General features: G+C 44.7%; 1 long non-coding RNA gene across 4 annotated transcripts; it reads right to left on the bottom strand.

Moving 5' to 3' along the window:
- Positions 1–6666: 6666 nt before the first annotated feature.
- On the bottom strand, positions 6667–59995 carry LOC143442393 (uncharacterized). 4 transcript variants are annotated; one of them, XR_013110546.1, is made up of 4 exons: positions 37367–37567; positions 12545–12694; positions 11062–11261; positions 6667–6901 (listed from the first exon to the last, which is right to left on the bottom strand). It is a non-coding gene; the product is annotated as an uncharacterized LOC143442393 (long non-coding RNA). The 4 variants fall into 4 exon arrangements; XR_013110544.1 differs by lacking the exon at positions 6667–6901 and adding an exon at positions 33898–34014 and having other exon boundaries at positions 11124–11261; XR_013110543.1 differs by lacking the exons at positions 6667–6901; positions 37367–37567 and adding an exon at positions 59766–59995 and having other exon boundaries at positions 11124–11261.
- Between the last annotated feature and the right edge of the window lie 12094 nt (positions 59996–72089).

The raw sequence follows: 72089 nt of genomic DNA on the forward strand, positions 1-72089 counted from the left end.
TAACACAGTCAGAAGGCAGCCTTAGGGCTGAGGTCTAAGTGGACTGACTAGGTAGGCCATGAGTTAAGTAAGACTGGTAATGTGGGTTAAAACCCTGGCTTTGTTGTTGTTGTTGTTGTTGTTGTTGTTGTTGTTGTTGTTGTTTGGGGATTAGGGGATTGTTTGTTTGTTTTGCTTTGTTTTCAATCTCAGGCTGTGTTTCTATGAACTTGTGTGAATGACACTTCTCTTAAGTGAGAAAAAGTCCACAGAAGTGAAAACAAAACTAATGTTTTTCAAGTGTCCATTTCTTACATTTCCCATAAGTAATGAACATCACTATTCTCCATTTCTCCACTGAAGAAGCTCAGTCTCCTACAGGGAGTGCTCTATGCTGAGAACCACATCACTGACTCGTGCATCCCAGGGTCGACATACCTGACTGTAGTATCAAAGAGGACTGTCAACTGCAGTTAATAGACACCAATAGAGACATTTGCAGGGGCAGAGAAAACAGAACATTTTATTATAAGAATGTTGGCGCTTGACCTGAAACACACACACACAAAGAACCATAACAAGACCAGAGGGATATTTATGTTTAGGACACAGCAGCATGTGATAAAATGCCCCTAGAGTTAGCCAAATACTTCTCCAAGTGTGACCTTTTGCATTATTTTCTTCTTTGGAGACTTGTGAGAAGCACAGATTCCTGCTCGGTCAGAAGAACAGAGATGAGGCCTGGAATCTGTGTCCAGGCATTCGTGTTCTACAAGGACTCAGTCATCTCTAGCAATGAGTACAAAGCACAGGAATGAGCTTTGAACTTGAAATGCTTTCAATAAGAGATGGTACTTCCCCCCACCCCGGACTAAGATTTATTTATTTGTGTGTATTGGTGTGTGCCTGTGTGAGTTTACGTGTGCCACGTGCAGGCAGGTGCCCTAGAAGGTCAGAGGGCTTCCGATGCCCAGAACAGGAGTTACAGACAGTTGTGAGACACTTGATGTGGGTTCTGGAAGCTGAACATGGATATTCTGCAAGAGCAGTGAGCGTTCTTAACCGCTGAACATCTCTGTAGCCCCAAAGTCAGCTTTTTAATCATATCTTCCATCTGTTTCTCTCTGCAGTTTGTTCCTTCTCCATTTACTTTACCATGCTTTTGAACCTCCCTTTCTGTCCATTGCCGGCAATGTGACTAGTAGTAGCGTTTATTAACATTATATTATTTTAGGTAAATGTCCCAAAGGAAGACTAGTCCCACCCTCCCACTGGTCCCAAACATCCCAAGGCTGAATGTCTTGTGATGCACGCTCCTATTCTTGGTCTTATCAACTGTGATCAGCATGGCGATGCAGATGGCAAACTGGTGGGCAGGACTTCATCACTGGTACAAAGAAGTTGCCATAGAAGGGCAGCTGTAGGGAATGCATTTGAAAGGTCAGCCCCACCACTGAGCATTCTACAGCTGGTATGCCTGAAATGTGCATACAAATAGGTAAGAAATGAGAAATGCTCCATTGAACAAGCATACAGACCATAATCCAAGTGGACAATGGCCAAGAAAGCATACCCATCTTGGTGCTAATGGCCTTCAGAAATAATATTATTTTCCTTGAACTAGAGGAGACATGGTAAACAGTCAGCCCATCTGGTTTGCAAATTCCCCACTAAAGAAGCCTACACAGAAGATTCCTAAGGCTAAATAGAGCCAGTTCTGTTTTCTTAGAAGGAGAACAATGGAATGTGGATGTCAGCCCAATGCAGCTGGCCAGGCTGGGTCAGAGAAAAGGCACAGATTACATTCATTAATGCTTTTGCAAACCCACCCAACTACCCACCTCCTCGCCCATCTTCACTCCACGGTGCAAGAAGAAACGCCTGAAGTTGCTATCGAATGATTCAGACTAAAATTGATGTTGACCTGGGAGGTACTCAGCGAGTGTAGTCAGCACCAGTGATGCTCCGTGCTGCTCTTCTAGGAAGGAAGGAAGTGTTTCCAGAAGATGCTGCTCCAATCATTGCTGAGTCAATGCTTCCTCTCTTTGACCTGTCCTGGAATAAAAGCTGGACCATTGCTCTGGGATACTGGAATTCTTGTAACTGGAGTCATGAAGGAAAAGAGTACAGTCAGGTATGGTGTGAGAAGCACTGGTCTATGTCAAGGAGAGTTGGAGAAGGACCAAGCCTTGTGGGGACTGGGCTGGACCTGGCAAACTGAGAGGCTACTTCACTAAGTCACCTAAACTCCTTGGCCTTCCATCTCCTCCACTAAACTGAGTAGGAGTTGCATTGTAAGTTAGCAAGGTCTCTTTGGTCCATTCAGCTGCTTTCAGCAGCTAACTTCATCAGCTGGGAATATTATTCATGAGATTAACTCCATAGGGGCAAGACCACCACTGGTCGATATTGTGTTTACTGTGAATCAGTAAGAGATGATCCTTCCTTCTGTTAGGATTCTTGGCTCACCAAGTATTTCGCCACCACAGCTAGGCATCACCTCCCTGTAGTTTCTTGTATCTGTGTGTGTGTACATGTCGGTGTGTTTGCAGGCCCATGTGCACGTATGTACACATAGATGTGGAGGTCGGCGGTCAGCGTCATGGTCCCTCGTCACTCTCCACCTTAATCTTTGTGTCAGGCCTCTTTGTGAACCAGAACCTCACTGATTCCATTAGGCTATCTGGTCATTGAATCCCAGGGGTCCTCTGTTCTCTGTCTTCCCAGTGCTGCGATTACAAGTGTGAGCCACACATGGCTTTTCATGTGGGTCCTGAGAACCCAAGCTCCAGTTCTTCATGTGGCAAGCCTTCACCAAATGAGCCATCTCTTCCTCCTCCCTGCATAGAGGTGTATGAGAAAACTGATGAGACCATTTGAGCAGACAGCAGTTCACGGATCAGAAAGCCCCACATTCCCAGCTCTTGGGACTCCATTAGTGAGAGGAGAGAGGGATTTATAAGGTAAATAAAAAGACAGAACAAAGAGCTATTTTATTACATTGCAAATATTCACTTTATTTGAGCCTCACAGAAGGAAGTTCCAGACAGTGTAGCAAATGCCCAGCCAGCCATTAGGGACTGGCTGAGTTTAAGATCCACTTATTTTCAATTCTGAGTTAGGCTTCAGTTTGTTTCCATAGAACCTAGAACATACCAGCCACCTATGTCTAAAGAACTCGCATTTAAATATATGAACCCCAGGGAACAACTGTCTTCGTGGTAACTCCCAGGTGATGGTTCCCCCTTTTCAGAATAAGATGAAGAGTAGTATATAGCCCAGCGGTGGCACGTTTGCCTGGCCTATACAAAGGCCTGAGTTTGCTCCTCACCACTACAAGGAGAAAGAATGTAAAATGAATCTGTCCCAGAGCCTGGGGATGATATTCATTGGTCTTGCTGATAGCAAGAGGCAAAGAGAGTCATCAGGGCTGCAAAGCCCAGTTGTCCCAAAGAAGATCTGGACAGTGGGTCAAAGTGAGCTCCACCCTCCCTTGCTTCAGAAACAATGCAGAGGTTCACAAATGGTCTTCACAAAGATGCATAGCTGGAAACCTCTATACCATGAAGGGAAAAAAAAAAAAAAAAAAGCTTTTAGAAGTTTCAAGGTAGTTGGTTAAAATTTATCCTCTCCACAAAACCTGCTCCATCAGCTCCGTCCTAGGTCTTCCTTATTAAAATCAAGCTCTCAGTACCCCTTGCCACTGTGTGCCAGGACACAGTACAAGGCAGCATTCCTGAAAATCTAGCCTATACTCAATGCAGTGGAAAATAGCTAGCAGCTATTGAGAATCCAAAGCCTCAATACTTCCCTAGTCCAGTCCCGAGAGATCCTGAGTGTGTGTCTACTTCCAAAGGAACTTCGCTTGCCCCAGAAGTGACCTTAACACCAAACCTACCCATCTCAGTGTTTCTCACACTGGGTACACCCACACACACACATGCACACTTCTTCCCCCTGTTCCACAATGAGCTCTCCTGCAGGCTAGCTTCCCTTCTACTTGCCTCCCTTCCAGAAGGTTGCATAGAAAAAAAAAAAGAAAATCCAAGTTTTCTTTTAAGAATGAGGGCCCCTCTGCTGCTCAGCAAAGCTGAGTCTTCAGCTGCATCCCCATAGACTTTGGCTGCAAAGTCCTCTCAAGGTTCACTGCAGTGAGGCATCTGGGATCAAAACCGCCCAGAGGGGACACAGGAAGCAAAGGTCAGATCTATCCTGTGGACAAACAGGTACTTGCTTGCTTTGTTCACCAGATGACATCTCTGTTTACTTGACTCCCCAGCAACAACTTGAGTGGTGTGTGGAGTCAAAGAAGCAAGCCAACAAGAGAAAAAGGGTATCAGGTCTTTGCAAGGCTGTGGTTATTTGGCAAATCATTACTTTTTCTGAGTCTTCTTTGCCAAGAGTCTATATAATAGAGCAAATAATAGATCTGTCAGGTGTTTGACAAGTAAAGGATCAGATAGGTTATACCTTCCTTGGCAGCCAGTTCCTCTCCCCTAGAAGCCACAATTCTCCCTTGAATCTTCTCAGCAACTTACCGAGGTCTAGAAGCTTCATGTCTTTCCAAGATCTTACAGCCACCATGCAGATCACGGGTAGAACCCAGCTATCTCTGATTCCCAAGCATCCTCGGAAGTCTCATGCTTCCAACATAAACAATCATACACTCCAGTCTCTACCTCCAGTCTCTACCAGTCAAACCTCAAGTTTTGGAGGATGGAGTTTTATGACTTGGATAATGAAGAGAGTCAGCTCAGGGAAGAAGAGTTGGGTGAAATGGGTTTGGAAGAGTAGTTTTCACACAACACATCTGCTTTTGGTTTTGGTTTGTTGTTATTGTTGTCATTGTTTTTAATGTGAGTAAACTGTCACTGTCTTCAGACACACCAGAAGAGGGCATCAGATCCCATTACAGATGGTTGTGAGCCACCATGTGGTTGCTGGGAATTGAACTCAGAACCTCTGAAAGGGCAGTCAGTGCTCTTAACTGCTGAACCGTTTCTCCAGCCCAACACATCTGTTCTTGATGACTGGAAAAACTGACACAAACCTGTGGCTCCTTGGGAGCTGGAGTGAAGACTGATAACATGTTTGAAATGCTTTCCTGGCATGCCCATGGCTGATCTCCTTCTTTCCTACTTTCTTTTTACCACATAGATTTCTGGAAATGTACTTCATTGTGTTATTTTGAAAGTTAGATGCCTGCAGGTATTCCATAAACCAGGTAGATGATGCTTAAGGAATTCAAAGACGAGGGCCATCCAGCAGACAGGAAGTCGTTTCTCAGCTTTACTCCCTGTCAGTCCACTACCACAAAAGCCTTCTCGTTCTGCAAGTGCGACCTTCTCACATTTGATCTATATTTGGATATAGGATATGAAGAAGCCCTAATAATAAGCAGCTAGAATTTGAAGAAAGGGTCAGTTGAGATGCTGGGCCACCCAGTGAGTGGTGCTCCCAGCTTCAACACAAGTGTACATGATGCTCTATCAGAAGTACTGAGACAACCTGTCCTGTCTCCAGCTCTTCTTAAATTATGCTTTCAATCTTGTTAAACCTAGACACTCAGCTCCACCCCAGAAGGCTGGCAGAGGAATGCTAAGAGGCATATAGAAGATCTCAGAAATAACTCTGAAGTGACAGGGCTGCATTCCACCTGCCCTTTCAGATCCGTGGATTAGAACAGAGGCAAACCAATCACCTTGGGGAGCAGAGAGGAACTCCCATGCAGAGAAACCTGTATTTTTTCAAGTGGCCATTGATAGTTCTAGAGAAAGATGAGTCTTCCTACCCATGAGCTGGCTAATCGTTGTTTTTTGAAGAACAGGTCATAAACCCAAACCCAAAGGTACTGGGCATAAAGAAGATAATCATTCAATATCTTGTAGCACATCCAGCCGACTTACAGTAATTGCTGATGTCAGTAAGTATTCTTTCTATCCATCTCTCTTCATTTGCATCATCTCACGCTATAATAAAGTCTGGGTCTTAGTTTCAGTAGGTCCGTCTACTTTCAGGGAAAGATTAAGTGTGTGCTTGTGGAAGAGTATCTGCAACCTTGGGTCACCAGCTAGTAAGTTACCTTCTGAGAACTCTTCAATGTGCACAGTCTGCCCTTGAATCCCTCTGCTAAGTACATCTGTACACAAAGCTGTGTTAAGTCTAAAGTCCATGGGATTAGGAAGAGTTCAGCAGGGGGAGACACACCAAACCAGGAGACTCTGACAGCTGAGCTGGTTCAGATCCTTGAATCAAACATGAGTCACTAAGAGTGCTTTTTCTGACATTTCAACTCTGTTTTACCCCACAATTCTTCCTGAAGCTGCTACCACAGAAGACCAAACAAGTGCTGGCAAGCTTGTTGGCACCAGCTTTCTGACTAGCCTTCTCAGCACAGTCCCTGGAAGATACTTCATCAGGTATAGCCTAAGAAATGGCCCTGGGTTGGGCCACTCTAACCAGAACCTGTGGGTGAGTACCCACTGCCTAGTCAGACCCAAACCACAAGGACCACTGGCCAGGTTTCCAGCCCATCTCAGACCAGAAATGCAGATGGTCACCTTGGAGGACTAACAGGTCATGAGTTCCCATATGTCAGCACAGTCCATTACTTGAACTAGATCCAAGAAATAAGAAGGTAAAATATAAAGTGCATGGATTTAATAACAATAAGCAGGCTGGCAGGGATACAAAATCAGGATTATTTGCACTGCTGGTAAGAATTTAAAATGTTATAACTCGGCTTGGGGATGTAACTCGGTGGTAGAGTATTCACCTGCTGTGTGCGTGGGTTCAACTCTGGCATTTAAAGTAGTTTGCAGCCTCTCTAGTTGGGAGTGACGGTTTGTCAATACATGAATTTGAAACATCTCTAAAGTCAAGCTGTGCTTTATTGTCAATCCAGTTCTTGCAGGGCTTTCTCCTAAGGAAATAAGACATATTCAAAGATCAAACTTCAGAAATGCTTATTGTAATTTTTTTATACTAGTGAAAAGCTACATGTAAGCTAAATATTTAAAACAGAAGATTGGTCAAATAAACAGTATGATTTGCACGACAGAATACTATGCAATTTTTGTAAATTATATAGAAATATATCTAAAGGTTTAAGATGGTTCCTGATACATCGTTCAACAGGAATGTTGGCTACAAAACCATGCCTAGAAAATTCTGAAGGTGATGCTGCAAAAGGCCAGACATTGTAAACAGGTCTTGTATCTGAGTGATTAATTTATGGGTACTTGTCCCTTTTCACATGCTCCTCAGTTAAAAAAAAAAAAAAGTGGGGGGAGCTTCTCATTTGTGCACACTAAGTGTACACTATGTAAATAATAACAAATAAAATACAGTTTGTTTTTCCAAGGGTTGCCTGTGTGGTATTTACCCAAATGTGAGTTCGAATCCCAGTTAAGCCACTGATCCTTCAGACACTACGTATGCCCAAGCCTGGATTGAGATATTGCTTTTCTTACAAGGTGGTTGGGAGGTTTAAAGGATAAAGCATAAAGTGTGGCCTAGTGAACACCCTGAATAACACTTTTTCCTTCCTTCCTACATGCACAAAATCACTTCAGCGGGAGATTCCACAAGTGTGATGGCTGAATGCAACCCTAATCGTGTAAAATGTAGGTTTGAAAACTCTGTAGAGGCGCTGGGGGTGTGGCTCGGTGGTAGAGCACTTCCCAGCATACACAATGCCCCTAGTTTCAATATCCAACAGTGAAAAAAATTATCAGAGACTTGCATTAAACACCCCTGTCTTAGTAACTTTAGATCAGATCTTAATCTTACCCAGCAGAGAGGCTGACAGACACCCCCACCATAAGTCAAGGTAAAAAACCAGTTGTGTTACCCAACCCCACCAGTAGGTGGAGCCGGTCTTTACCCTTGTGCCCACGCAGTCTGTCACACCAACCCATTAGATAATGGGTATCACAGCGTTGATGGTGCACACCCTCATCAAAACTTACTGCAAACATCCAGGGCTCTCCTTTCTCATTCCCACATACTCCTACCTCAAACCACTTCCTGCCCACAGCTTCCACACCTCCATCACCACTCTGCCCCTCCTTGAAGACTCAGTCTTTGGAACTAGACCTCCTCATCTGTAAATCTGATTCTCTATCAGAAACCTTTTTTAAAAGTGAGATTTCAAGATGCTCAGGGAGTAATAAAGGTGCTTGTCACTGGGCAGTGGTGGCGCACGCCTTTAATCCCAGCACTTGGGAGGCAGAGGCAGGCAGATTTCTGAGTTCAAGGCCAGCCAGGGCTACACAGAAAAACCCTGTCTCGGGGAAAGAAAAAAAAAGTGCTTGTCACCCAGCCTCAGGACTTAAGTTTACTCCCACTACCCACAGAATAGAAGGAGAGAACCAAGTCCTGTAATTTTTCTTCTGACCTCCACACATGCTTTGAGGAACATACATACATACATACATACATACATACATACATACAATAAAAATTAAAAATATAATGAAACAAAACCTGATTATTCCGAAGAGCTACATGGGTCAGATCTAGTCATGCTTATCATATTATAAATTATAATTTAGAAAGATTATATATTAAGTAACTTATACATGATGAATTAATCTATTAATTTAGAAGAATTATATATTAAATTATACATAATTAATCTATTACATGTCAATCTTAATGATATTTATAAATTTAAAAGCTACATAAAAATTCTTGAGAAAAATTATATTGTCTCATGTGTTCACAGACATCTTCAATGTCTGGCTATTTTTTTTTTATAATAATGCAGATTGAACTCAGGGCCCTGCACATTCTGGGCAAGTGCTCTACCACTGAACTGTGATACACACACACACACACACACACACACACACACACACACAAACACACCCCAGCCCAGGATCTGACTAACTAGCAAGCAAAAATAGATTCTGGTATCTCATCTTAATTCTCTCCATTGGGATTTGTAATTTGGTTGAACTGTGTGAAAAAGTTTGGCCTCACACAGAACTGGAATAGGAAAGGAAGGGATACTTGAACAGACTATTCATACATGCAAATAGTCTCCTTGGATAGTCCACCAAAATGTGACAAGTGCTGGTTTCTTAAAAACTTGCTGCAGAGTGGAATCTGAAACTGATAGCTGTGGTTTGCATGTTTGTGTCTCTTCCAAACTTCGTGTTGAAACTCAGCCTCTGGATGCTTCAGTATTAAGCAGCTAGGCCTTTAGAGGGTATTGGCAATCTTATAAAAGAGCTGGAGAAAAGCATCCAGCCCTGTTTTGGTCTTTTATGGTAACTTTCCATCACTATAGTGAAAATTTGCTATAAATCATTATTCAGGAACAAAATGATTATTTGGACACAAAATTTTGCAAGTTTTAGTTTATGATCTGAGAGTCCTACTGTCTTTAGGTCTGTAGCAAAGCAGCATTATCACAGTGGGGAGACATGACAGAGCAGACATGTACCCCAGCCGAAAAAAGAGGAGGAGAAGAGGACTTGTAGTCTTACATCCTCATTGAGGGAGTCCAATGATTGTAAGACCCCCACTAAGTCCCACCTCTGGAAAACTATTGCCTTCCAATAGTGCACAGGCGGGGGACCAAGCCTTTAACACATGAGCCTTCAGAAGACTCTCTCTCTCTCTCTCTCTCTCTCTCTCTCTCTCTCTCTCTCTCTCTCTCTCTCTGTGTGTGTGTGTGTGTGTGTGTGTGTGTGTGTGTGTGTGTGTGTGTGTCTATGTCTCTGTCTCTCCTCCCTGTCTCTCTCTCTGCCAACCACCCAAGGATCAATAAGCACAGCATGGCTCCAAGCCATTCTACCAAAGAAAAGTGGCACCCACATAAAATTATGTAGTTCAGCTCCCACCTCAAACACTCTGTCCAGCTTTTGTCATCAGATTGTCACCATCCTTCAAGGGACATGTTCCATGTACCAGCTATTTTGTCACAGAGTTTAGGGGTTGAAAGGCAGTGCTAAAATATGAACTGTTCCTTTGGGAAACATTTTTCTAGTGGTACAATTTTTTTAAGGATTTATTTTAAATAATGCCTAAAATTTGTGTCTGCATGTGGGTTTGTGCACAAGTAAGTACAGGTGCCCACAGAGTCCTGTAGAGGGTACCAGATCACCTTGAATTGAAGGTTGAGAGTTGCCTGACATGGGTGCTGGGAACCAAACTGGGGCTCTCGGTGGAGCAGAGCACGCCGTTAACTCTCTCTCCAGGACAGGACCATGACTTTGATTCAAAGTAGAACAGTGTATTTAATTTTTGATTGCTTTTTACAGCATCACGTCAAACATCAACCCCTGACCTTCCTTACCCCTCCTACCCACTTCCCCCATCTTCTGCTCCCCTACCTCTGCCAAGAAAAAAAAAGTGCAAATAGCACCTTAGGAGTTATAGAATTGCTGTTCAGTAACAGACTCATGGGCGTACTCTGGGTTCTTCTGAAAACCTCCAGCCATGTTTCGTTATACTACATTACACTATGACCCTGCCTGAATCCAGAATGTTTGTGTGAGCTGTTAACCCTGACCAGTCCCTTTCCATATCCCCTTAGAGTCCTTGAATTCCATGTCCCAGTTTTGATGGTTCAATGACAACCTCAGATCCACCAAAGCAGACCCAGTGTGGACTGGGTAAGACACAGTTCTCCCCTAGACACAGGCTGGGAAGAGGATTTGACTTGTCATCCAGGGCCCATGCTGTGTGCCCAGTTCTCTTCACCTCTATTTGCCAATTAGGAAACTGAGGCTGGGGAGGAGAGACTCCACACAGAGCTGTCCAGCATGAAAGCCCATGTCACATGTCATCCTGTCCGTTCCCACACTCCCTTCCTGCCTGGCTGACTTTCTTCCCCCCAGTGCTTCAGTTGCCGAGGTTCTAGCATGTCTCATCGCCAAATTTCCTGAAATGAGAAAATTCCCAGCACTGGCTGGCCACTTGAATCTCTCGGTATCTGAGTTGCTAATGGTCACAAATCACTAAGACACTGGGAACTCTGTGCCACGTCAGAGTCCCTGGCACACATAATTGATAAAGTTAGCAAGGTTTGTGTCTGCTATTGTACATAGTTTTGGTGACTAGGACACACACGCTTTCCTCTGGGGCACATTTCCAGCTGAGCTGTAAGTTGGTCATCTCTGTCTGGGCCGCACAGAGAGGAGGTTGACATCCTCTGGGCCCTGTGTCTTCTCTGGAAGAGCTGAAGTCACATGGCAATTCCGGCAGGATGCAAGCAGGATGAGAATCACGTCCTAAGACGCAGCTTCAGGAAAGTTCAGCCCAAAATAAACCTGAAGTCAAAGTAAATAAAGCATTGGAAATATTTTGGGAGAGCAATTCCACAAGCTACCAAAAAAAAAAAAAAAAAAAAAAAAAAGGCAGGGAAGGGGGAATACTATTGTCCACAACCTTTGTGGTATGGTTCTGTCTTCTGATACAACTTGTTAAGGTCTGGTTGAGTATCTGACATTTGTAAAGGCAGGAATGAGCCAGGTTTAGGAAAATTACAGTTTCTTCTGAGGGACTGGTGTTATTTAAGCACTGGTTTGAAACAGGGCAGAGAGCTTGATGAGGACTGGGGGCTCTGGTGACTAAAGCAGGATGGAGGGAGCATGTAATTTGTGCCAAGGGACCTGGAGAGTTCCGGCTAAGGAGAATTCTATTGAGTCACACAGGGTCTGCCGGGAGCCTTGTCTCCACAGGCTAGAGGGGAGGTACTCACAGTCTTCATGATCTCACAGGATGAAAGAAGAAAGAAAGCTGTTGCAGAAAGGGGCAAAGTGCAGGGCTATGCATGTGGCTGAAGGGCAGGGCATGTGCTTAGCGTGTTCAGGACATGTGCTTAGCATGTTCAGGGCATGTGCTTAGTGTGTATAGTACTCTGTGTTCAACTGTCAAAATAAACAAAACAAAGTTGGAGTGAGATAATACTCATATATTAATTGTCATCTCAGCGAGCACTTGACAACAAATCGAACAGATCTATCATTGTGATTAATGTAATCCTGCACTCCTCATTCATCCAACCAAAATCTAATTAATGCTTATTATCCCCCAGCTAAGTACTGAGACTATTACAGTGATAAGAAACTAGCTGCTCTCTTAAGTCGCTTGCAAGCTCGTGGGAGACAGAATGGTAACCTGAAGCTATGAAACGATCAGTTGGGGAAAAAAGCACTGAGACAGGCTGCCTCATAACTTTGACCTTAGTAGGGCCAGCGAGATGATTCAGTGGGCAAAGGTACTCGCTGCCTCGCCTGACAACCTGAGTGTGATCTCTGGAATATACATGATGGGAGGAGAGAACGACTCCTGCAAGTTGTCCTCTAACCGCCACATGAATGCCACAGCTCACTGTATACATGCCTCCACAATTAATTAATTAATTAATTAACTAATTAATTAATTAAATGTGTTAAGATGCTAAAAGAACAAAAGTATCCATAATGAACAAACAAATGCATTAAGATGCTAAAAGAACAAAAGTAAATTGACTTAATTAAAATCCCAGAGAGGAAGTGGCTAGGATTTTGACGGATGGAGACAGACATTGACTACAAACCCAGTGACTTACTTCTGTCTATGTTTATTGCTTCACTTAGATCCTTCAGAATTTCTGGCCATGGTAGCCCATATCTTTAATCCCAGCACTTGAGAAGCAGAGACATCTCTGTGAGTTCAAGGCCAGCCATGTCTAGTCCACACAGAGCTACATAGTGACAGTCTGTTTCAAAACAAATCAAAACACAAAATAAATAAATGCTTCAGAATAAGTAAAGCATGTATGACCTTGATTTAAACATGAGAAGCAAATACTTGTTGGAATTGACTTAGACAAGCAGTTTGACACAGCAGTGGAAGTCTAGATGGCACTGTTTTTAGGTTTGGAGACAGATAGGCCTGAATTTGAATTCTGCTGTTGCCATGTGAACAAGTTACTTAACATCTCAGGATCAGCTCTACCCATGACAACTCGACAATACTGCTACCCAAACAAATGCTGGATAATGATAAGACCAGTTGACAGGCAAAGTTCGAAGGGGGAACCTCGAAAGGCCTCAACCCTAGGTGAAGCACTACAGGTTATCAGTGGCTACTGAGAGAATCAGCTCTCTCTGGAGACCAGCTCACTGGCAGGTTCTACAGTCCCAAGTGGGTCGGCCCTATATATGTGTAGATACCAGCAACTCTAAATGGACTCAGTAGGTTGCATATTGTATACACATGTATGAGTTACGGAACAACAACTAAAGAAGTCAGGAACTTGAGGGTGAGTTGGGGCAGGGAAGTTGGAAGGGGTCAGAGAGGAGTGGACATTATGTAAATACAGTACTCATGTATGAAATTCCCAAATAAAATAAAACACACACACACACACACACAATCTTGCCTTGGGGGTAAGGGAGGTTGTGAGAGAGAAAATACCAGAGGACCTGTCACAGAACATTCTCTTCTTTCTCTGAGATCAAACAGGGCATCTCTCATCTTCAATTCCCTCAACATGTACTTCTCTGCACCACCAAGCCTTGGTTGGAGCTGCTGCCGTCTCTCAGCTGCATTATGGGAAGACATTAGACATTTGTCTCTGCTCCACAACCTGCCCGACTTCAGTCCTGTCCTTTGGTAACAACTAAAATTGCTTTGAAACACGTGGCAGGGACTCTCACCTTTCTCCTGTCCCAGTTCCTTGCTTGGCTCCCCTGTCTTCATAGTCATCTGATGGGCTTCAGTATCTAGCCCACAGATGCCTGTTGACCTGTTCTGCCCTTGCCACTCTGTCAGATTCCATGTTTGCCTCTGGAACTTGGAAGGCCCTCCTTCACCCTTGGATACCACATCCCTGCTAACCATATGTTTCTCCTGATTCCCAAAAGTGTCAGGCTTCTAAGCTGCTCCTAGAAGCAAGTCATGATTCCCTTCCCTTCCTTACCTCAAGCAGATGTGAATTCAGTGCCCTCCCCCCTCCCCCCGTCTGTGCTCTCATGACCCCCTCCCTGCATTTCCTCCATGTAGCATATGCTGTTACCGTCCACCTCCATGTATCCATCACAAGATAGAGACCTTTTAGGAGTACGTAAGCTTTTATTCGTTGTCTGGGCTATCTGAATGGATGCACAGATGGGCCTGGTGGCACGTGCCTGTAATCACAGCTATGTGGTGAGACGAAGGCAGGAAGATTGCAAACTCAAGGTCAGGAACTTAATGAGACCTTGTCTTAAAAGTGAAAAGAGGGCTGAGGGTATAGATCAGTAACAGTGACTGCCTCACATGTGTAAGGCCCCAGGTTCAATCCCCAGTACAAGAGAGAAAGGAAGATGGATAGACGGGTTAACGAATGAATGTTTTCCCAATCTCCACCTAGTGAAGTTAGAGATGAGATTAAAACTAAAGTCAAAGCAATGGTCAAACTCAAAGACTCTCATCATCCTGGCTGAAACCTAATTAAAGCCTGAAGGAACCACAGCCCCAGAACATCCTCCCCTTCTCGGCCCTCCCACATACATCTTCTATGACATCTCTGTTTAATGTGGACTCCTTTTGGTGAGGAAATTATGCCCCTTGAGGACTGAAGGACTCCTTGTCTTGTATAAAATCATTGTTGTTTGAGAAAACATCAGCTTCTCTGATTCAGTTGACATGGCTTTTCACGACAGTGATAAGCAGGGGCTTTCCTGGGTCCAGGGCTCTGGTTGGCAAGAGGGGTTGGAGAGTGGGAAACACCTCCGTTCAACAGAAAGTTCCTGGAATTTTGAGCAAATGTGTGTGTGTGTGTGTATGTGTGTGTGTGTGTGTGTGTGTGTGTGTGTGTGTGTTTTCCTTAGTCATACAAATGCATTGAGCTAACTATTCTTCTGTCAATATTTGTGAACTGAAAATACGACAAACTGTTCCCTGTACTGTTCAAAGTCTAGACATTGACTGATGGGACCAGGAACAAAATTCCCTGGGGGAAAAAAAAAAAACAACCAAATATTTCAAAACCAGAATAATGGATTTCTGGTTCTGGAGAACTCTGCCCCTGGTGAAAAGGGTACTCTGTCAGATGAGTTGAAATCTGTCACCTAACACCATGGGGACATGAGAGGTTGAAGCCTTTAAATGCTACGGGAAGTAGTAATAGTGCCTTGTGCTAAGGGCACATCTACTGGCTCCACTTACTCCTGAGCCCTAAGAATTTCTACCATGCTCTCTTGCTCTTGCCTTCCTGCCCCCACTATCTCCCCATTTCCTTCCCCTCTCTCTCCCCACATGCTCATGGCCAGGCTCTACTCCTCTACTTCTCTTCTCTTCTCTTCTCTTCTCTTCTCTTCTCTTCTCTTCTCTTCTCTTCTCTTCTCTTCTCCTCTCCTCTCCTCTCCTCTCCTCTCCCCTCCCCTCCCCTCCCCTCCCCTCCCCTTCCCTTCCCTTCCCTTCCCTTCCCTTCCCCCCTCCTTTCCCTCCCCCCCACCTTTCTCTGCCTCTATTACCCTCTCAACTCTCCTCTCCATGCTCTGAGTAAACTCTATTCTATATTTTTTTAAAAAAGAATTCTACCACCAATTTCCAATTTCAAAAACCATCCACAGAGAAGTTGAAGGGCTGCCACTGCTGGTCAGGGAGCGGATGTCTGAGATGAGTTTACATCTGACTCTTTTTGTTTTGTTATCCAGGACCCTTAACCTTACCCTGCAGCTCAGCCACTACTGCCTTTCCCTGAGTAACTAAAAGAGTCCTCTTTGTATGCCTCATTCAATCATCTCTCTAGGGAAATCTCCTTGAAATATGTAATCCCAGTCATTTCTATCTTTTATCTGCAGCGGACATTATTGCTGCTTCCTAGTATCCATCCTCCCAGTTGCCATCAGGACTATCACCAACTCTGGAGGTGAGCCAAATTCACAGACTCCACTGATACCCCTGGCTCTGTTACTGGGGTTGGCATTCAGATTTTTGCATGTTCTTGGTCACTGAGGTTAGGTGGATGTAAGGAGGGGCCCTCAGATGGGCCCCAGCTTGACTTTTTGAGTGGAGGAAAATGTTCTTGCTCTCATTCACATGACCAAGTGAGTGAGAAAACATGGCCTCCATTCCTGTTGGCATCCATGTTGTGATCTGGTGATAAACTGGGATGAGGGGTGGAATGTGTCTGTCTGCAGAAGGGTGGAGCCAAAAGGAGCCTTGGCTCACTGCAGGAGCCCTCAAGGGTGCAACATCAGAAGCCTCCCCATCTTTGAATCCTAGTTATAGGGAGCTCATAAACTCTTTACTACACAAGCTGGCGTGGGCAAAGTTTGCTGTAACTCATCACAAAGGGCCTCCTGGGTGACTCAAATGCCTCCTAGAGCTCTTGGAATGGCATCCAGACGCCTACCTTGCTATTAAATGCCCTGCTAAACTCTAAGATCAGTGAGTGCTCATGGCCAGGACTGGGTTTTCATTGGCCCTGGTAGTGCTAGCCCCTGCTAAACACCACTCTAGCACGCAGAGGGCACGCTGAGTTTTTTGTGTTGAACAAGTGCCCGGGGTCTCCCGATAACATGTTACCTGTTTCCTCAAGGCAGGAAGGCCCTGGAGTCTCCCTTGATTTTTCTTCCAGAGCCACCTCTGCACATGAGCTGTGCTTTCCTAGACACCAGCTTTCTTACACAGGCAGCTTCCCATCATCAGGGAAAGGCCAGGTCTAATCACGAGGCTTTAGTGGGCCTGACACCCAGGCTTCCAAGAACAGTGGCCAGAAAGGGCCAAGGTGAAGAACTTTATGAGCCCTCCCAGGAACAAGCCTGGATAACAAGTTGGAATTCTCCACATAATCGGAGAGGGCCTTCAAGCTATTTGTGATTTGAATAGGGAGGATCCCCACGAGGGTCAAAAGAGCATTTCATTCCTTTTGCGCTTTTGGCCATAACCTCAGTACTGCCTGCAGCTCTGCCCGCCGCCCTTTCTTCTACCTGATCCCGAGTTACTCCACTCTCTAGCCAACTTTGCCTTACTTCTCTGCAAAGTGATTTTTTTTTACATGATTTTATCTTTCACTACTTCCTTCTCCAAAATATGAGCTCTCCATGAGACTGGGACCTTTGTCTCATCTTCTGTCAAGTATCCCATGGAGTTGAAGAGATGGTTCTGCACTGTCCTTGCAAAAAAACAGAATTGGATGCTCCAGCTCCAAGTGATCAAACGTCTTCTTCTGGCCTCAGTGGTCACTGCATTCTGGTACACGTACACACACACACACACACACACACACACACACACACTTAAGAGACACATGCCATATTTGGGTAGCTCAGTATCCTCCTTAGCAAAGGAACATTAGAATGCAGCCTCAGCAGCAGGCTGACCCTCTCAGGCCGACTCATTCCCCTCTCCCACAGGCAGCTTTGTGCCCAGCACACAGTTATTTCCTTTACTGTCCTTTTCAAAACAGAAGGACCAACTGTGTTTGTTTGTGGGTCCATGTTGGTCAGCAGAGTATAACTATGCTCAGCCTCCTAGGTGACCACTTCCAGGCTGTAAATGGGTACTGAAAGAGGGAAGGGGAGATTGCGTCTCCCAGGCTCTGGAAACAGTGGACATGAAAAATAAAAGGAGAGGCAGGACCTCTCTGACTTGGAGAAACTCCCAGGTAAGTGGGGTCATTTCATCAGCAAGGAAGTGGAGTTTACACTCCACTTGTAAGTTTTTCAAAACTAGCCGTCTGGTGGAGTCTGTATCTGACCTCAGTTCTCTCTCCCTCCTCTGGTTTCCAGTTTATAGAACAATGCAGCTTCCCCCCAAACTTACCCGTGTATTTATAAAGTACCAACAATTCCATTCTCCAAATCAACTGGGTATTTGAGAAACCATCACAGAACCTCTAGGCTTGTTTGTCTTCTCAGTGCCTCAATTATGCAGTTTAGTGAGGCCCCAGCAGCCAAGACCAGCCTGGCATTTTAAAAGATTCTCGGCACCTTTGTGCTGAAGCCAGCCTCTGCTCTCTCTCTCTCTCTCTCTCTCTCTCTCTCTCTCTCTCTCTCTCTCTCTCTCTCTTTCTCTCTCTCTCTCTCTCTCTCTCCCTCCCTCCTCTCTCCTTTCTCTCTTCTCTCTCCTCTCTCTCTCTCAATTATTACCGTAACCATGCCCGGGAGACCTAAGGAGACCGTTTATTTTGACTGGTAGATTGTTAAACTGCAGGAGGCAAGCCAGAGCCAGCGCCAGGCTGTGATTTCCATTGCTCCATAGGCCCAAAGTCTTGGTGCTGAGAATAGCCAAGGCCACTTCCTGCTAGAGGAGGAAATGGCAGTTTCCTCAAGTCCCGGAAATGTGGCTTCCTCTCTGGTGCCTAGCTCAGGGTTCACCCATTAGACAGTCTCTTCCCACCCCAAACCCCGGGGAACCTGGCTCCAGCATGCAAAAGACATCCTGTTTCCCTGAGGAAGTGGCCCAGATTGGGGCAGCCACCAGGGCGTTTGAGTGGGTGAGAGTAGGTGTAGCACAGCAGGAAGGGATTGACAGGGAGGGATGATGCTAATAATGTTATCCAATAAGAAGAAGGCCAACCCACTCCTTTGTCCTGACCCCAGAGATCTCAGCAAACCTGCTAAAAATTCTCACGGCCTTTAGAAGCAACGTCTTTCTGATACCTCTTTTTGCGTTTTTCATCTGTGTGTACATTTTTATAGAATATAATGTGATTGTGCCTGTTTGGCACATGTGCATCTTCTGTAATAATCAAATCCAGGTACTTACTATCTCCTTCTTGAACAGTTACCATTTCTTTGTGTTGAAGCTTACAAATCCCGCACTTCTGTATCTTTTAAACGAAATCTACCAGTATAAGGTGCTGTGAATTGTAGTCACCCCTGTGTGTTGTGAAACACCAGAATTTATTCTTTCTATCTAACTAGACTTCCAACACCCTGTGATCTTTCCTTTCAACAACATTTCTGTTTCTGTCTCCTCTACCAACTCCCCTAATCCAAAAACTTGCTTCCAGGGTCTGGAAAGATAGCTCCACAGTTAAGAGTACTTTGTTGCCTACTGCAAAGGACCCAGGTTCAGTTCCTAGCATTCACGTGGTGGTTCACAACCAACTGCTAACTCTAGTCCCAGGGGGTCTGACGCCCTCTTCTGGCCTCCAATGGGCATCAGATGTTCACATGGTTCACACATATACATCCAGGAAAAACTCTCATATCCAGTAAAATAATTTATTAACTAATTAGTTAATAAATTAAGAAAACTTAATCCTTCTCCTATGCTAGCTCTACAGATTTCAGGAGTTAAGGATGCTGCTAGGCAGAAGGCTAATACTACAAGGCAGTGCTAAAGCACTTACCTATCCTGAACAAGACCCTGGGTTCAAACTGAAGGGAGGAGGGAAAGGAGGAAGGCTGGAACAATGGCATTGTTAAGCACTGACTGTCTCAGGATAGAGAGGAGCCCTCTTGGCTTCAACTCTTTTCTCTTCCTCTTTCCCCTCTTCCTCTTCTTCCTCCTCCTCTTTCTCCTCTTCCTCCTCCTCTTTCTCCTCCTCTTTCTCCTCTTCCTCCTCCTTCTCTTTCTCCTCTTTCTCCTCTTCCTCCTCCTCTCCCTCCCCCTCCTCTTCCTCCTCCTCCTCTTCTTCTTCCCCCTCCTCCTCTTCTTTCTCCTCCTCCCCCTCCTCCTCTTTCTCCTCTTCCCCTCCTCTTTCTCCTCTTCCTCCCCCTCCTCTTCCTCTTCCTCCTCTTCTTCTTCTTCCCCCTCCTCCTCTTCTTTCTCCTCCTCCCCTTCTCCTCTTTCTTCTCTTCCTCCTCCTCTTTCTCTTCCTCCTCCTCCTCTTTCTCCTCTTTCTCCTCTTCCTCCTCCTCTCCCTCCCCCTCCTCTTCCTCCTCCTCCTCTTCCTCCTCTTCCTCCTCCTCCTCCTCATCTTCTTCCTCCTCTTCCTCCTCTTCCTCCTCCTTCTCTTCTTCCTCTCCCTCTCACTCTCTCACTCTCTCTTTTTCTACACACACAACCACACACACACACACACACACACACACACACACATCAAAAACCACACCTGGTAAGTAGGTAGGTAGGTAGGTTGTTAAACTCTCTGAGCCTCAGCTTCTATGGGGAGAAAGGCATATCTGCTTGTCCCCTACCCCCTTTAGAGTTGTTAGATTTCATGAGACAGAGCACTCAGAGTAGATAAAGCACTTTCCTATAGTTCAGGACTCAATAAATGGTCATTATTGTTTCCACTGCCCTTTCAGAAGGGGAGTGTCTTTCCCTGTCTCTTGATGAATAATGCTCGCCCTTCTCTGAAACCTTGGCACCAGCTACCACCCGTGCCTTTGGAATTTCAGCCTCTGTAGAGACAGGCAGGCCTTATGAGGGTCTTTCTTTGAATGCTCTCCTTGTGGGCAATTGGCTTGAATAAAAACTCAGTCCGGTTATCATTTATAATAATTTAATATGAACTACTTGCCAAACAATTTTTATGGCATTATCTCATTTTTATTTATTTATTTATATTTATTTTTACATTTTAAAATAGTGTTAGACTTACAGAAGAAAATTTCCAAGGATAGTAAAAAAATTTCCAGATAGTTTAAATCCACTTTTTCCAAATATTGACAACACACAGTAAATGTGCCACATCCCAGTTAATGGATGAATACTAGTGTGTTTTTATTAGCTGAAGTCCATACCTTATTTGTTAGTATTTAATCTAATTATTATTTTTATGTTACAATATACCATCATAATATCAACTTACATTGGGTTGTCCTGTCCTTTGGGCTCCTCTAGCCTGTGACTATTTTTCAAGCTGTCCTCCCTTTTTTATGGCCTTATGAGTGTTACAGCATACTGGTCACATCTTTTGAAGACTGCCACTTAATTAAACATAGTTTCTTAGCATGGTGATACAGGCTGGGCCCTGGGGCTTTAAGGAGAAACACCACTGGTTGCATCCTATATCAAAAGTACACACTGTCAGCCAGGCATGGTGGTGCATGTTTGCAATCCCAGCAACCTGAGAAGCTGAGGCTGAAGGATCACAGTGAGTTGGAGGTCAGCCTGGGCTGCATAACGAGGTCACAGTCAACTTGATTATATAGCGGAACCCAGCACACAAAAAAGAATATATACTGTCACCAGATGTGATAGCACATGTCTGAAACCCTCAGGACTCAGAAGACTGAGATAGGAAGAGTGTAGTTAAGTCCACCTAGGCTATAGAAAAACCCCGCTATTAAAAAAGAAAAGCCAAGCAAAAAACAGCAGGGGAAATGCTGTCCACATGTTTTGTCACTGTTACACTGACCCTCATTACCTAGATGAGGAAGTGTTTTCAAGGTAGCCTAACTCTGAAATCTCTTCTCTCTCTCTCTCTCTCTCTCTCTCTCTCTCTCTCTCTCTCTCTCTCTCTCTGATATAGTCTCCAGAAGGAAGTCACTGTGCACTGTGCACTGTGCACATTACCTTCCAACTCCTGTGGGCAGAACAGCTACAAATTGCTTGGAACTCAGTTGTGTGGAAATTTGTGCATATCCCCTTCCTGATGTATTTCCTCTGTTATTGAATTTTATCAGTATAAACACAGAAATAATTTTCATATTTTGCATTATAATTCAGTGCTGCTTTATTTATTTTGTTGTCCAAATTACTCCAGCTTTGGCCATTGATATCCCTTTAAGCATTTATTTGACATGTTCATCATTATTTTTCTTTATCTCATACCATGAGATAAATATACGTATACATATATAACTGCATATACATACATCCTAGTGTCTCCAGGGAAACATAGGCATTCCCTACCCAGGAATTCCTTGAAGAAAATCTAAACCTACACATTTCCTGACCTCAATGGCTTTTCTCTTGTCTCTTGCATTCTTCAAGCTTGCAACACCAGCATCTTTTGAATAACATCATGTTTTACTATGAGCTTGCGATATAGCCTAGCTCCTAGACATAGAAAAACATGTCTCTAGGCAGTCCTTTCCTAGCGGGGCACCGCTTCGGTTAGCATATTTATTCCCTAGAGCCTTTGGTGGGAGAAGAGTCTCATCTTCAGTGTATGTTTCCTTTAGTCTTAGTTCTCCTAATGACCTTAATCTCTTTAGCAACTATGTCCATCATATCTTCACTTGCATCATCTGACTTTGGCCACTTGCAGACTTCTTTCTACATGATTTTTCAATTTCTCTGCTTTGCTCTTTGCTCTCTAGTCTTACTATTAAGCTGACTAAAAGTAATGAGCAACAACCATGCCACAGCCTGCAGGTTATGCTATCTTGAAATCCCCTCCACCAAACAAGTTAGTCCATTACTTTGTAATTTATTCTCACCCATACTTTCAGGACACAGAGAACATTTAACCATATTCTTCACCAGAATGTAACATGAATAGTCTTTAGCCCAGTTTTCAATAGACTTTATTCCACCTGGAATCTCACAAGCATAATTTCTACTGTCCACATTTCTATCAGCATTCTGGTCCTCAAATTCCCATCAGAATTGCCTATTCATTTCTGCTAATAATATAATAAAGCTTCTCTAGCCTGTATCTCCATACTTTGCTACAATTTCTTTCTGGCATCTTAACAGAGTGCCAGAACACTTCTCTGATGCCAAATCTCTGTACTGGCTCTTTTTTTTTTTTTTTTTTTTTTTTTTTTTTTTTTTTTTTTTTTAAATTTCACTATTTTGATAACATACCTGACAGAACCAACTTAATGTATGATGAAGAATTTATTTTGGCTCAGTTTCAGAAGCAGTCCATAAGAGTGGGGAGGGCATATCACAGGGGAGCAGTCCAATCCACACCTGTGGGAGCTTGTGGGAACTGTCATGGTATAGACCAGGAGGCAGAAAAGCAGGCCAGAATGAGGATGCAGCCATAGCATTTAAAGGCTTATTCCTAGTAACCTATTCTGCCAGCTAGATCTGACATCTTCAAAACAAGAGCCAGAGCCAAGGAGAAGCCATTCTGGACATGAACCTATGCTGGACTTTCCAGAGTCAAACCATAGCAAGGACTTGAACACAATTTATTTTGCCTTTAATTTTGTAGACCTCATTCATCACCAAAATTACTTAAGACAGCAATATTTTATTCCCTACCACAAACCTTCACTGTGATTTTTACATACATTTAAATAATACTATGTGTGTGTGGGGGGGTTGCTGGAGAGTTGACTCAGCAGCTGAAAGCACTGGCTGCTCTTCCAGGGGAGCCAGGGTTGATCCCAGCACACACAGCTCATAACCATCCCTAACACCAGTTCCAGGAGACCTGACCCCCTATTATGACCTTTGGGGCACCAAGCAAGCACTTGGTACATGAAGGCAAAAGTTCTCAAACACAAAATAAATAAATTTTAAAAAAAATCTTAAGGGTTATATTGTTTTGTCACGTTGTATAATCTATCCTGGAAAACGTTTGAATGATGTTTAGCATGTGATACTTTAAGGTTATTTGTGTACTACTTAGTTTAATAAGTGCCTACTATCACGTATACAAACTTACAGCTATATACAATCATTTTGATACTAAAATACCTTCTATTCAGTCTTTAGGAACCCTGGAACTACTGACCCTTTTATTGTGGCTGTTGTGTTCCTGTTTCTAGAGCCACATGTGTGGGCTTATACGGTATGTGGCCATTTCAAATAAGATCCTCTTATTTAGCAATGTGTACTGTAATCTAGCTTTGTCTTTTTATAACTTGATAGGATTTTTTTTATTTAGAGAGTAGTTTCTTAGTTTTTGTAATCAAACCCATGTAGATAAGACCTCACATATTTAGTACAGTGTGTTACCCTTGTACAAATGGAAAAAAAATTTAAGTTCAACAACTTGATAGTTTTTTAGTTTTTAAAAATCCCGAAAAATGCTGGGTGTCGGTAGTACATGTCTTTAATCCCAGCACTTGGGAAGCAGAGGCAGGAATATCTATTGAGTTCAAGAACAACCTGATCTGCAAAGCTAATTCCAGGCGAGCCACAGCTAAAATGAAGAAACCCTATCTAGGAGGAGATAATATTCCATTTTACATACATGTCACAATTTGTCTAGTTGTTTGCTTATTGCAGGACACTGTATGGCTATTCTCCCATGGTTAATATGGAAGTAAGACGCTAGTGTGGTTTTCTTCAGGTCTGTTTTAAACCAGTTGAGACGTATCTGCAAATATGATTGCTACATCACATGATGAGAGTATATTAAATAGTTTGTAAGAAGTGGCCATGTTTTCTTCACAGCTAAACCTAGAAGCACAACTTTCATGCACAAACAGTGCCTGAAACTCTCGTTCCACACTGGTTGGACTTCTAACAGTTGCAGGGCAATGCCTCATGGTCTTGATATCTTGTAACTCCCTGATAACAAATTACTTTGTTCCTCTATCCTCGTAAGCGTTTGCCTTTCTGGTATCTCATTTGATAAGGCCTCTATTTAGATAAATTGTTTTCTTATCACTGAGTTCACAAGCTCTGTGTATACTTTGGATATAACTCTTTATCAGACATGTGTTTTGTAAATATTTTCTCTTGTCTGTGACTAGACTTCTGGCCATCTTAATAGCAACTTCCAGAGAGAAGGCTTAATTGTAGTGAGCAACCTCTCCTCCCACAAGTGATGCCTTTGATGTACCTAAGAGTTCATCACCGAACCTTGAGGGGCTCTGAATATGGCCTCTTACACAACTATTGTATCACTGCTCTTAAAGGGAGAGGATATTAGCCTCATTTTATAGGAGAAAGTTAACTTCCACATATTTTTCCTCTCAAGAATCCATAAACATGCAAAAGGTACCAGAAGAAAATAGACAGTCAACAGTAGCCTAAGACAGAGCCTGACAATCCAAGAGCATCTGATGCTCCATAGCTGTATTTGCTGTAATGAGAATATCAAGTTGTCATTTCTGAAGTACACATTCAGCCCTACCACTTACCAATACCATCACACTATCAGCATTTACCCCAACCACCACCACTGCTGCCACCACCATTAGAACACACACACACACACACACCACTAGTTCTCTGACAAAGCAAGTGCTTTATTAGCGAATGTCGTGTTTTTAATTGGTTGATGTCACTTCACCCAGCACAGTGATGTGCTTCACCAGGAACTTTCCTACCTCAGTTTGGGAAGTAAACTGGACTGTCTGCAAGGAAGGTCAAGTTTAAGTGCCCCACCAGTGTCACACAGCTAGCAAGTGCCAGGATCCATCAGGAATGAAGTACTCTGTAGCCAGTGACCCAGAGGCCTGGGGGCTCAGTGAAGGTGCCAGGGCCCTTGACAAAGACAGCCCCATGCTCAGGATGACAATGTCATCCCCATTTAAAGAGATACTCCTTTCCTTTCCTGGCAACTTTCCTTCCTCAAGCGCCACAGCCTCAGCATCTACCATGTAATTTAGATCCAAGGACGCATCCCTCACTGGATCTCAAGACATGTCCCTCACTGGATCCCAGAACATGTCCCTCACTGGATCTCAGGACATGTCCATCACTGGATCCCAGGACATGTTCATCCCTGGGTCCCAGGATGTGTGTCCATTGCTAATGCCTGTGAGTGTTGGAAGGAACCCACTTTAAGGAGCATAAGAAACCTGAGGGGAGGGGTTAAGTTACTATTTCTTTAAATGATAAAACATACACCCAAAACTTTTGCTAAAGCAAACAATTCAGTCAGTAAAATATATTGGGCGAGTTTAAAAATAATTATTATAACTATGATTGTTATTATAATACAAATGAGCTGTGCAGAAGCTGCTTTCCTGGCTGTGAAACTACTGATCTCTTGGTGTAGCTCTGCCCAATGGCCAGGGCCAAAGTGGCCAAGGAGACAGAGCTCTGCAAGCTCCACTTCCTGAGAGAAGGAGGCCTTTCTCTGAGGGATGCCTCTGCCCTCCAGTGCCAGCAATGGACCGGCTCCTGGGGAAGGAAATGAGAACAGCAGGCATCTCTGAGAGAGCTGCTTTCAGACCTCCGTATGGGAAAAAAGACCCTCTGCTCCCTGCCACCCCATCTGAACTGGACACAGGCAATAAACTGGCCATATGTCCAAGCTCGGACCTGCCCCCACCACTGCAGCTTCCTCTTAGGAGTTCAGTGGCTTTAGAAGTATTCTTCTCCACTGCCAGCCGCCCCCCAAACCCGGCCACCACATACTTCCCTGCAGTCCAAGACCTAAATTTAAGATCTATTGAACTAGTGACTAACTCTGTGACCTTGCTTGACCTCTGAGCAACTTCCTTTCTGTGTGTAAACCAGTAGTAATAGGATTGGGGCGGGGGGGGGGGGGGGGGCTGGGCAAAATACCACCCTGTGCCTTGGTGTCATTTGAAAGAGATTTGTATTCCGCAAGAGAAATGACAGAGAGGTGACTGGTCTTGTAGTCTTTGGCATCACAGCTTTGGATTCTTTGGGTAATGTTTTCTCTCAGATGCATGTAAAGCCCAAACACAGTGTGCACACTCCACACTCCGTCAACGACCATGCCCTTTCCTTCCTTCCTTTTTTTTTTTTTGCAAGTGCTTGAAGCTCCCCCACGCATTTTTGCATGCCTCACTGCCTGGAGCCAACAGCTTTGTCCGCCTTCCTACCTAAGCCGTGAACACCAACACTGCAGAGAAAGCTTCAGGGTGACTGCTGCTATTCACTTTTCGAAGATCCCTGAACAAGAATCAGAGCCCCCGCTCTGATCAGCAAGGCTAAGATGCAACTGGCAGTTTGGAGGATTAAGCAGTTCTCCTACAGAGAGGCCAGCCAACCCATGTAACTAAATCTTCCTATGGGATTAGTCCAGAGCCTGTAGATCCCCTACAAGGCTGAAAGGGTACAGCATGATGGGGCACTTTCCGGGCTGTGGTCCAAGGAAGTAGCTAAGAGTAGATGGAGCACAGGTGCACGGAATTTGTTGCTCCCTCATGCCTCGTGCTATTTGTAGAGGCAGTGAGCTCTCTTGGAAAGAACATGGGCCCTAAAAGCTAAATTGTCCCTAAGTTGTGCCAGCTATATGACCTTGGGTAGGTCATTTACTTCTCCGGACCTCAGTTTTTCAGTTTTATCAAAAGAGAAATAGGGCTCCATGTATGGATCACACACAGCTATGAAAGATTCTGAAATCTTATATATATATATATATGTGTGTGTGTGTGTGTGTGTGTGTGTGTGTGTGTATAACTTTGTACATACAAATAAATATTTGTACACACACATATATACATATATGTGTGTGTGAAAATCATACACCAAATTATATATATATGAATTATATATAAATTAAATATATTCACATACACATGAATATATTCTGAATATATACATACACACATATATACATATATGCATCTTTTTTAAGGTATGTGCTCTAAGACCCTGTACATAGCACTCAAATGTGACCATTTTGACTGGAATGAAGGCCAGGCTTAAATGTCAGGTCAAGCCCATGGTGCTTTCTCTCTTCTCAGTGTCCTTGCTTACTTGGTGTTACCATCACCTCACAGCTTCCCCTCACTAAGTCATCTGTGACTTCTCAGAATCAGGGGCTGCTACTGTCTATGTTTGCTCTTCCACACTTGGCCGCCCCTGTGTTCCTAGAGAGGCACATCAGCTCCCGTCACTTTGTGACTGCTATGCCTCCTGTGATGATTGACTAGGCTGTCCACAGCCTGTCCCACCTCCTCTCCTCTCCTGCAGACATCTGGATGGTAGGGCTGGTTCTGCTGCTGCCATGCATCTGCCCGGGGTTTCTAGGCTCCTGTGGTGGGTGTTCAGTGAGTGTGCATAGAAAGTGAGGACAGAGATCACAAACGGAGAGAATGAAGTAGAACCGCCCCCAACAGCAATGGCTGTCCATGGACATTCTACTCAATCTCTCACCTGCTTTGCTCCCTCATGATTTTGTCTGCTTTCTATTCTTGCAACAGAATGACACAAACAGTTCGATTAATAAATAATAAATATTAATTTGGCTCATGGTTCTGGAAGACAGGTTATGAGATGCCATGATTTGAAACTAAACTGTCTCCTACAGCCTCCTACTTTGAAAGCTCAAACCTCTGCTTGGAACGCTATTTTAAAGGCCATAGAGATGACTGGAGGTAGAGCTAGATGGCAGAGTAGGTCCCTAGGGATGGACTTGTAAAGTCATACCTACCTCCAGGGCCAGTCTGAGCCAAGTGAGGAGCCCTCCAACACGTGGCTCTGTTGCCATGGACACCACCATGCCTTCCATACAAATGGACACCAACTTATATGATGGATACAAATCCCTCTGAAGCCATGAGCCGTTAGGCTGTTTCTGTGAGCTATTTTGTCCCAGCAACAAGAAGAGGGAGTGTAAGAAGGAGATAGAGTCTCTCTGTGTGACTGCTTCATGGAGGAAGACTAGCCTCCAATTCTTTGCCTTTAGACCCAATCTGCTGTTCTTAGTTTCTCTTTCTCTGTCTTTGCCCAGGCTGTTTCCTCTCACCTGAAAGGCCTTTTCCCAGCCTCCAAACCATTCTCAGTTATCCCATCCACCGGCTGCAACCAGTTTACCAAGTTGCCCTATCTTGCAAAATGGAGCTCGGAGTGTCACCTCACTAACGAAAGATACAGTTTCCAGCATTCATGCAGAGTAGGTTCAAGAGCCCAAGCCTGGACTCCAGCATCAGTGACCCTCTCTGACCTTGGGAAAGTCCCCTTTTATCTCTTACCCTCTGTTTGCTCAGCTGTAAAATGGAATGACGATGCCTTCTCTGGGTGGGAAGGGTGGGAAGTGTGTTGGTTAATGGATATAAATACCACAGCAAAGCACTTGGTGCACAAAACCAGTGATACAGCTGCCTTGTGTCTGGAGTGTCAGAGACACCCCCCCCTCCTGTGGCACCCAATGCTTACTCCTATATATGACATTTATCTCAGTGTCTTCACATCTGTGTACTACATGTGACCTCACTAAGAACATAGGCAGCTTATAGGCAGGAACTCTGTAAGTAAGGCCTGATGCTATCTGCTGCATGACTGAATAAATCAGTGAATGACACACAAAAAGAGTGGGTCGCTAGACTGGGATTAAGCCATATGGGCACAAATGTTTATTCTGAACCTCACAGGGCTGCCTCTGCTCATTCCAATTACATGCGGAGTCCCACTTTATTCCCCAGACAAACCCATGTACTGTAGAAGGAAAGAATATGTTCATTATGAGAGGAGATTGGGAAAAGGGAGTCTACATTGCTACAGTTAGACTTGCAGAAGGGCCTTAGACAGTTACTTTCCTAACCTAAGGTGAGGTTAGATTCTGATTTGGTTAGGATGCTTGTAGCTACAGGAAAGAAAACAGTATTCCATCACCAGCAAGTGGCACAGCCAGAGGGGCCCAACTTGGCTATCAGAGTGGCTAAAAGGTGTCAAGGCCACTCAAGCCAGTGTGAATGATTCCAGTGATGTAAAAACGGTTCCCTTCACTCTGTCCCTCAGCAATGCCCACAGGCAAGAGGCAGGGAGTGTTTGTTTGGGGGCAGCTGTTAAGTTTCATGAAGGGTGGGGCAGAGGGAGAAGAATGACCTAGACAATTACTGAAAAGAGAAAGAGAATTGCCTCTAAGCACAAGTGCATGCAGAAGGAAAGCTGAGATAACCTCAGTGTGTAACACAGATGTGGGCTCTCCACAGCCCACTCAAGTCTCAAAGTGCAATAAACTGAGGTGAGTCTGCAGCCCTCCTAGTTCCTGCACCCATCTGCTGCCCCAGGCTATGCAGTGTCTCTGTGTGTGTGTGTGTGTGTGTGTGTGTGTGTGTGTGTGTGTGTGTGTGTGTTGGAGGTGGGGCAGTAGGTAGGACTGCTAAGGAACCTTCAGGAAACTTCCTTAGCCAGGTGACAGGCACCTGGCATCTTCCTAAAATCAGCCTAGCCCATCTAGCCCAAAGGTCATACTCAAAGCCTCCCTTTATCTTCTAATAAGCAGAAACCAGTAATAGTGACCTAAAGCCATGTACAGAGGCACACCCCTGTAATCTACCTACTCGAAAGGCAGAGGCAGGAAGAGCAAGTGTTAGGCTACAGCAAAATCATGGAGAAAGGGGATGGAGTAGGGAGGGAGGAGAGAGGGGACAGAGAATAAAAGAAAAAAAGAGAAAAAAAGAAAAGAATTATTTGGGATGAAGAGATGGTTTAGGCTTAAAAGTATACACTGCCCTTGCAGAGGTCTTTAGCTCAGTTCTCAGCACCTCTGCGCCTCCAGCTCTTCTGGCCTCTGTAGGTATCTGCACTCATGTGCACAGACAAACAACACACATGTGTACACATAATTTATCTGGGAAGAGATATGAGTAAACATGATCAAAATACACTCTTTGAAATCCTCAAAGAATTGATAAAATATTTAAAAATAAGTAAGTAAATTAAAATTTTAAATACAATAAATAAATATGACTTGAGGCTGGGATCTTTGTTCTCTCTCCTCATGTGAGAAGTTAGCAATCTAGGTCTCAATGGCCCCTGGGAAGCCAAATTCCTTCTGCCTTTTTATTCGTGCCCAGCATACACCAACCCTCAAGGTTTCTTCATAGTTCAAGATCTGCCAGTGTGTCTTATTCCAGTTTTTAAAGGAAGAAGATGGAAGGAAGAAGAACAAAAAAGAAAAAGCTGACGAGCCAGGGACAACACTTAGATTTGTTATCTTCCTGTCTGTCCCTTCCCTCAGGCCTTCTTACAGCTATCTCATTGGTCAGATGTGGTGTTTGCTAAGGTGGCTAAGAGATAAATAATATCATCACATACATCACATACATACACATACACGCGTGTTAACACACACACACACACACTAAATTTAAACTAGTAAGAGGAGATTGAATCTTGAGGGGAATTGGAGTGTGGATTGTGAATCTTGCTGAGAAGCTCACGGCCTACACAATTCTGGGACTGCTCTAGAAGGGAGCAGTGTAAACCCTGTACAAAAGCTCTGGACTGTTGGTAACTGCAACCTCATAGGACAGGGCTGAGTGTCATGCTCCCAGGCTGGCTAGCTATGGGCTTCATTTCACCCTCTCACTATCCTCAGGGCTAATACTGAGAGTGGGATCCTGGCCAACTGTGAGAAATGCATCTGAAGACAAAGCTCATTCATTTGCCCATATATCTAATAACAATTGATCACAGCCCTTGCATGTGTTGTTCTGTTCTAGCATTGAATGGTCAGAGACCCACTAAAGAACTGTTTCTTCACATTCAGAGTGGTTTTCAAAATACCTGGGAAGACATCTTCTAGGAAAGACTGTGTTGGCTGGGCACAATGGTGCCCATACCTTGTAATACAGCATTTATGGGAGGCAGAGGCTGGTGGTGAATCATTGTAAGTTCAAGTCCAGCCTAGACTATGTAGTAAACTCTAGGCCAGCCAAGGCAACATTGTGAGATCCTGTCTCAAAGGAAAAAAAAAAAAAAAAAAAAAAGAGGAAGACTGTTAAATTCTATTAAGGGTTGGGTACAAATGAACGAGATAGGGTTCTCAGCAAGACAGCCAAGATTCTTAAAGATGGACAGACACTTGTGCACAGAGAAGCCAGCATGTGAGTAGGTAGGAATCCGTAGAAGTGTATATAGCACGTTCTGGAAATCCTTCTCACAGAACACTGACCCTCAGCAGAGGACCTGGCTTCTAAGCCTTACCTGCCCCCTACTATTGTTTACTCTACACATTTGAAATCAAACAGATCTGGGCTGAGGTTCCAGCTCCACCAGCTCACAGTGAGAACTGAGCCAGGGGCTTTGTCTTGCTTCTCTCTAGCATCCGGCCTGTCACCGTCCCTGGCCATTGGTGGCAAAGACTCGACAAGATGTGTGTGCAAACATCCCCACATGACTGGTGGCTGCACAAGAAGGGCAAGGGTCGTTTTCTAGGTTGCTGGTATTTTTAGGAGATAAGTAGAAGGGAGAAAAAACAGGTGAGAGAGAAGCACAGGGCCTGCCAGGGAGCAGAACACATTGTTACTCCCTGGGAGCTTTTAAGGCAGGATAAAGGTCACTCTTCAGAGAGAACAGACAATGGAGTGTGCCATGCAAGCTGTGGCCTGCCCCCTGTAGTTCCTCTGACTGGTTGTGCTGCTTTACTTTTCTGTAAAATAAAGAAATGACCCTCATCTGCTGAGTATTGAGGCTGTGTTGAAACTCACAGCGGTTTGAGAGGATGATGGGCAGGCACCTGGCCAAGTCACATGTCACTGTCTGCATAGTTCGGCCAAGCCAGGCTGCTGGACCCCATGCTTCTTGTTCAGTGATGTCTCTGTGCCTCCTTTTGAGTTGCCCATCACTTACAGTTTTTTCCTCTTGCCTCCATCCTTAATGTTTCCCAGAAGGCCCTCTTGAAGACACTAGTGTACAGTGACCTCATGCCCTGGATATGTTTTAAGACTAGCATATTATGGGATAGCCAGACTCTTCTACATTCTGTCCTGTTACTTTCTCGCCTTTCATCAAGGGCTATCTGGTCTACCACTTCCCCTGTGCCATTGTTTTCACAGGGAAGCCTCTGCCCCTCAACCCCCCCACCTACTTCAAATCTGGCCTCTCATGCAGCAGTCAAGACCACCTGGTTGGTGCACTCTGCCATGACGATTTCGGTTCCTCAAATGTGCCATGCTGCGTCTTCCTTTTTCTTCATTCTTCAGGCCTCAGTTGTGTTACTACCTCTTTGGCTTTTGCCTCCAACTCCATTCGGGTTCAGTTCACTGATGTCTATTCCTTCCGCAGCCTATGACTCCCTCCTCCCCCAGTTCCAGTTCAAATCATTGCTGAAACTGGTTGCTCTATGCCTTTCTCTCCCGCTCAATAAAGTGCATAAAGCCAGGGCTAGGCTCTCACTTTTCAGAGTTCTACACATCACTCCAGCTTAGTGTTTGCCCAGGGCTGGTGTATGAATGATTTACTTCTGCTGCTTGCATGGCTTTGGTTCCAGGATCCTGACTAAGGGTGACAAGGAAATAAAGACAGACAGACAGACAGACAGACAGACAGACAGACAGACAGACACACACACACACACACACACACACACACACACACACACACACAGAAAAACCAGGATAGGGTAGACTGTGCTTTCCAGTGCAGAAACCACAGCACTCCAGAAGCTCAACATGTTTGTTATATGCAGTTGAGCAGGGAGGCAGGTTTGTTGCATAAAACTGAAAATGCAGGGTTTATGGTGTACAGAATCAGGGAGGTAGGCTTAGCTGCTCTCAGTAGGAGTCTCTGTGGGGGAATAGCCTTTAAGGCTGTGAACATCTGGGAGGAGGAAGTGAATGTCTTCGACACACTCTATCAACATTCACACTCAGACCCTGAGGGAGGCCTTACCATCCCACACCAGGTGAGGGCCTTCACACGCCCCTGGGGATGAAGCATGACCATGACCATGTCCACAATACACATTCAGTCCAGACTTTACATGTTCCCTACAGCCTATCACAAGTCCATCCTGGGTTGGAAAGATGGCTCAGCAGTTAAGAGCAGGCACTGGCTACTCTTCCAAAGGTCCTGAGTTCAGTTCCTAGCACCCACATGGTACCTCACAAGTCCATGTTATTTACACTGTTTCACCACGCACCAGCTCCTATGACCATCAAATGCCATCATCAACACATTGGGTCCACAACATTTCTTCATTGCTACTATGAATCCAATGATGCCTGGCTCACTGGAATCAGATAATCAAGAGAGTGAGGCTAGCAATCTGTGCTTAGACAAGCCTTCTACATAATGCTAATACACTTTCAATTTCAAAGACTACAGGACCAGACAATCCCATGTCCTTAGAACAGAAAGGATGGGTGGCAAAGTGCTTCCTTTAGCTCCAGAATTCTCCAGAAATACACCCAATGTGAGGCCCGCCCATCATGATACATTTATTCTTTCCTCCAGCACAGATTATTCTGCACCTGTTGAGTAGGCTTGGGAGGCAGGATGAATTATCAAATATTCATTTGTTCAACTTACCTGACTGAAAACTGAAGCAAATGCTGTGTGTGTTTCAGGGCTTACTCCAAACCCACCTGAGTTTGAATATGGGCTCACTCGTTTTTTGCAAGAATGAAAGTAAAGGTTGGCAAAGGTCTAGGTAAAAGAAAAAAATAGCAGAGAATTTCAGGACCCAGCTCTGCCTAGCGGGAGTGGTGGTCTATAGATCTCTCGAGGTGCCTGGCTCCCACCTCTGCTAGAGGATCCTGAGGAAGGAGCTCCCAGCTGTGCTGGGAATGGCACAGGCTGGGGTGCTCCAGCAATAAGCACTCGGATTTTATGTTATATTCAGCATTCTTTGTGAGAGCTACTGGGGTTTTGTTTGTTTGTTTGTTTGTTTGTTTTAAAAAAAAAAAAAAAACCCACGACATGGCCAATCACCCTTCTCAGAAGGAAAAGCCCCAGGAAAGGGGACTTTGGGTTGCTGGCTTTATCAAAAGTCAGAAACAAAGGGAAGACTCTGTGCTTCTTAAGAAAACAAACTTTGCATTTGGGATTTTAACTTTAAGTCTAGAGAGAGGATGAAAAGATCAGTGGATACCTGAGGAGTCCACCTGGGACTCAAGACAATGGTAGGAGGCACACGGGTCTTCAGAACCTCCCTGTTTTCCCTGCTGTGTGACAGGAAGGGACCCACCTGCCACCCTGAGCTTCCATTACCCGATCCTCAACTCCAAAATAACAACTATCTACCTCAACCGGTAGGCCCTATATACACACAGGGAAATGACACTCCAGTGTATCTGGTAAAGCATACTGGAAAAAAAAAGAAACTTTGTATATGTAGACAAGCCAGAGGGAAATATTGTTCAAAAATAATCTAGCAGCATCATATTGTGGGACGAATATGGTAGATTGGCTACAGTACGCACCTTCACTTTTTCCTGGCTCTGTGGCCTCATGACTTCTCTGAAACTTCACTTTGTCATTGGCAAAATAGGGGTAAAAATACCCCCCATGAAATAGGGCAAAAGCCAATCCTGTTACTCTCTTTCAATATCCTTGGTAAGTAGAACCAGATACAATAGCTCTGCCCACCCACCTGCCCTACTCTGCTTTTTCTCGTTTTTGTTTTTTTGTTTGTTTTGTTTTGTTTTGTTTGTTTGTTTTGAACCTGCCTCATCCGGCAGGCTGAGACAGTCTGAGAGTCCTTAGTCCTTATGGTTCTTCCAGTGCTGCTTAAGGCCTCCATCAAGATGCAAACCTATCAGCTTTCCCCTTTGCAAATCGAAGGCAAGACAACTTCCTCTTTTCCCCTAGAGCATGTAAGCCCGCCAGAGTTCTCCCCAGAACTCCTCAGGCAGACATAGGGACAGTGTCACCTCTGTCCCCAGGTTTATTCCCTTGTATGTTTCTTCATCAATTTCCAGGTCCCCAGAAACCAGCTCCTGCCTCCAATTCTTCCCAATTAAGTTACTTGGGGAGGGGGAGGGGCTTCACACCCCAGTGCAACCCAGCAGGTATTAGTGAGAATTCTGACCAGGTCAGGGAGCAGAAACTAACATTTGCAGCCTGTCTCCCACTCTGCAGCTCCTAATAGGCTGGGGTTACAAATGTCATTATGAGTGCCACTTTCCTTGGGCCCCTCCCTGTCTGCTTTGAAGATTCAGTGAAGTCCCGCCTCTTGCAATCTGCATTTCTTCTTTCAATACTTTGTTTTCCCCTCAATCTTGAGCATCACACTTGTCTCACCTACACTCTGTCACTGAGTTGCATTCCCAGCCCTACGGAGGTAAATTTCATGGGGGAGGAGCAGTTGCAATCAAGTATGTAATTTTGTAATAGGTCCTTAGCATCCTTTCACTCATTGACTGACACAGAGAAGGCACTTGATAGGTGAATGTTGAATGAATGGGTGAATGGATGAATGAATGAATGAATGAATGAATGAATGAATGGACGAACTAATGAATGCATGAAGTAATCTCAAGACTTTCGATGTGGAAAAGATGACCACCTTCTGGATTGCCTTGTGCAAGGCTCCGAAGTGCAAAATGTACTTACCAATGCAACTCAGTGAGCAGTCGAACTAAGATTTGAACCCAGGTTATCACTGGGCCTCGCTGCCTTTGATTTATTTTAGGTTCAGGCTGGGAACATTGTTGACAAAGGCAAATAAAGAAGTGGAATGTGTCTGCCCATAAGTCCTTCCCCGCCCCCAACATAGCCTGCTCTGTGCTGCTTATGAGGCTTCGGAGAGCTTTGTGCAACCCACGCAAGGCCGCAGGATGGAGACAGGGGCTGCCCTTGTCCTTCTGCTGAGTCTCACTGGCTCCTCCACGGAGCCCCTCCCTGCCTGTCCCCACTAGAGCAAGACTTGGATAAAAGTCTCAGAACAAAGCCCACATTTTCCCACCCGAGTAGAGAGGCCGCTGCTGGAGAAACAATGGCCTTGCTACGGATCAAAGGAGCTGGGCCGGGGCTGTGGACAAAAGCTTAGCTGGATAGGAATGACAACCTGTCCTGCCCCTCCTTTCATGGAGGTCTAGGGAGAGCCTGCAGGCCACATTGGAGGCCCCACCTTCTAAGTGCACGTCCCAGCCCCTGGCTCCTTTCCCGTGCTGTAGAGCACTCAGAGAACCAGCTGAATGGCCTGTGTCCCTGGGCCGCCTCCTTTTGCATTCTAGGTTGTTGCCCCTCCCCCACTTTCTCCTTTAAGGCCTCTAGTGGAGCTTCGGCATTTTAGCCTCAGTTACCTCCCATCGACTTTTAACTGGATTTCATCACAGCCCACTGTGTCCACGCATGGGCATGGAACTGTCTCCTCCCCTGATTACAGCACTGATCACACCAAACCATCACCACTGGATTGGATGCCTTTCGTTCACCTGGACTGTGACCACACAGAGGCCAGAACACTCACAATCTGATAAGTGCATGGCCTAGGTCAAGATGCGGAATGCCGATAGCAACGGATGGCAGGGAGGAGAAGGGTTTCAGAGGCTGGATGTGCACTTGGGTATCACTTCCTCTGTACAAATCCCAACTGTCTGGTCTCTCCATCTCTTTTGCTTTAATTTACTCCACTAGTATTTTTAAAGTGTAACTGCCAGGTGCTGGGAACGAACCGAAACGTACTGACAGTCAAAACAATGGAGTGAGTTTAGCTGGGCAGGGATGGGCCGGCAGATCCTAATCGATGGTTTAATGTTGTGGTACTCGTGGTGAGGTAAAAGCAAGAGGCAGTGCAGTCAGAGGGCTCATCCCCGTGCTGAGGGGTGGGTCAGTCTTTAAGACTGAGCGTGCTTCTCCTCCGGAGGATCCGAGTTTGTTTCTCAGTACCATGTGGGGTACCTGGCAACCATGTGTGACCCAGCTCCAGAGAAACTAGTCACCTCTGGCCTCTGCAGGCATACATACACATATGCACATAATTAATTAATTACAGCCTTTTTAAAATTAAAGAGTATATATCAGTATTTATACCCAATATAAACTGAGAGCTCACCAAGTACAGAGAGAGCAGTGTTTGGGGCTAGGGATGAAGCAGCTTCCACGCAGCTAACCTCTCCTGTAATGGGAGAAGCTGGTCCAGGCTGAGAACACCTTCCAGAGGAAGCTGGACGAAAGAAGCCTCTGGGATTGGAGGACAAAGCATGGCAAGATGATGGCTCTGAGGGCCAGGCTTTGTCTGCAGCTCCCTATGAAAGGACTGACGTCCACCACAGCAAAAACAAAGCATGTCATGTTCGAGTTCATTCAACACGAGTTTGCAGTTTGCCAAGTACATTCACTTAAATGGTCTTGTTTCTCAGAACAAAGTTCAAGCCCCAGGTTTCAGAGCCAAGGAGAACTGGCTTCTAATCAGTCATATTAACTGTTACCCCTGTGCCAAGCTATTTCACCACTCCTGGTCACTGTTTTCTCTTTGTCACTTGAAGCCTGTGCTTTGCCATAAAGGATACAGGTAGAACAGTGTACTCTAAGGTTGCCATAACCATGTGCCATGGCCTAGTGACTTAAGTCACAGAAATACACACTCTTACAACCACTGGGACTGGAAGTCTGTGGTCAAGACAGAACACACACATACTGGGTTTCGTTTTGTTTGTTATTGTTGTTGTTGCTTTGGTTTTGGTTTGGTTTTGTTTTTGAGACAAGAGTCTTCTTGTATAGCTCTGAATGGTCTAGAATTTGCTAGTACACCAAACTGACCTTGAATTTACAGAGATCTCTTCCTGCCTCTTCTTCCTGAATGCTGGAACTAACAGCATGAGCCAGTTGTTCTCTCTTACAAGACCCCAGTCATACTGAAGAAGGGACAGACACAGAAATCCTGAAGGTGAGACCCTCAGCACAGACTTAGAGCAGTGGTTCTCAACCTTCCTAATGCTGTGACCCTTTAATACAGTTCCTCATATTGTGGTGACCCCCAACCATAAAATTATTTTCAATGCTACTTAAGAACTGTAACTTTGCTAATGTTATGAATTGTAATATAAATATCTGATATGTAGGATATCTGATATTCAACCCTTGTGAAAGCGTCAGTCGATCCCCAAAGTGGTTGTCACCCACAGGGTGAAAGCTGCTAACTTAGACAAAACATCATCTTCCCCTAGCAGATGGAATAGCATATCAAGGTTTCTGCAGAGGCTGGCACACAGCACACCCTGATGAGATCCATGGACCATGTCTTTGACAGGATACCATGGGAGGTTTGGCAGCCACCAATTCTTGCCCTAGGCTGAAGTTCCCTTGGTTTTAAGCTTGCCTTGCTGACTCAATGTTCTTGGCCAGATCTTGGTGCGTTATCCATGATAACAAAAGGCCGTTGCACACCATAAATCCCATGTTTTTTTTTTATTCTTACCAGGTCCTAATGTGAGTTGCTCAGTCTGCCATGCCAAGAACGCAGCCTGAGAAAGGAGGAAAGAACCTGACATTTTCAGAACCATTTGCTCACCAGGGCCTTAGCCTCCTGCCATTGCTGCTGAGAAGTAAGCAGGACAACTCTAGGACATTGTCCTCCCCACCCTTCCTTACTGTCCCTCAGAAAGGGTGCCAGCAGCTGTCTGAGAGGAAGTCAGTGGTAGTGCTATCAAAGACCTAACTTTGGAAACTGTGCCCATGAGGTTCATCTGTCCCCAGATCACCCACTGGTATTTTAGGCCACAAGCATTCCTCTGTCCACCTGCCCTGTTCTGGTATGCTGGGGACAGCTAACTTCCCTCAACTAGTGAAGTCTTTTTCCTTGAGGTCACTTTCTCATTGTCCTGCTTCCGGGGTGACATGTTAAAGAGTGTGTTGAGTGGTTTGTTTTGTTTGAAGTATTATTGTTTGTTTGGGGTTTTTTGTTGTTGTTTTGGTTTGGGCTCAGCTTTGTTTTGTAAGATCATATGAGCACATCCAATTTGTAGCTTGGGCCCAGGCAATTCCCAAAGACCAACTTTAGTCTACTGTTCATGCTTTTTTCTTTGAGCCCAGTCAAATCCAGATAGTAATTGTTGGCTTACAGACAGTTCCACTTAGGCTCCTCCCAACAACTGCCTAGCAACAGCTTGCAGCATCACCTGCCGTCATTGCCCGCCAAGTGCGAGCCAGGTGTGGCAGCATATAAGGAGTATGAAGAGGACCGCTCGATACCCCACCCCTCCATTCTCTCTTTTTCTCTCTAACACGCTCCCCCACACACACACACACACAGGCACACACTCTCTTTCTCTCTTTGTTCCCGTGGTTCCTGGCATCTCACTCGTGCTCTCTGTCTCTGTCTCTTTCAGTCTCTCTGCCCCCTCCTTCTGTGTCACCCCTTTCTCTGCCTCCATACCCTTAGCAGGTTCCTGCTCCCTTCCGTTTCCCACAATAACCTTCCTTATATCAGGTCTGTCGTATGGCATGATTTCTCTGGGGGACACCTTGGCTTGGGCACACCAGGTACTCCATTTTATGAGTGCCATATTTTTGAATTAATTTTCAAAACAACTCCTGCTCATTACGGAATTGGACAATGGAAAGACAAACTATGTGTACATTCGTGCAGATGCACAGCCCGTGTCCTGTCAGTTAAGATCATTGCTACTGGTGCTGGTTTGTCTTCCTCCAGTCTTCCTTCTTGAGAAATTGGGAGCATGCTAGAGTTAAAGTTGTATATCTTTATTGTTTTAGCTCAATTTTTTTTTCCTGAAATGTCTGCATAGCATTCTGTTGAACTGACGTGCCTCCATTAACTTAGCCATCCTGCCCTGTTAACTGAGCCATCCTCCCGTCTCGGATGTCTGCTGCTTCTGTTTTCTCTTTGGCTGTTGATATATTTTGTATTTGCCTTATTTTATTTGCACAGTCTGGCCTGAGTCCTCCACAAAGCTATTTCTGACACCCAGCTACTTTGCCCACCTTTTAAAATCACATCCTTAATTTCAGATACTATCCTCTTAAGAGCAAAGTAGTCACTTAGAGTGAGAAGCGAGGACTGTCGTGAGCCACAGTCATAAGGAGCTGAAATACAGCCTGCTCTGCTTTGCCTGTTTGTCTGCAGCACTAGCGGTTGGACCTAGAGTCTTGTGTATGCTAAGCAAGTGCCCCCGACCAGTCCTCTTCTTGATTCTTTCATTTTTGAGATGGAATCTCTCTTATTTGTCCAGTTTTTACTGGAAGGTTGTGATTTTCCTGCCTCATCTTCCAGCGAAGGCTGATATTACAGGCATGGACCCACTCCTTTAGGTCTAAGGCCCTTGCTCTTCCTGCCCATCTGTGCTCTGAGTTAAGAGGCAGGTGACAGGAGCTAACACCATTCTCCAGTTGGGAACTCACCCACTGGACAAAGTTAGAAATGTTATACCTTTCGAAACAAAATGTAGAGAGCACAAATGTCTCTTGGCATCTGCCATGCTGACAAATGTGTGGAATGAAAATAAACGGACGTGTTGTGCACCTCCAGGAAGGGAGAATTGTAACTTCTACAGGCAAACTAGAGCGGATTCCCATTCGACAGAAAGAGCACCTGTTATGCACTCGGTAAGCACAGGAGGTCCGACGTACCACAGACTTGAGTTTGATCCTTGTCCTATTGCTTACTGGCTGTGTGACCTTGGGAAAATCCTGTGTGCCCTCTAGAATTCATTTCCTACAGATTCAAAGGATTCTAAGTTGATCTGGGGATCAGAGGCCGTGACCACTTAGCATATGAGTGAGTTTGCAAGAGAGCTCACAGAATGAATGGCCCTGGCGGGTTGTTTGGTTTGTTCCTTTGGGATTCTGTTTGTTTATTTTAGTGCTGGATTATAGCTGTCTGACCCTGGCTGCCTGGAATAAGCAAACAAAGCTGGGAGGCCCATGTGCCCAATAAGTGGAGGAGGCAGATGGAGAACAAGCTAAGATCCCTGGTGCCTTTGAGGAAAGAGGGAAGCCAGAGTTAGAAGTTGCAAAAGACTGCCCAGTGCTTATCTTCAGAGCTGTTATCAGCAAAGCTGCTTTGAACAGCCATCTGCTTTATTCACCTTGATTCATTAATTTGGATTCTCATTCAGCTACAGCTACTCAGTGAGACGACTCTCCTGGGAGCACGTGTACAAAATAAACTGTGCTTCTGATAAAATGGCTGTCGTCAGCCTCCACTGCCCTTAACAACTATCCCTGGAGTTTATGGTGTTTGAGAAGAGAGGCAGCCTGGATGGCAGGGCACTCCTGCAGCTATCAGGGCTTAGGATACCATCTGTGGAATTAGCTTTCCTTCCCCAGGAATGCCTGCAGTATTTACAGAGTAGGCTGCCTCGTCTCCAGGATGGTTCGTGGGCTATGAGGGCCCTTCCCTGGCCCCCTCACCTCCAGCTATGGGACATTCATGGGTTTCAGATAGTTGGCCATTGCGGTTGGAATGTTAGGAGTGCAGCTTGACACATCTTCCATCAACTTCCTTGAAAAGAAAGATCCCAGAAAGGCAGCTGCCCTCCTCCTTTGACCTCATCAGCCCAGCATCTTAGGCACTTATCTCTTCATTGATCTAAACTCTGACTAGTGCCCTTCACTTGAATGCCAGTTACAACAGGCCACACATTCCTAGTCTTCACTGAACAGACTCCATTCGGCACTAAAGAAAGGACAGAATTGCATTCAGGAGGAGGGGTGGCTTGAAGCTGCTTCACCTCGTAAATTCTGACTTGGGTCCTTCTCAGCCAACTTTCCTTTTCCTCCGCTGAACATTTCTGACTTGAGTCTCCTGAAAACAGAACCAGACAAATAAAAGCTCTGAAGCCAGATAGCCCAGATCTGGCATTTATTATATAACATAAAGGCCATGACATGTCAAACCCTTGTCCCATGGCCATAACCGAGTGAACACTGCTAAAGTTCGCTGTCTGAATAACCGCAAGACCTTAGGCAAGTTCTCTTTGCCTCTCTGGAGCTCTTTCCGCATCTGGGAGAGGAGACAGCTATAAAAGGTGCATGAGAAGAAAGCAAAATGTCTTTCCACTCACAGTCAGCTGGGCTCAGGCCTTGCTTCTTTCACCTTATAAACCATGTGTCCTTAGTGTGTTGTTTAATTGTTGCCTGGTTCAGAGCTAAAACATTGAAATAAAAATATCCATCTTTCAAGGATGCCGGGTAACATAGAGATAACGCCCAGAGAGTACTTAGCATGGAAAGCAGTGTGACCTTCACTGATAGAGTGACTGCCACCTTAAGTTTCCATGGCAGCAATATATATCCTTATTAAGAGACATCATCCTCTTCCCCGGGTGACATAGATTATCACTAGCCAACTCTGTCTCTGCCTGAGGCAGGCATTGTGGGTATGACTGTGAGCTTCACTAGTGAGATCAAAATCAAGATTCCAGCCCCAGAAACAGCACTGCACACCCTTCAAACGCTGCCTTTAACCCTCCCAAGCCTGCCTGCTCCCTGCCATTGATCAAGGGTTAGTATTCCTCTCAAGTGGAGTTCACAGATAGACTCGGTGCTCTGGGTTTCTACCCCCTCCCACCTCTCTGCTTTCTCTGTGTCACTTACTCTTGCTGCCCAAAGTGCAAAACAAACTTCTAATCTTCAAAACATATCATGAGGCCTTCTAGAATTCTCCACAGTTCATCCTGATAAGCAGAAATAGAAAAGTAGGAGCTGGGGCCTCCAGACTGGGTCTCATACACTCTCATTCAAGTCTGCTCCGTGCTATCTGCCTCAGGAGTACAGAGAAAATTTCCAAGAAAAGGGGAGTTGAGGGCTAGTGAGATGGCTTAGTGGATAAAGATGTCTGCCACCAAGGTTGACACCCTAAGATTGATCCTCAGGGCCCACAAGGTGGGAGCAGAGAAAAGTGTTATGCTACAGTTTCCATGTGTGCACCATGGCATAAGTGCAGACACATACACACACACCTCATACACACAACATAAATTAGGTCATAATAATTCTTTTTAGTACTCAAGTACTACAGGACAGTGCATGGTGCTGGGCACATCCACTTGTCATTTCCATTCCTTCCCACAGCAACCTCCCTGAAGGCGAGGTTCCTATCATCTATGCTTTGTAGGAGAGAGACAGAGCCATGACCAAGCAACCCAGGTAGTCTCTGGGCTGCCTTTCTGCTTGTTCACTGGGGATGCTGAACAGGCTCCCCCAGAAGTGTGAGGACCCCTCCTATTGTGAGGGTCAAGGTTTTCCCGTATCACCAAAACTACAGTAGTGCATGCTACTACAAGTGGCCTCTTCATGCTTTCTTATAGGAAAGCCGTAGAGACCAGCATGGTGCCTGGAAGTAGCCCAGATTTGCTAAAGATCTGCAAAGATTTTTAGAGCTGGAGACCTACATGTCACAGCAGAGTCCCATTGGTTCTGGGTGGGACATGGCTTGATCGTTTACCTAATATCTCCAAGATGGGAGGGTTAGTTTGTAACGTAGAATGTTGGGAAGTTGGGTGCCATCATATGAGGTAGGGACTCAAGGTTTCTAGGTCACTGGGGTATGCTCTCAGAAGGGATTGCAGGACTCTCCCCCCCCCCCCCCCCGGGCTCCTTTCGCTGTATGAGCTCTTTTCCCCACAGGGCTGTGGTGCCATTTGCCATTTGCTCCCTCACCAAGGGAAAAACAAGATTCCCTTCCACTAAAGTAGGAGCCAGGTGAATAATTTTTTTTCCTTCTCTGATGTTCGTCAGCCACAAGTATTTCCTTATGATGATAAAATAAATGAATCTGTCACAATGCAGTCATGGACAGGACACTTCCACCACCCAGCCTCCTTATTCCATGAATGGATTTCCCAACTCACGTATTAATACATGTGGGGGAGGGGGCTGTAAAAAAGTCATGATGGTAAATATCATATCTCCTTAGCTCATCACTATCTCCTCTGCATTCTCTGAGGGAATAGAAGAATGAGTAAGGCCACGTTGCCTGGCAACAGTGCACACACATGACTCCCAGTCAAAAAGAACAGCTGAGACACATTAGCTTGGTACACATGGATGAACTCAGGACCTGCTGGTGAGGATTTATCAAGTCAAGTAGCAACAAGTCTAGGATAAGATTAGGTACACTCTCCGGAGAGGAGGCAAAGGTCTAATCTTCAAAGGTCTGAGTTCAAGTCCCACCTCTATCCCAACTCATACTGTCTGGCCTCACAGGAAGCAATCTTCTTCTGGAGTCTCACACAAGCCAATGAGATCATTTATCTGGTCAGAGAAGGAAAGAAGCCCTGATAAGGAGCAGGTTAGGAGGCAAGGCTGTCATTTACTATTGTGTCTACTGCCTGCTCTCTGGATGCTGGATGCTTCTTTGTTCCAGCCTCGCCCACCTAAGGATAAAGCATGGCTTCATCAAACTCACTGGAGGGACCAACCATAACAAGTCTGTTAAATGCACATTTTCCAGCTGCCCTGTTGCTCTAGTTCCACTTCTGATGTTATGATAAAATCGCCCGACCAAAATCACACTCGGAGAATGAAAGATTTATTTAGCTTACAACTCCAGGTCACAGTCCATCATTGAGGGAAGTCAAGGCAAAAACATCAAGACTCTCCTGTTTGTTATTCCACATAGCAAAGGAAGTACAGAGTGTCCTAGTTTGCTCTTATTGCTGTGTTAAACACCATAACCACAAGCAACCTGGGAAGGAAAAGGTTTATTTGTCTTATAGGTTACAGTTCATCATAAAAGGAAGTCAAGGCAGGAACCTGGAGGAATGCTGCTTACTGGCTTACTCCCCACAGCCATTGAACCTGCTTGCTTGCTTTCTTCCTTTCTTTCTTCCTTTCTTTCTTTCTTTCTTTCTTTTTTTCTTTCTTATCTGCTTTCTTATAAAAATGCTGAACCACCTATTCAGGGGTGACACAGCCCATAGTGGACTGGGCCCTCCTACATCAATCATTAATCAAGAAGACACCCAAAAGACAATCTGATAGAGACATTTTTTTTTTTCAGTTGAGCTATGTCTTCTCAGATGACTCTCTAACACAGATAAGCAGGAATCATGACAAATCTTACTTGTTAGTGACCGGCACACTTATACTCAGCTAGCTTGCTTTCTTGGTTGCTTGTTTTTAGGCTTATATTTATTTTATGCATATGAATGTTTTGCCTCTGTGTATGTATTACACCATGCTCATACCTGGTGCCTACTGAAGTCATAAGAGAGCATCAGATTCCCTGGGGCTGGACTTAGTTGTTGGCTATTGTGTAGGAGCTTGTAACTGGACTTAGGTCCTCTGCAAGAACAGCAAATGCTCTTAACAGCTAAGCCATTGCTCCAGGCCCTTGGCTAGCTTTTACATAGCTCAGGTCTACTATTAAGGAATGGTACCATAGTCTGGGCCCTCCTATATCAATTAATTATCAATAACCCTCCCATGTACCCAAAGTCCAATCTGATTTAGGCAATTCTTCAACCAAGTCTTTTGTCTGAGATGACTCTAGGTTGTGTCAAGTTGACAGGCAAAGCAGATAGACATCCACAAAGCTGCTGCGTGAGAACTTTTCACACAGCCCTCACCATCCCAACCATTCCCTGTACTTCATAACATTTGTGGGACACTGAAAAATAGCTCAGTTTAGCGCCTCTCCAACCATGCTGGGCCCCTAGCAGCACAAAGAATCATATGACATTTCTAGTAATCTAACCTTTGAGCCTCAATAATAGAAATTGCATGTGGCTCAACCTACTTCATTAATGTGCTTACTTTGAACCTCATTCCCATCTTCCTGGCGATACGATGATAGTTGGTATTTTACAGTAAAAAGACAAGGTTTCCAGGGCTTAGGCTGCTTGTGTGGGATACACGCTTATTAAGAAACAAGTCATTTGAAATGCCTGGTGCATACTGCCTTTGTCTGATTTCAAGCAAGCAACTCTATTCCTCAGAGGGAGAGAGGACAAATGTGTGTCATCTCAGGCAGTTCTGTGCCCTCAGATAGTTTCGGCCTCTGACTCCAAACAGAGTCGTGAATGTCTCTGGAGGCCTGAACTGTGTGCAACAAGCTTTCCAAAAGCTTCATTTCTTGTTGAAGACTGATGTGTTTTTCCTGGAAGGGCTGTCGGGAGGCAGCGGGACCGCTGGTTTGAAGACAGTGGCTTACACCTAAGTGTCTTTCTGAATAACGTCATGCTTACTCCTGCCCAGGAAGGCGTTACCAAGGGCCCTGCCTGGATTAGCTATGACTTTCACTTAGCCTTTGGGCCTGATGCCCCCAAGGGATCCGTGTCCTCAAGTGGCCTGAGAGCTGAAAGGGAGTGTCTCTGCTTCTAGAGTCCTTAGCTCTTCAGACTCAACCTTGGAGGGAGTCTCCATTCTGGGGCAGAAGAGGAGGATGAACATAGATTCTCATTCGTGGTTGCTTAACTGTCAGGGTGGGCCCTAGAGGAGGGGAGAGAAGGTCAGCACTGTCCAGAGACTTTACAACATCATGTCTGTGATCTCTTTGGCTTCCTCAAGACACCCTTGATGTGCTCCTTTTTATAGAGAGACCATGAGTTTTCTTTTTCTTTTTTTCTCTGAAACATATTCTTGCTCTGTATCCTGAACTGGCCTTGAACTTATGATCCTCCTTGCTTCATTCTTTTGAATGCTGAAATTATAGGTATGTGCCAGCCTGTCCAGCCATCATGACTTTGTAAGTATGAAAACCAGGATGAAGTTAATGTTTCCTCCCAAGTTCTTAGAAGATTTGAGCCCAAGCCTGTCTGATTCAGAAGTTAATTCTATGAAAGGTGGGGACAAAGGCAAGAGGCTTAGATAGCCCAGAGCTAGCCTAGGCTCCTCTTTCTCCAATGTCTTTATTTGTTCTGATTCCTATAGAGAAGGCGTCCTTATATCCATTGCACAGGTAAGACAATTGGAGTCCAGACCATCAGGGGCTTGTCCAGCATCACTTAGGTAATAAGTGGAAGAATCAGGCTGTAGCCCCATCTAGTATGTGGGTGCCACCCCTCAGGTTGCCTTTTGAATACCACATCCCAATGTCTGGGTCTTTCCCTTGCTGTGCCACCTCTCCATGTGTGATTTGGAATGAATTTGTTAACTTCATCAACTTCTCCTATATTATCAAAGGTTTCAAGTGACCTCCAGAAGCCCATCTTCCTCCTGCTGGGCTTTAAGTAAATATTCCATTGCCAGCTGTAGAGACACACATCCTAACAGACATCAGGGAGTTAACATCATTAAGAACAGTTGAGGAAAGGCTGCAGGAATGGGAGTGTGTGGAAGAGGGGCAAGAAGTCTGGAGAGATCCTTGAGCCAGCCCTGAAGCACAGCAACTGAGCAGTTAAGGTGCTGGGAGCCAGGGGATGGGGTTGGCTCTGAGCTTCCTTACAGAGGCATGGCGTTTTCTCTCCACTGCCTGTAACAACTGTTCTCCAGATCCTCACCTCCACAGTCTCCTCCCTCTTTCTCCTCACTGTCAGGGATGGGCCCATGGTTTTGCACATGGGGGGAGGGGGGTGAGCATTTCTACTGCTAAGCTACATCCTCTGGCTCCCCCTTTCTTTCTGCAGTTCCCTCACATTGGTGAGAGTCCCTTTGCAGAATTTAATCCTAGGGCACCAATGAGAGCAGAGGTCAGACTAGACTATCCCCCAGGAGAAAGGGGAGCATTTGTGTGACTGCTCCACTATGTTCCAGCCATATATGCAATAAAGAAACATACCACAGTCTGGTTTTGTACACAATAATAAGAAAAAAAGCCAGGTGGTGGTGGTGGTGGTGGTGGAACACACCTTTAATCCCAGCACTTGGGAAGCAGGGGCTGGAGGATCTATCTGTAAGGACAGCTAAAGCTACACAAAGAAACTCTGTCTCAAACAGAAAGGAGAGGGAGAGAGAGAGAGAGAGAGAGAGAGAACACAAGACTAAGACCAAAGTAGCTGTACATGAAGATGTTTTTGGTAGGTGCCCTGTTGTCTTGTCTTCATTGAGGTGATTGTTACAACTGCATAAGACATTTTCTAGTACTGTACCTGTACAGTACATTTCCTCGGGCACAGAGTAGTGGAGTAACACACAGGAAACCACACAGCAAGTAGCTTGCAGATTGGACATATGAACCTGGGTCCATTTGACTTGAACAGTTTGGCTCTTCATCCTTAAAGTAGGAGGCCTCTGGGAGAACTGGATCCCCAAGCATCACCTTGGTCGAGGTGCTTAGATGCTCTGAAACTTCTCATCCTCTTTTGTAAAGTAGAGCTTGTGTGAGGACCAAAGCAGACGCTATGGGCAGTCATTCAGACCTCAGGTGAGAGTCCTTTGATGTGGCAGGTCCAGAGCTGAGTGAAAACTCTGCACTGACCAGGACAAAAGGTGAGGATGTTCCATGAGAGGCCTCCAGAGCATGTCTGTCCACACATCCAGAAGCCCTTGTGGTTTTTACAAACCTTGTGTAAATGGTTATTAGGGCTGCTTCATGCCACATGAAGGGCTCATTTCCCTTAGGACACTCACTTCCTGGTGCTCCCCCTCAGCTCCCTCAGTCCTCAGAAGGATGCCTGAGCCAATGAGCACTATACATACGATTGCTTTCTCAACTTGCAACACATTGGATTTTCTTTTTCTTTTAATCCTGCAGGAGTGTTGGCCTTGGAAAATCCCAAAGGTGACTCAGATTGTCAGGGAAAGTGACCAAAGCTGAGACCATCGGGCCTCTGGGGTCAGCACACTGCAGCCTCTCATGAATAGGAGCTAAGGCTGAGTCACAGGGGATCCTAATGAGGAGTCTTGGCTCTTGGTGGCTACTTACCATTGGGTACAGGGTTCGCCCGGCAGGGGTCTCTTCAGCTTTGATGGTCTGGTGTTTGAAGTGTGGGTAGACTTTTTCCCCTTACTCCCTGCCAAAGCTCCCTGCCAAACACAGAAAAGGGAAGTGCAGCTCTGACAACCATTACCTACATAACAGAAGGCATTCATTCCGTTTGCTTTGTATAAAAAACTAACAGGGTAGCTGCGAGCATCCGCCTCTGGATATGTCAGACTCTGGCAGACCTCCGAGGAGACAGCTACATCAGGCTCCTGTCAGCATGCACTTCCTGACATCCATATTGGTGTCTATCTTTGGTGACTGCACATGGGATGGATATCAAGGTAGAGTGGTCTCCCGATGGCCCCTCCTTGACTTTCTGTCCCACAGTTTGTCGCCTTATATGCTCCCTTGAGCATTCTGTCAAGGGAGGCACCCATGACTTCAGCTGTATACTTAGGGGAGGATGGCCTTGTCGGGCATGGGTGGGAGAGGAGATCCCTGGTCCCATGAAGGCTGAACACTGAGCGGGGAGGAATTCGAGGGTGGGGAGGGGAGAGTGGGGGTAGGTGGGGGCACACCCTTGTGGAGGCAGGAGGGGGGGGACGGGATAGGGGGTTCCTGAGTGGTGGGGGGAATGGGGTGAGGGGATAAAATCTGAAATGTATTAAAAAAAAAAAAATAACAGGGTTGTGTGGGTGAGATGGCTCAGCAGGTATAAATCACCTGCCATGAACACCTGACAATGTGAGCTCAATGCCCAGGGCCTACACAAAGGTGGTGGGAGACAAGGAACTCCATGGAGTTATCCTCTGGCCTCCACACGAACACCATGGCATGCAGGCACCCACTTACTCGTCATGCATGCACACATGCAGTAATAACAACAACAAATTATCATTACATATATATATATATATATATATATATATATATATATTCTATACTTATGGACTTATGTAAGTTTATTTAAGTATCTATAAATATATATTTCATATATATATTACATACTTGTATAAACATATACATACACACACATGCAGAGACAGGTTCATACACAGACAAGTAGACATACAGACAGAGAGAAACAGTTACACACAGACAGAGACAGTTACACACACATACAGAGAGAAACAGGTACACACATATACACACAGGTACACACACAGAGACAGGTACACACACACACTCACACAGAGAGTGACAGGTACACACACACAGACAGACAGAAACAGTTGCACACACAGACAGACAGAGACAGGTACATACACACATACAGTCAGAAAGAAACAGTTACACACAATGACAGAGACAGGTACACACATATAGAGACAGGTATACACACAGACACATACACAGAGAGACAGTTATGTGCACACACATACAGAGAGAGACAGGTTAACACACATACAGGGAGAAACAGCTACACACACACATACACACACACACACACACACACAAGCACTGACCAACTGATACCACCACCATTACCACCACTACAGTAACAACAATGGCTGGCCTGACTGCCATGGGTTGTCGCAGAGTCCATTGTTGTGATTCTGATCCAGCTCACTGCTCTGAGTGCTGACACAGAGAGTCATCTGAAAGGAGGGAACCTCAATTGAGAAAATGCCTCCATAAAACCTGGGTATCAGGCACTTTCTTAATTAATGATTGGTGGGGGACGACCCAGACCATTGTGGGTGACACCATCCCGGGAATGATGATCCTGGGTTCTAAAAGAAAACAGGAAGAGCAAACCAGTAAGTAGCACCCTCTATGGCTTCTACATCAGCTCCTGCCTTCAGATTTCTACCCTGTTTGAGTTTCTATCCTGATTTCCTTCAATGATGGACTTTTGTCGAGACCCGTACTGCCCGGCTTGGCGGCCATTGTGTTGCAGACCGTTCTGCCCCACACTTTGGGGCCAAAATGTCCTGGCCTGCTCTGTTGCTCCAGTCTGCAGGTCAGGGCCTAGCAAGAGACGCAAAGAATGGAGACAAGACAGGGTGTGTAGTCAAATCTCTCTCGTTTATTGTCTCTCTTATTGTCTCTCCTTTGAAGGGAAGTCCAAGGTCTTTATACACTGTGTCAAGTGCCTTGTAGGCTCATGGATTCCATGTGCCTTGCAGGTGTGGATATAACGTATGCCTTACAGGCATGTATAGCGTGGATAGCACATGCACCATGCACCTTGCAGGCATGGATAGCACGCGCACCACACGCCTTGAGGACATGGATACCACATTCGCCTTGCAGCTGGGGGCACTAAACAGCAAAACAAGATATGTGGGATAAACAAGGTATTTATCAGAGTGTGCTCAGCTGTTGTAGGCTGTTGAAAAACAAGTCTCATGTCAGGGTATATGGCTCGAGATGACTGCAAAGCTGATAGCTGCTTTCTAGCCGCTTTCTGCTAAAAGTCGGCTCCTGACAGACTTTGATGTAGAACTATAAGCCAAATAAAACCTCTTCTCCCCCAACTTGCTTTTGATTTTGATCACGGTGTTTCATCATACCAATAGTAACCTAACTAAGACACATGGGAATTGTATTTTTATCTTTCCCAGAAGTAATGTGTAGGTCAGACGAATTAAAAGACTTATCCAATGCTCCCATAGCAAGGAGGCAACCTAGCCAGTGTTACTCCATTTTCTGTTGCTGTATCAAAATACCTAAGGTTGGGTATAGTTTGTAAAGAGAAGTAGTTTATGTAGCTCACAGTACTGGAAGCAGAACGTCCAAGTAGCATGGCACTAGCTGTGACCAAAGCCTGTTCTTATTCGTTTGTTTGTTTGTTGTTTGGTTGGTTGGGTTGGGGGGGTTGTTTGGGTTTTGTTTTGTTTTTTGTTTGTTTGTTTGTTTTGGTTTTTTTTGTTTTTGAGACAGGGTTTCTCTGTGTAGTCCTGACTGTCCTGAAACTCACTCTGTAGACCAGGCTGGCCTCGAACTCAGAAATCCACCTGTCTCTGCCTCCCAAGTGCTGGGATTAAAGGTGTGCGCCACCACTGCCTGGAGGCCCTGTCTGTTCTTAATGACATCTTAAGTGTGTGTGAAGCTGGCCACCTCCTTTCTCTCTCTCTCTCTCTCTCTCTCTCTCTCTCTCTCTCTCTCTCTCTCTTTCTCTCTCTCTCTTAAACACCTTTCTTTCCTGACACCAGGCTTCTTAATCTTGAATTTCTAACAACACCAGATCACTTTCCTGAACTAAGGTATGTCCCATGGGTCTTCACCAAGCCAGGTTGGGCATTAAAGCACCTTTATACTCCACAGGAAGGGGGGGGGCACTTGTGAAGCCAGGGAGCCTGTGCTTCTTCTCTGGAGCCCCAGGCATGCAGTCTGCTGTGGAAGGGTTACCTTCAGAGCAAGCTGTCATCATACAGTCACCATTTTGGCGTAGACTTGTAGACTGACCTTTCTGCCAGGCTCTGTTTTAATCGTACTCTACAGAACTGTCACAAAACCCCACAACTTAAAGACTATTAGCGCCCAACCCCCTCAGTGAGCCTGGTGCTGGGCAGCAGCCCTAGTGTGGCTTAACCTCCTCAGATGCTCTTTGTCTGCACTGGAAAGCCCCCAAACACATCTAATGCTGCCCTCATTTTCAACTTGAGGGAGAGGGAGAGGTGGTCTGTCAGAAACAGAGGTGAGGCTGTGGAGCTAAAGGCACAGCTGGGCCCAACTCCGACAGCCCAAGCCTCCCTCTCACCCACCCAACTCTGCCCACGGCCTGAGTTTCTCACTCACAGCTCCAGCATGCTGGGGTGAGCACTCCCCTCCAGGAAGCCAATTTGCCGGCCCTTAATGTGTCTTACTGTTGACCTATATTCTTCGAATCCGAACTGGAGCCCGGCCACGTTGCAAGCAGCTTCTCATCGGAGTCTCAAAGCTTTGGCTGGGAAACAAGCAAAGCCAACCCCATTTCCAGAGGCAGGAAAGCCCCCAAGGGTCCCATTCCCCAGTTCCCTTCAGCCCACAAGAAGTTTGCTCTAAAGCCAATGAAAACTCTTGTCTTCCCTCAGTATGACCCCTGGCTAGTCTAGGGTTATGGCCACCTCCTAATCAACCCTACCTTTATTTATTTATTTATTTATTTATTTATTTATTTAACTAACAGATTTCAAAATGGTTTGGGATGAGAAATTTAGTGTAAGGAAGGCGGAGTGGGACTAGCTATATAAAATGGGAGTGACTTTAAACGTCTAATCCTCTGTCTCTACCACCTGAGTGCTGAGTATGGGTGTGAGCCACTCTGTCCAGTTTACACGTGCTAAAGATCAAACCCAGGGTCCATACATGCTATGCAAGGGACTCTGCCAACTGAGTTACTTCTGTCTCCCAAAGGGGAAGTATCTTTCAAAACCATTCCTCGAACCACTGGGGAAAGGGAGGCTTGGGGAGAAAGCAAGCCATGCTCTGAGCTGTACAGTAGGGAGGGTCAGAGGTCACCACAGACAGACTGCAAACCAGGCCTGTCCAGTTAGCTCTAGTCCTCTCTAGCAAACTTTGTACCTTATTTGACCTGACTAAATATCTTTCCAAAAGTGTTTCAGATTATTCTCAAGATTCTGAGCAAGTGGGGTCTGTGAGACGGTGTGTGATTGAAAGGTTCCTTGTATATGCCTGGTGACTTGAGTTCGAATCCTGTATTCGAACTCAAATTCAAATGAATTTCATGAGCTAGTAGGTTCCGTGAACTGGCATTTGTGAATTGGGTCAGTCCACAGAGTATTTTCCCTTACATTTGACAAGAGCATTGTGAGGTAAACTCATGCCTGTGGGAGAGGCCAAGTAGCCTAGCTGTGATGCTATTTGACCAGATAATATTGTTTCCCTCACCAGTGAAAGAATCCCAGAGCCGGATCTGGTCCCAGTACACACAAACTGTTTAAGCTCAATGCTGCCTCCCTTCTCTGTTCCCTCTGTTTCCTTAGTCATAAAATGGGTATCATGCAACCAAGGAGCCTAGAGCGATACAACTCTCAGTATGTGAAACTGGAAGTTATCTTTGTGTTCCTCCTGCCAGGGACTACATTAGAAAAAAGGGACTTCACCCCTGGGGCCTGTTATCCTAACACAGGGGAACACTGTGTCAGAAGGGTTTCGATAGATTCCAGATGACATATCCATAGTAGAAGCTAGGTACATTCAGGATTGGCACGCTACTGGCTAATTTAATCAAAGGTCTTGTGGGGGAGCTACAGGAAAGATGTATGGTTTGTTTCTCTTGGATGTGAGCCGGCAGACTGTAGGCCTAGAGCAAGTGGGCACCATCTTGCCATGATATGGATATTCAGAAGGAAGCCAGCGTGGAGAAAGGGGCCTGGATGAGAGGGGCAGGCATAGTACATGATGACGTACTGGAGCTCCAGCCTCACATACTGCACTCCCTGCCCTCTGCCCCGTCCTACCCCAGGGCATTGAAACCATGTGAATTGACTCATTCCTTCACTGATCATGGTCTACCTCGTGGTCTGTCATAGTTAATGAAGAAATCCCAGTTACCACACAGTAGTTGAGAGGGCAGAAGTGAAACTGTAGTCTGGTCAGGAGGGTGGAAGGTTGCACTGGTGAGACATATAGGGCAGTTCAGTGGGGCAGGGCAAGCTTCAACTCCTTTATTCAGATGATGGGTATTAAGATATAGCCGGCAATACTCCTTATTCGTGGAAAGGGCTCACAGTGTATTTGTGATTGCTACCTAAAGAGCTCAATGGGCGTGTTCCTATGAGTGAAGAGTCAAGTCTACAACAACGTGCACATAAGAATAGCTCCGTCTAGAAAGTAAAATTAGAATGCAGCCTTTCACTTTCCACTGCAGATCGTAGTGATAAAGCTATCACCATCAAGTGTGGCAGCACAGAATCCCAGCATTAGGGAGAGTGAGGCAGGATTCATTCAGAGTTTGAGGCCAGGCTTGCCATAAAAGAAAAGCCTGTCTGGACAAAGTTATTTTCGACTGACTTGTATTATTTGAAAAACCAGGGCAGGGGGCTGGAGAGATGGCTCAGCGGCTAAGAGCACTGCTTGTTCTTCCAGAGGTCCTGAGTTCAATTCCCAGCAACCACATGGTGGCTCACAACCATCTGTAATGAGATCTGGTGCCCTCTTCTGGTGTGTCTGAAGACAGCTACAGTGTACTCATCATATATAAAAAATAAATAAATAAAATACATAAAAAAAAAAAGAAAAGAAAAACCAGGGCAAAAGCTATCTCAGTTTTAAAGAGTAGGGAGATGGCGGTGCAAAAGTCTTATGATGCTACACTTCAGAGTACATTATGTAATTCCCCCCACAGTATTTGATGCCAGGGTCTGAGTGCACAAATGTAGTCACCTACAGCGAGCAAACATGCCCCGAATCTGCAGTCTTCCGGGCATTGCCTAAGGAATAGGGCAGCCTCGGAGATGTGAGAAACCTATTTAGAGCTAAAGAAATCAGAGTGAGCACAAGTCTTCTCCCCCGTGACTTGCTGAGAACGTTCTCTTATAAACATTTTATCCCCTCATCCAAAAGAGTCAGTCAGTGAACGCTAGACGCACGCCTATACAGGCCGTCCATGCACAGGATTGGCTTCATCTTTTCTCCTTTACTTTTTAACAAAAACCTCTGACTGGAGAGATGGCTCAGTGGTTACAAGCATTAACTGCTCTTCCAGAGGTCCTGAGTTCAATTTCCAGCAACCATGAAAACCTCTGTCGGCAAATGGTATAGTCTCAACTTATACGTGAGGAGATCAAGGCTGAGGGTAATGTACTAAGTCACTGGGCCCTCCATTTCTGATTGCTTCCCAAGCTCACCATTCTCTACTCTCTTGGGGAAGTCTTCCAGTTGACTCCGCCCCAGCCCCTTCTCTGGAGAACAGTGGGTGATAAATGATGGACAGTCCTCACCCAAGTTTCCACATTTCTTACCCCAGGAGCCTCAGTGTCTGGAACTTTCTAAAATTAAGCCTCTCGCTTCCTTCCCTACCTTGAGCCAGTTTTAAATATAGGCCCTCCTATCTGTCTTCCGTGTTCCTTGATTTCCTCTGTACTCCACGGACCATCAAATCCAGCAGTACTTTTCCTATTGCTTCTCATCACTGCCTTTGAGAATCTTACTCGTTACTCACTTTGGATCCACTGTCTCATAGGCATTCTTCCCTGATGCACGTTAGAAGACGCCTCACAAGGTTCTAGTCGACCCTGACAGTTGGACTCCGGGATATCTTGAGACCTGTACAACTCGACCTTGAGTGAATTTCTTAGAGGCAGTGAGATGTGGAGAAAGCATAAGCTGTGCATCATTGCAGTTGCAGAAGCTCCTCCTTCCTTCTCCTAATATCCAGGTGATACTTACATGTTTCCCAAGCCTAATATAAGGGTTAAACAGTATCAGTATAAGAGTTCTGACCCTGGTACCTGGAAGTTTTAAGATAACTTCTGTTATAAGAATTTTATATTTTTTATTTATGTATTCTGTATTGTTATTCATATTTATGTATTATTAAAATTGTGTGATTGTCATTATGCATATAACTACATATAGAAATTGGGGAAGCTGTGAGCTTCCAGAGCAATCTCAGCACTACCACTAATTGCTATGTATCTTTGTATTGTTTTTTTAACTCAAAGTGAGTTTTAAGATCATACTGACCTCATTGGTTAAGTCACTTAAGTAATCCTTGCCCCCTGTGAGCAGGCAGTTTCTATGAGCTATTATGATGCTACATTTCCACATGCCAGCCTCTGTGCGTTCTCTCTCATATTCACAGTAGCATGGCACACACTACCTCCACCATCGCCTCCATCCCTTGAGCTGGGAGAATGTGATTCACAGAGAGAAGATAAATTGCCTCAAATCCCACAGCTAGGTAGTGACAGAGGCTGGGTGAGTATCAAGACAGTCAACATCAGAGCCCCCCTTTCACCAGTGCACCGTGAGCTTATCACCCCTGGCTTCCAGCTACTTCCCCCAAGGAGCCCCTTGGCTCCTTCCTACCCAGATACCTCAGGGACATACCCACATTAATCTTGGTTTCCTTCTGCTATTTATGGTCTGTTACCTTGCTGATACCATATCACAAGAGTTGATTCATCAGAAATTATGTCTCCGTGGTTATGACCCTAGAGGAAAAGTTCCCAGAACATTCCGGAACCTCCACCAACATGTCCCATGACTGATTTCAGTCATGAATGATAGAGTGCTTATCGTGGGGCAGAAGGCAGCCTATTGTGGGAAGAGGAAAGGAAAATGACTAGGTTAGAAGGCCTATAATACGCAAGTCTCAAGGACCTGCTGAATAAGCTGTGTACACACAGCCTACCATAAACAGGAGGGGTCAGCCCAAGCTGCTGACAGGCAGGGCTACTGCCAAAGAGACAGTGAGAGAAAAAAAAATTAAAACTGTAGGAGCTACCGTTCTCTACAGATAAGGGAGGAGCTATTCATGGTTTTGGACTCCCAGGTCACCATCCTTGTTCCCAAACTCGCTCTATTTCTCCAATTTCACCTCCCCCCACCCCAATGCCTTCGATGCTACTCTGTCCTCGCTGAGCAGAATGCACCTGCCATGGAAAACAATATTAACAAACCAAAGCAATAGTGTAAGGTAACCAATACATAGACATAGCCTTAAATGTTGCTTTTGGTCTAAGAACTGAACTTTCTTTGTCAAAGGCACTTTCCCTTTAAGACCACAAACTTTCTGAGCTGGAGGAAGACAGAATGATGATAAATCTACCAAGCACAGCGGCCCCTTCCATCAATCCTTTAATGAGAAACACATGGAGGCTGAGGGGACTGAGGGTGGGGTGGGCAGAGTTCAAGAAGCCCCACCCACCTCTGGTGTACATGGGGATTTGTGGTATATTCCAAACATCCCAGCATTCTTAGGGGGAGGTGACCGTTAGCAGAAGTCCCACTACAGCTGGCAAATGTGGGTCAGCAAAGATAACAAAGGCCTCCTGCGAGGAAAAGCCACAGTCTAGTGTTTTCCCTGCTTTCGGTGCCACAACACTCAAGTTTGTGACCAGTCGCTGTTCTCTCTTCAGCCTCGGTGTCCAAAAGACCTGTCATGTTTACAGATCACTTCAGGGGTACAATATCTCAATACAGATCTAAGGGCTGGGTGTATAGTTCACGTGGCAAAGTGCTTACTTAGCATGCATGAATATCCCACACAGCATAAAAATGAGTTCAAGGCCAGCCTGGCATCAAAAACAAACAAACAAGCAAACAAAACCAATCTGAAATGGAAGGCACTTGCTTCACCTCCTAAGCCATTTCCACTTTGAGCTCTCAGTAAATGCCAATAAGAATCACCCATCCTTCAGCTAGGGAAAAAAGTCAAGCCTTCATTCTATCTCAGTCATTTCCACACACAAATGATAATGAAAGGCAACAGGTTGTGCTGAGTGTCTCCCCAGCATCACTTCCCAACTAAGAGCACGTGCTAAGAGCACCTCTTCACCTCTCCCTTGACCTTCACGTTGCTGTGGCCTTGCTCTCTCCCCGCCCACCTCCCTACTAACTATAGACATGATCTTCCTACAAACTCACCTGCTTAAGCAACCCACTGTTCTGTTGGTAGTCTCTTCCTTCGGACCAGTCCATGCTCTTTATCAGGGAGCACAAGACCCTGACTAACCTGTCTGCCTCCCATGTCTCTCCCTAGCTGCTCTGAAAGCCAATACCTAAACTATACATGCAATCACCCATCGCCCAGTCACTTCCTCACATTCCTCTCTGCTCCTGAAACTCCTTCCCTCACCAGCTCCCATCACCTTCCTTGAAGGTTCCCTCACCCAACCCTTCCCCGAGTTCCCACAGTCATCCATTGCTACACAGGTAGCCAGAGTGGCGGTCACCTGGGCATGTGACATTCTTCTCATTTGGTTCTTGTCTTAAGGACTAAGACTGCTTCATCTCTGAATTACCCACTATTAGTCAAAGCCAGCCCCAGTGGGACAGAAAGAGCTGAATAAATATTGAATGGATGGATGGGTGGATGACTACCTGGTATATCTGATGGACTTTTGGGGGAAAGTGAAGGGCCTAGGAGGACTTCAAGTTTGGAGACACAGTGAGTGGCTAGAAGTAGATGCCTTTTATAAACATAAGAAATGTATAAGAAAGGCTCCAGGAGCAGGAGGCTGGCTGCCTGAAACAAGCGGAGACATTTGGGAAATACTGGGTCCCTATATATTTGAAACAGTCTATGTTTCAAATATATATATATACATATATATATACATATATATATACATATACATATATATATATATATACATATATATATACATATATATATTAACAGCTATGGATAGACTGTCACTTGGGCTATCATCCAAAGGAGAAACTTAAGACACGGGGTCTAGAATGAGGAAAGGAGTGGAGGCAGCAGGGGCAAACACTGGCACTAAAGGTGGGCCAGGTGAGTGACAGGCAGGAGCAGCTCCCACAGGCAGCGTCACCCATACCAGAGGGTTCTGAGAAGAGCTACCAGTTTCTCCAAAGGTAGCAGTCACCTTTGTCACCTAGCTCCTGCCTACCAACGGAAGATGCAAGCCTGTCTAGAGATCTCAGGTCTGCATATCCCACACCATGTCACCTCCCCGTACCTGTGCTCAGCCAATCCATCTACCTGCAAGGTCCACAAGCAAACGTCGCCAAACTCATTATCCATTCAGTGACATCTAGTGCTTACCCTCCTGGAAAACCTTCCTACCCTGGCTTGTTCACTAGGTTGACTTGGCTCTTATTCTTCATCTGTGGTATATTTCTGTTCCCATGTAGCCTTCCAGTTACGTCTGAGCACTCTGGGCACAAGCTAGCTTATTTACCTCTACACAAGGTCTGGCATCAAGTCAAGTGTACACGTCACTAAGTGACACAGAGAGGATGAAGGACTTTGCTCAGCGATGTCACTCAGAGCCTGAGTCAACACAAGCATACGTCTTACAAAGGTCAGTGGAAGTTTTTCTCTACTGGGTTCTGATTAAGGTTCCTTTGGAGATGTCTGAGTTAACATACAGGCAGAGAGAAAAACTTTGTCCCAGCCTATGAGCTCCTCATTGAGGTTGAAATGAACTAATCTCACTGGGAGGGATCAGCCTCGGAGTGGGGTTATGTAGAAACATCCGTTTGTGTTGAAACTGCCAAATTGCTTTCCCCTTGCCCTTGCTACATGAAGGGTGTCTCATAAATGCTAAATAATCATAATGACCATACTCAAGGGGGTGTCCGTAGCCATAAAAGCAAGTTTTTATGGATACTTCCCGAGTCTCCTGGTGGGTGGTTAGAAACTGCGTAGGCCTGATGGCCAGAGGTCTCCATACAGGCTGCATCTGAGAGATCTATAAGCTTGGGTGGCAAGAAGGCACTCCAATCACAAACAGAGACGCCCAACCATTGATTGATAGTGGAAGGCCACCCACACCGTGCCTTCTGGAATCTATTGGTGAGTCATGGGCCAAAGGATTATGTCCTCAGTCTGGGCCATTGGGCCTGATATTGAGGCATTTCCTGCTCGCAGCTTAGGGGAGTTGTCCTGAGTGAAGGTGATGACCTCTAAATCCAAGAAACAACCCAGTGAGAAAAGTCTCATTTCATTTACCTCTCAGGATGTGGCTTCCTAGGCCCTTTGCATCTGAGTCTGTATTCTCTGGGACCTGGGTGTATATTCATACCACACTTACCCATTGCATTTATTTATTCTATGCCCATTAATTGAGCACCTGTGCTAGAAGCTAGGTGTATAAAGGTCAATGAGAAATGGATCCCACTTTTACTGGATCAATAATAAAGAGGTAGGCATTCCTTTGTGATATGGTAAGTATATACATATATATATATACACACATATATACATATATACACACATATATACATATATACATATACATATACATATACATATACATATATATATATATATATATATATATACACATTCACACACATACACAGATATACATACATATAAATATTAGAAATGTACAGAAGAGGAAGAGCAGGTGACCAGAGGCATGGCATTTGCACAGTTTTAAAAGAATCCCACCAGGCAGTAAGGTGGTTTGAATATGCATGGACCAGGGAGTGGCACTATTAGGAGGTGTGGCTTTATTGAAGTAGTCGTGGCCTTGTTGGAGGAAGTGTGTCAATTTGTAGTTGGGCTCGGAGACTCTTCTAGCTGCCCATGAGACAGTCTGTTCCTGGTTTCCTTTGGATGAAGATGTAGAACTCTCAGTTCCTCCAGCGCTGTGTCTGCCTGGACCCTGTCATGCTTCCCGCCATGATGATAATGAACTGAAGCTCAGAACCTAAGGGATGTTCCAATTAAATGTTGTCCTTTATAAGAGTTGCCTTGCCAGGCGGTGGTGGCACATGTCTTTAATCCCAGCATTTGGGAGGCAGAGGCAGGCGGATTTCTGAGTTCAAGGCCAGCCTGGTCTACAGAGTGAGTTCCAGGACAGCCCAGGCTACACAGAGAAACCCTGTCTCGAAAATAAATAAATAAATAAATAAATAAATAAATAAATAAATAAATAAGAGTTGTCTTGGTCACAGTGTCTTTTCATAGCAATGGAAACCCTAAGACAGTTAGGTACAAGTAAAGAAACCCATGCCATGTATGAGAGGCTGGGGAAGCCCACATGACCGAGTTTGAGAAATGCTGAAAGTCTCTACCTACACAATTCCAGGGGCACTACTCATCTGTGTTTTTAGAAGTTTACAAGGGCACATGCTGGGACCCTGTGTCCTTGGCAGCCCTCATTAGGAGTCCTGGGTTCTATTCCTGGTTGTGCTTTCTAACTAGCTGTATAACCTTGGACCAAACTCCTCTTACTTCTCAGTTTCCTCAAATGTAAAGAAGCTAGGCTGGATATTTTCCAGATACACACTTCCCTCTAGAGTCATCTCTGAGTCTACAAGTCTAGGATGAGATGAACAATTTGTGGTTAAAACTAGTTATTCCAACTGGAATAGAAATGAGACCTTAAATCTTCCACCTATTCTTGATTTTCCATACTTCTTTTTTTTTTTTCCATGAGATGGTCAATTGTATTCAATGCATAGAACATTCGCATTAAAAGGACTGTCTAATTCAAGTGATTGATTTTTCATAAGCAGAAGCTGAGGCCCAGAGAGAGTAAACAATTTGCTCAAAGATACACAAGTCAGCTGAGGATCCAGACTAGGGTCAAGATCAAAATGTTCTTTCTTTGACAGGCATGGGACACACCTTTAATGTCAACACTTGGGAGGGGGAGACAAGCGAATCTTTGGAGTTCAAAAGCAGCTTGTTGTACATGGCATGTTCCAGGTCAGCTAAGCCTACATAACAAGACCCCGTATCCAAAAATTAAAAGGTGTTCCTTCCCACAAGCAAGCAGTTACTAATTGGCGATGTCCCCCTCTGAGGAACTGTAGTCCCAGGGGCCTAAAATTCCAAGCCAATGAACACAGGCAGGTAGGAGGAAGGGTCAACATCCCTCTGGAGTTTGATGCTGATGAAGACTTCAACTTTGCCTGACTGAGACCATTCTGTTTCCCAATGGCTGGCTACCAAATCATTGCATGCAGTTGACAAGTCCGGGAAGAAAGGATTGCTATTTTTTTTTTTTTTTTTGAAATATGACAGTCTAAGCACTTTTTCACATAAGCCGGTAAGACCCCTGGGTGTATTCAAGTCACTTTGAACATAGCCAGAATATGCAGAGCACTACCCAGTCCCCAAGGCACTCAAATGAACAGACCACATGTAACCCTATTTCCCTGCTTCTTTTTTGCTTTTCTCTTATTCCAGCTTAAAAAACAAACAAACAACAAAGCATGCCCCTCTCTCTGCTTTAGGGCTACACCCCTTTTCACCTGGCTACTACATTGGCCATCTATGTCCTACCTGATACTCTATAGTAGCTCCTTGACTTTGACCCTCCCTGCCCAAGGCACCGCACACATATCTGATACAACCCAGGCTCTTCATAGGCACTCACACTCCACAAGAACTCATTACTGTTATCCACAGTTGGACAAATGCAGTGCACTCTGTCAGGCTCTCCTACTCTGGATAGGGTTATTGTCTATCTTAGGAATACTTCTTCATTCTCAAATTCATCTACCCAGAACATCATCATCATCATCATCATCATTATTATTATTTCTATTTGGCTGGCCATAACAAATCCCCAGTCTAGTTGATTTAAAAGCAAACCTTTATTTTCTCAAGGTTCAGAAAGCTACTGGTCCATGAGCTCCACCTGGGTAAAATTGGTTCCCTGTGACCATTCTGTACCAGCTTGCAGCAGCTGCCTCCTCTGTGTCCTTCCAAGATCTTTCCTCTCAAGGACTACATCTTTGGGGTGTCTTCCTTTTTCTTTTAGCAGGATTAAGGGTCACACTTCAAATTAAGGGTCTCGTTTCATTTTAACTATCTAAAGTCTCTACTGCAAACTATAGTTGCACTGTGAACTGGGGCAGGTGATAGTGGCGTGATCTTAAGCCATCTCTCCTCTTCCGTAGCTGTTCACTCTCTGTGTTAAGATCATGTATTTTTCACACCAGCTTTTCCGCACTGGTTTCTGAAGGTTTCAGTCTCCTCCAGCTTAAAGCTGAAGAGCCAGTCCTCCAGTGTAGCTTGAACTACTCACCCCAATCAATTAAGAGCACTCCCCATCACAAGCCCCAAATAAGTTTGCTTGGCCTGACCTTGGCAATCTAGTTAAAGAAACATCACTCCTCTTGAAAGGATCTATCAAGTTTTAATGGCTCACACTGGGGCAGAGGAATTCAGAGTTGGGCTACATCACAGCCCTGGAAGGCCAGACAGAGATCAGCACTCAGAGTCCAACCTACATGACTGATGAGGAAACCAAGGTTCAGAGGGATTTGTCTCAGGATCCCGACTTTGTTATCATACTGTTTGGAAGAATCCCTAACGCCGGTCTGGTTTCCTACACAGTGCACTGGGACAGTGTTGGTGGTTGACTGCTGGGGTTCAGCAGGAGCATGGCCAGCTTCAATTTCACTGCATATCTGCTGTGTGACTAGTAACTTCATCTTCCTGAACCTCAATTAGCTTCCATGGGCAAGATTCTACCCTTCAGGTGATATGGTGATGGCATTTACATCTTTGCATGTTCCCAAGATAAAGTAAGGTGGTACTGACTTAAAGCTGCCACTTTTAATACTTAATAATCTTTCCCTCCCTCCCTCCCTTTCTCCCTCCCTTTCTCCCTCCCTTTCTCCCTTCCTTCCTTCCTTCCTTCCTTCCTTCTTTCCTTCCTTCCTTCCTTCCCCACTCCTTTTCTTCCTAAATACTGAATAGGAACTCTGGCAATGAAAAGAAGCAAGCATGGCAAAAGAATCTTGCCTAAAGGAAGCTAATCTCCAAATAGGCTTCAAGAATTTTCTTGTCTATGAAACAAGGAGGTGGGAACAGAGGATTTCTCTAGGTGTACCCCAATCCATTCATTTCTCTGCAGTCACAGGTCTTACTAGTACAGATTACTAAGCACCCTCTCTTGATCAGGTTCTCAGCAGCCCTGCCTGATACACAGATGTACTGCTCTGTCCCCAAGGGACCTGAAGAAATCTGCTGTAAAGGCAAGGGGGAAAACACCCACAGCAAGCATGAAATATATGTAAATAATTAAAAGCATTCAGAACTCAGATAGAAAAGGAAACTGTGGCCACATTAGGGGCCAGCAACAAGAGAATCAGAGGGGGAAACCCCAGGCATAATTCTTGATTAAAATAAACAAAAATTGTTAAAAGTTAGTAAAGTTTTGGTTAGGGCAGACCAATTCTGCAGATTGAGTTCTTTGAAGACTCTCTTGTGTAGCAACTGTTGATTTGCTCTAGGTTTGGAGTCAGTAAGTTTGTTAGGGAAAGATGTAGTATGAAATTGGAGTGTGTGGAGGATGGGGGCGGGGAAAAGGGAGAAGAAAGGGGTGGAAAAGAAAGAAGGGAATAGAGAGGAAGAAATATATGGGAAGAACTGAAGGAAACTGCCTCCAGTTTACACTTGTAAATCCCAGTCTGGGTTCCTTCACTGAGAATATGCCATGAAAAAGAAAAGAGGGGAGGGGAGAAGAGAGGAGGACAGCAGCATGTGGACTGGAGGAAGGAGAGGAGGCAGGCAAGGAGAGATGGAGCAGGGAACGAAGAGAAGTAAAGGAAGAAGGAGGGAAGATACGATCAAGGATGGTGAATACCCAGGGGATGAAATGCCTGCCAAATGGGAGAAAATGAGATGCAGCATCAGGATCTACAGGCAGCTGTGTCTGACCGTAATGATGCCCCTTTGAGATTGCCTCATCACCAGCTGCACATGATGGGAGCATAAACTCAAAGAGCCAAGGGTCTTTCCAGGTGCCCAGTGAGTTCCAACAGTCTGTGTGGTTATGTATACTATATTAACTTCTGCTACTATTCACCACGTAACCGTGGACAAATCGCATGCTGCCTCAGTGTCCCAAGTTACTTTTTCTGCCAAATGGACCCATCATATCTTCACCAAATAAAGCAGACAGGGTTATCCAGATCTTTGAGCTGTTGTTGAACTTTAAAAATTTGGATTCTGTCCTTCCGGTCTGGGCCCAGGCACAGAGCAGATGCCGGGTGGCATCTCACAAAACCCAGAGAAAGCAGGCCTCCCAGGAGGTCTAACCTGGGCAGTATCTTAGGTAAGGAGACAGCAACACCCACCTCAAACAGGGAATAACTGGGACCCAGTAGGACCCAGGAAGTCACTCCTGGCTCAGAGCACTGGTTCCTTCCTGTCTGCGCCTGAGCACTGAGCAGATTTTGGGCCCCAGCTCTAACCACAGTAGTAACACCCACCCCACACAGTTCTGATACAACCAAGATAATAGGAAAGACAGGCTCCAGTCAGAGACAGGGCAGGTAGCACTAAGGAGATACAGATGGCAAAAGGCAAGCACAAGAACATAAGCATCAGCAACCCAGGGTACTTGGCATCATTAGAAACTAGTTCTCCCAAACAAGAAAGTCCTGAATTCCTCATATCACTAGGAAAGCAAAATTCAGATTTAAAGTCTCGTCTAATGATGATGATAGAGGACTTTAAGAAGGATATAAATGACACTCTCAAAGAATTTGAGAACACAGGTAAACAGGTAGAAGCCTTTAAAGAGGAAACACAAAATCCCTTAAAGAATTACAAGAGAACACAACCAAACAGGTGAAGGAATTGAACAAAACCATTCAGGACATAAAAATGGAAGTAGAAACAGTCATGAAATCACAAAGGGAGACTACCCTGGAGATAGAAAACCTAGGAAAGAAATCAGGAGTCATAGACGCAAGCATCACCAACAGAATATAAGAGATAGAAGAGAGAATCTCAGGTGCAGAAGATAACATAGAAAATATTGCCACAGCTGTCAAAGAAAACACAAAATGCAAAAAGTTCTTAACACAAAACATCCAGGAAATCCAGGACACAATGAGAAGACCAAACCTAAGGATAATAGGTATAGATGAGAATGAAGATTCCCAACTTAAAGGGCCAATAAATATCTTCAACAAAATTATAGAAAAGTTCCCTCACCTAAAGAACGAGATGCCCATAAACATACAAGAAGCCTATAGAAAACCAAATAGACTAGACCAGAAAAGAAATACCTCCAGTCACATAATAATCAAAACACCAAATGCACAAAACAAAGAAAGAATATTAAAAGCAGTAAAGGAAGCCGGGTGGTGGTGGCGCACGCCTTTAATCCCAGCACTTGGGAGGCAGAGGCAGGCGGATTTCTGAGTTCGAGGCCAGCCTGGCCTACAGAGTAAGTTCCAGGACAGCCAGGACTACACAGGGAAACCCTGTCTCGAAAAACCAAAAACCAAACAACAACAACAACAACAACAACAACAACAACAACAACAAAAGCAGTAAAGGAAAAAGGCCAAGTAACATATAAAGGCAGACCTATCAGATTTACACCAGACTTCTCATCAGATACTATAAAAGCTAGAAGATGCTGGACAGATATCATACAGACCCTAAGAGAACACAAATGGCAGCCCAGGCTATTATACCCAGCAAAACTCTCAATTACCATAGATGGAGAAACCAAGATATTCCATGACAGAATCAAATTTACACAATATCTTCCCACAAATCCAGCATTACGAAGGATAATAGCGGGAAAGCTCCAATACAAGGAGGGAAAATATACCCTAGAAAGAGCAAGAAAGTAACCCTCTTCCAAAAAATCCAAAAGAAGATAGCCACACAAAGATAACTTCACCTCTAATAACAAAATAAACAGGAGACAACAAGCACTGTTTCTTAATATCTCTTAACATCAATGGACTCAATTCCCCAATTAAAAGACATAGGGTAATTGACTAGATATATAAACAGGACCCAGCATTTTGCTGCATACAGGAAACTCACCTCAATGACAAAGACAGACTCTAGTTAGAGTAAAAGGCTGGAAAACAAACTTTCAAGCAAATAGTCCTAAGAAACAAGCTGGAGTAGCCATTCTAAAACCTCCAGCCTGAGAACACAAAGGGAGGGACACATGGTTCCACCTGTATAGGTAGTTGAGGGTGGCCTTGCCTGGCATCAGTGTGTGGCCTTGGTACCTGAAAGTTTGGATTCCCTAGTGTTGGGGAATTCAAGAATAGGGAGGCAGGAATGAGAGGATGGTGGGAGCACACCCTCATAGTAACTGGAGGAGGGGGGATGGGTTAAGGAGTTTTGGGGGGAATGGGAGAGGAGATAACATTGAAAGGTAAATAAATAGAATATCCAATTTTTAAAAAAAAAACAGATAATGGGTCTGGCAATTGTAGTTGAGCAGTTGAGACTTTTTGTCAACAGTTTATTACGGGGATTTCATATAATCCTCAAGGAAAAGGTATTGTGGAAGAGGCCCATGGAACTTTAAAAAAGATTGGTGAGACATACTGTTGCTGAGACAAAGAATGATGCCGACCTGTGAGCTTGCTGAGTGCCCTGACAAGGATGACTGGGGAGCATATGTTCCTGACCCACCTTTGCTTGATTATATTCCAGATGGGACAAGCTGCCTTGCCTCAAGTTTTTAGACCTTGTGGGATAGAGAATTAAAAAGAGAAACTATGTCTCTTGTATTCTTCTTAAAGGTGCCCAGCTATTAGGACTCAATCATGTACTGGTCTAGAAATCAATCCAATATGGGAAATAACAGTCTACTTTTAGAAGACTGGATCTGCACTTTGTCAGGAACATATTTGGAAGCTAGCTGTAGCTCACTATGATGTTAGGATAGCAAGAGATAATGTTGGGACAGGATCTGGATTTCAAACAAGGGTTAGTGCATGTTTTAAGGCTCTTTTAATTGTCAAGCTAAAATTGGTTTTGTCTCTTCTATAGAATTTATTGTAAGTTGCATTGACTATATAATTTCCAATTATGTTAGAGTGTTGAAACCTGACATGTCTGTTATAGGGGTCTATCAACCAGCTTTTGTCTCACTGCCCTGAGTATTAGAAAATGTTGGTTCTCTGAAAAAAGCTTGAAAGTGTTGGAAGAAGTGAGTTAGGCTTTAAGCAGAAGCAAGAAGGTAGCAGGCTTGATTATTGCTGGTATAACAGCTTTAATTCCATTAATTGCTAGCACCACTGCTTCTGCAATACCATTGACACAAGAAATTAAGACAACTATTTTTGTTAACCATCTAGCAAAAAAATGTTACTAATGTATTGAGTATACAAAAGGATTTATATAGCTATTTGGAACAAGATGCTCTATAACCCATTCAAATTACCTAAAGGAGGCTCAGGGTTCAAAAGTTAGGAGCCATCCCAAGTGTCATGACAAATATTATTGGAGTAGTGTTACTTTTGAAATTCACAATGATTGTCATTATAATTAGAAAAAAGTTTAAAGACACCTGTAGGATATTTGGCATAATCCTAACACCTCTCTGGGTGTGTTAATTTTGCATAATGAGATTATGAATTTAAAGAATGCTGCTCTGTTGACCTTTGATGCTGCAGATAATCCCAATAAAATTATCCATGGCTTGAGCTCAGTATTTTCATTTTGGACAAACCTCAGGAATGGCATATATAGCTTGATCAGGCTAGCCCTTCTTGTCCTGGGAATACTTTTATTTTTGCCCATCGTGTTAAAGCTTAGCTTTAACAACATCAACATGTTGGCAGCCAAAGTACATGGCTTAAACCTAAAAATGGACCCCCAGATAAAGTTATTAAATTAACAGGCTGGCAAGCCAAGGACAGGTAAGATTCTGCACAGAGCCTTACCAACCTAAGACAGAGGTTCATTGCTTTTGATAATGCATATTCCATGATGGGTATGGAAGGCATTCTTGTCAAAATGACCTAAGACAGGCTCAGTCTTGTTAACAAAATAAAAAAGGGGGAGAGGTGGGGAGCCTTTGGGGCTGTTTGGCAAGAAGCTGACATGGGCCAAGGACAAGGAAAGGGGCTGCTTGACAGGAATATGACATTGGCCAAGGACAAGGAAGTAGGCTTCAGTTAGGAATCTGACATTAGACTAGAACAAAGTAGCAATTTCAGGTAGGAGTCTAAATTGTAGGCTACAACAAAGAAGTAATCTCAGGCAGGAATCTAAATATTAGGCCAGAACAAAGAAGTAATTTCAGACAGGATTCTAAATTTTAGACTAGAAACAAGGAAGTAGGCTTCAGACATGAAAATGACCTTGGGCTAGGACAGGGAAGTAGGCTCAGATACTTTGGTCATCCTGATAAGCCTTTAGAAACAGTGATCACAAGAGTGTTCACATAACTGGGTTTAATGTCTTGCTTTTTCTTTGACTATTTGTGCTTATTGTATTGCTTGTTCCTCGACTATTTGCATCTATTGTATTACTAGACCCTCAACCTAGAACTGACCTTACTAGATGCATGTAATCAAAATGGTATAAAAGCATAAAAAAAGAGGGGGTATAGGATAGGGGGTTCTAGGGAGGGGAAATGGGGAAAGGGGATGACATCTGTACTGTAAATAAATAAAATATCCAATAAAAAAAAGAGAAAAGAAAATTTGGATTCTACTCATGTCATATCATTTTCTACCCGGAATGCTCTCTAGGAAAGCAGGCTTCCCAAGCCTGAGAGAAAACTGGGTCTCAGTGGTAGAATTTCTGTTGGACTCCTTTGTCAACGTTTAACAAGAATTTTTAACAGGTCACAAGACTATCCTACTAAAGAGATTGTCAGGGGGCAGGGAGCTTGGGGCTTCCCTTAGAGATAGGTAGGTGTGGCCATAGACCATTGTTTATGGGATTTGAAAATAATGGATGCCACTTGTTCTAAATGGGAAAAAAAAAAAAAAAAAAAGTGAGGTCTTCCTTTCTTTGATTGTGGTGAATGAAATATAGATTCACTGGCAGGAGTGCCTTCTTGGCCCTCAAGAGTACAGAACTAGCCTGGAAGTGATAGCATACATCTTTAATCTCAGCACTTAGGAGGCAGAGGTCTGTGAGTTCAAGGCCAGCTTGGTCTACAGAGTGAGTTCCAGGACAGCCAAGATTACACAGAGAAACCTCGTCTTAAAAAAAACAAACCAAAACAAGCAAAGCAAAGCAAACAAACAGCATGCAGAGCCACAGAAAAGTACACAGCTCTAGATAATTGAGTAGCTGTTGCTTCAGCTATGATCCACCTGAGGTGAGGAGCAACACACTCCTAACTTGTTCATGTCCTGTCTCCTAAATAAACACACCTCTTTTAAGAAGAAAATAATAATTCACAGGTCTTTCCAGTTTGGGAAATACACAATATGGAAATTTTAATGCGAATCTTCTCCATGTTTCCACTCTGTTGCAACAGACACGCACGTGGATTCAAATGAAGACACAGAAACTTTATGGTGGGCTGAAGAGAGTGAGGGTTGACTAGATAGATAATCCAGAATATGTTCAGGATGAATGGGAAGAAAACAGGTAATCATTTCAACATAAACAAAAAATTTAAAATGACACCAACTTTTTCATTTTTTTCTTTGCCTCCTTTCTGAACTTGGGGCCAGAATTGCTGAGTTGAAGAAAAAAAATATAACATCCAGTCTTTTCAAACTGAATCCTCTATGCATCTGAGGCAGTACTGGCAATGTCTGAAGCCTAGAGAGACTAAGGAGGGACAGGGAGATGGAATGAGCCACACCCTGAGTTCCCAATCTCGTCTCCACCATAGTACTGGTCTTGATCTGGTTTATAGTGTGGGTTGAAGAATACAAAGAACTCTGCTGTTGTAGTTGATTAGTCCCCATCTTCTGATTAACAGAGGAAGGAACAATGACCCAAAGTCACACAGCCAGGGGTAGTAAGCTCCCCAAGCCTTCTGTTACCGCATCACACCTACTGATCTGGCAAACCCAGGTTCTGCCTGAGACCCACATGAGAGGTTCTTCTGGAACTGCAGGAGATTTTGTCCTCTAGACCCAGCTTGCCCTTGGCTCATGACTCTGGGGAACCCTCCTATTCACTCATTTTAGCCAGAGGAGTCTTGGATGATGGTATCACATGGCTGGGGATAATGTGCTAACTCCTAATCAGGGCCCATGAAGTCACGGCCCAACAGCCTTTTCAGCAAACATTAATCATCTCCTTAAGCATCAACAAGCAGGGTCAGGCAGGTGTCTGGTGACAGGAATTCCAGGACGCTAGAGCTGTCTACTTACTCAGGATTAAGGTGATTATTGAAATAAACCAGCTCTTCCCAGTATCCACCGGGCATTTGCGCGAATATGCTCATTTAAAGGTTCACACCACATTAGAACAAAAACAGGACAGAAACTAACATGCTTTTCTGGTCTAATAACATGAGGCTGGAGGTACGTCAGGATTACAGTGGATGGGGACCTCCTCAAGGGAAGAGAATTTTACTAGTTTGCTGCTGTGTACTTGTAATAGTTCACTTGGAATGGTGCCCAACAAATCCTTGCTTAATGAGTGACTAAGAAACGGTATCTACCAACTTTCCTAACCTCACCTGTCTTAGCCTGGTTTTGATTACTTTCA

The sequence above is a fragment of the Arvicanthis niloticus genome, chromosome 5 (assembly GCF_011762505.2).
Source record: "Arvicanthis niloticus isolate mArvNil1 chromosome 5, mArvNil1.pat.X, whole genome shotgun sequence".
NCBI classification, from domain to species: domain Eukaryota; kingdom Metazoa; phylum Chordata; class Mammalia; order Rodentia; family Muridae; genus Arvicanthis; species Arvicanthis niloticus.